At 35.5% G+C, this 72,089-nt stretch overlaps 3 protein-coding genes, 1 long non-coding RNA gene and 1 other non-coding gene across 6 annotated transcripts; 3 read left to right on the forward strand and 2 right to left on the reverse strand.

Annotated features, from left to right (window-relative positions):
* The first annotated feature begins 31,086 nt into the window (after positions 1-31,086).
* Positions 31,087-43,940, forward strand: LOC146946812 (Tetratricopeptide repeat (TPR)-like superfamily protein). The gene is made up of 23 exons (XM_085744689.1): positions 31,087-31,319; positions 31,540-31,601; positions 32,214-32,306; positions 32,386-32,458; positions 32,551-32,763; positions 32,883-32,947; positions 33,092-33,223; positions 33,646-33,687; positions 33,787-34,305; positions 34,388-34,548; positions 34,981-35,479; positions 36,031-36,093; positions 36,174-36,275; positions 36,463-36,783; positions 36,856-36,948; positions 37,036-37,137; positions 37,224-37,328; positions 37,846-37,979; positions 38,791-38,974; positions 39,794-39,925; positions 40,011-40,123; positions 41,325-41,403; positions 41,524-43,940. Exons 1-23 carry the CDS (start codon positions 31,250-31,252, stop codon positions 43,474-43,476), a joined length of 5,310 nt encoding a protein of 1,769 aa, XP_085600815.1. The 5' UTR covers positions 31,087-31,249; the 3' UTR covers positions 43,477-43,940.
* A 779-nt stretch (positions 43,941-44,719) lies between these two features.
* On the forward strand, positions 44,720-45,975 carry LOC146946813 (uncharacterized). Its single transcript, XR_015026812.1, has 3 exons — positions 44,720-45,447; positions 45,545-45,808; positions 45,895-45,975. It is a non-coding gene; the product is annotated as an uncharacterized LOC146946813 (long non-coding RNA).
* A 392-nt stretch (positions 45,976-46,367) lies between these two features.
* On the reverse strand, positions 46,368-52,545 carry HHP2 (heptahelical transmembrane protein2). Of its 2 annotated transcripts, none has more exons than XM_085744690.1 (4): positions 52,245-52,545; positions 52,076-52,162; positions 51,804-51,876; positions 46,368-47,170 (listed from the first exon to the last, which is right to left on the reverse strand). In XM_085744690.1, exons 1-4 carry the CDS (start codon positions 52,415-52,417, stop codon positions 46,484-46,486), a joined length of 1,020 nt encoding a protein of 339 aa, XP_085600816.1. In that variant the 5' UTR covers positions 52,418-52,545; the 3' UTR covers positions 46,368-46,483. The 2 variants fall into 2 exon arrangements, with proteins under 2 accessions (XP_085600816.1, XP_085600817.1); XM_085744691.1 differs by having other exon boundaries at positions 46,368-47,164; positions 52,245-52,532.
* An 11,816-nt stretch (positions 52,546-64,361) lies between these two features.
* LOC146946815 (uncharacterized) lies at positions 64,362-66,352 on the forward strand. Its single transcript, XM_085748925.1, has one exon. The coding sequence runs from the start codon at positions 65,005-65,007 to the stop codon at positions 66,055-66,057; it is 1,053 nt and encodes a 350-aa protein (XP_085605051.1). The 5' UTR covers positions 64,362-65,004; the 3' UTR covers positions 66,058-66,352.
* On the reverse strand, positions 64,810-64,916 carry LOC146946816 (small nucleolar RNA R71). The gene has a single exon (XR_015029507.1). It is a non-coding gene; the product is annotated as a small nucleolar RNA R71 (small nucleolar RNA).
* Positions 66,353-72,089: the final 5,737 nt, after the last annotated feature.

The following is a 72,089-nucleotide window of genomic DNA, read 5'->3' on the forward strand; positions in this document are numbered from 1 at the left end:
AAACACAAAGACGAAGCATTTGAAGCTTTTGAAATTTTTTGCAATCTTGTTCAAACTGAAAAGGAATCAAATATCATCTCTGTAAGAAGTGATCATGGACGTGAATTTGAGAACTTATCATTCAAAACATTTTTTGATAACAAGGGAATATCACATAACTTTTCATGTGCAAGGACTCCTCAACAAAATGGAGTTGTTGAAAGAAAAAATCATACTCGACAAGAAATGGCAAGAAAAATGATTAATGAATCAAATGTTGAAAAATATTTTTGGGCTGAACCAATTAACACATCATGCTATATCATAAATAGAGTTTCAATTAGAAAAATTCTCAATAAAACTCCGTATGAACTCTGGAAAAACATAAAACCAAACATTTATTATTTTCACATCTTTGGTTGTTTTTGTTATATTTTAAATGATAAAGAAAATCTAGGAAAATTTGATTCAAAATCAAATAAAGGAATCTTTTTAGGATATGCAACAAATTCTAAAGGATATTGTAACAGCCCGATTTTCGTAAAAATTTTTTAAATTATTTTTAATATGTGTTTATATGTGCTCATATGTGATTAATTGCCTCTGTGTGTATTTGTGGTTGGGATTATTAGAATTCGATGTTAGAAGGGTATTTTAGTCATTTTGGACTTAGGGGTATTTTGGTCATTTTGTGAGTAAGGGTAATTTAGTAATTTTGGTGAGAGTTATTTTTAATGCTTAGATGAGAGCCATTATTATTTTACTGAGTTACTAGTGTAGTGATTAGTTGCGAGCCGGTAAGTGATCGTTATTAATATTTTACCGTTATGTGAGTAGAAACATTTTTGAGAATGGTTTAGTAAATGAGTTAAGCCCATTAAGGCATTATGGGTTGAGTCCAATTAGAAAAGGACTATTTAAACTTTAGCCTTTGAGGAATTAGGTCACATAGTGTCATTTTGCTCATTTCATAAAAACATTTGGAGAGGTAGAGAGAGAAGGAGCTTGATAGAGGGTTTGAAGAGAGATGACTTTGGGAAGTAAGAGGAGAGTAGAATCTCAAGGGTTTGGAGCTGAAGTGAAGCACTAGCTTGGGTTTGTGACAAATTAAGGTAAGGGGGGTTAAATTTCAATCATAATCACTTAGTTGTAATCTTTTCTCTAATTCTTTGCATAAGTGCTTAATTTGGATAAGTGATTATTGTGAACTTATTTGTTGAAATCCGTGCTCTAGTTTTAGTGATATGTTTGAAGATATGAAATTGTTCATAGTTGAATTGTTGATGATGAAATTGCATTTTCATAATATGTGAAAATGGGTATATTGTAAATTGTGCTCTAATTGTTGAATTATACTATGTGTTGTTGATTTGTGGTGGAATTCATGTTTAATTGATGTTGTTGTTGTTATGAGATATTGTTGTTGATGATTCATAACTTGGGTGTTCATAATCTTGGATTTATGATGTGGTTTAAGTTGTTGTGGATGGTTTTGTGGAAATGGGTTGATTTGGTGAATCATGTAAAATGGCATTTGTTTTCATGTTCAATGTGTTTTTGAAAGCCCTTTTCAGTTTATGGACCTGTAAACAACCTTTGGAAACAAATTTGGGTGTTGGGAGATCAAAATTTGGGTTTTGGGGTGAAAAATGGTTTAAACCTGTGAAAAATTTTGCAGAACTGATGACTGTTCGCTTAAGCGAGCCGGAAGCGAGCTGTAAGCAAACAGCTACTGGAAGTAGTTCGCTTAAGCGAAGTGCTCTCTGACAGCATTCCTTGTATCGTGTTCTTGTGTCTTTTTCTCACGTTTCTGTTTTGAACTGGCCTTTGGTGTAGATGAAAGTTTTAGATAATTGTCTTAGCTTTCCAATGGTCTTGGTTTGACTTGAAAATGATTTTTATATTTTGAGTTATGATGAAAACACTTCAAGTGGATCTTAGTAAAACTTTATGAAAATTCAGCATAACTATTTCTAAGTTAAACCAAAACCTATAGTGTAATATCCCGCTTATCAGTAACGGAATATTACCCATCAGACGCGTCAGAGGACAAATATTCGTGGAAATGTCTATTAATGGCATAAGTCATGTATGAACTAGATATCAGAGATTAAGTGTTACAGAACGTCAAGTACGACGGGAGAATGTTTTTATGAAATATCAGTCAAGCAGGGGTTTATGTATCAGTGTCAGGTTAAGCGCGACCAAGACGAAGGGCATTTAAGTAAACTCGCACAAGGGAGTATATAAGTGTTTTTGGGGCCAAAATATTCATTTTCCCATTTCACTTCTCTCTCTAGGTTTTGGAAAACCTTTCTCTCCCCCTTCTCTCTAAGAATTGCGCCTCCCTCTCCTCTATAAGTCATCCAAACTTCTTCAATACATGATCAAGCATGGCTTAGCAAGCAAGAAACAAGTAGAGGAAGAGATTAAAGTATGGTTTGGTGAAAAAGGGCTAAGGATCAAAAGCTAGGGTTTGAGCTTGGAACTTGAGGAATATGCAAGGATCATGTTAGGTGAGTTCCATAGATAGTTTACCTTCACTTGGTTGTGTAAATTCATGCTAGAAAGTAGTGAATTATGTTTATGAGAGGTTTAGAACCTTAATGTACTTTTGATAAATTCTTGTTGATTACTTGTTAGTTTGCCATGAAAGATGTTTAGAAATGTATATATATGTTGCTGGATGTTTTGGTGCATTGCAGGAACCATTAGGATGAGTTTTGGATCAAAAACTGGAAATTTTGTACCTCAGACCCGAAGAACTACGCTATTAGCGAAATCTACGCTAATAGCGAAATTCTTCAGGATGAGCCACGCTATTAGCGAAATCTACGCTAATAGCGAAATTGACAGGATGAGCCACGCCCCAGCTGAGCTATTAGCGCAGCTCTCTGGACTTGGCCAACTTGCTTTGGCCTGTTGGCCCAGTTCAGGGACCGTGGTGCATTCCGAAGCTTTTCTTTCAACGTTTTATAACTTTATAACTCCAAAACAACATCTAGGCAATGCACATAACATCAAACGATTCTTGAAATGAAAATCATGGCAATCTTAACAAGAATGGCAAGAGTGAATCAAGAGAGAGTAAGCCGATATTACTCGGGTAGTGATGAATCAAGTAAGGGCTTGAACGTAGAGCCTTGACATAGCTTGTCAAGAACTAGAATAGTTAGTAAGGAATAGAATGCTAGGCATGAGTAGTATGCTTGATTAGATACGAAGTGATATAGAGTATTCTCTTCGTATAGAAACTAGGGAGCCATACGAGTATGGCAAGACGTGAGTTGATTAGACATCTCTTCACATAGCAAGCTAAGCAAGCATATAGTTTACCTCTAGTCGGATCGTATAGGCATCCGAGGTAAAAGAAATATAGTGTATAGATTTAGTACTCATGCTTTTATAGACCGAGACATTAAGTTAAAGGTGCCATGTCTCTTGAGACCACTTTAGGTTGGCTCAAGGGGTTTCCATTAGGTGGAACGGGGTTAGCCGTAAGGAACCCGCATGTCACTTAGTAAGAAAGAGGTAGTGGTCGTGTCTCTTGTGTCCACACTAGGTTGGTGCAAGGGGTTTCCATTAGGTGAAACGGGGTTAGCCGTAAGGATCCCGCACGTCACTGCAGGAGTGCCGTTGGTATTACCTTAGATAGGTTTCCATCGGATAGATAGGGATTGCGCTCGGGGTTACTCCACTCGGGGCTTTCCGTAAAATGAACTCAGATAATGTTTGATTGTTAAACGCTAACTTCATGAATGAATCTGACTGTGCATATTTATTAGATATATTTATGTTATGTCATAGAGCCTTGACGTAGATCGTCAAGAATAGTAGAGCCTTGACGTAGATCGTCAAGAATAGTAGAACATAGACGTAGATCATCAAGAACTAGTATGATAGCAAGATAGAATATGTTGTTAGATACAACATAGCTATGCATAGAGCAAGTATAGATAAAGATATGCCGATGACGATCTTAGGTTTCCCTTAATCGTCCGGTTTAGAACCATGTCATGATTATGTTAGAATTAGGCCTCGATACGTAGAGCGTATTCTTGGCATTGCGGTTTTAGATTCCCCTTGACCGCCATGACATGTATAGGAAGAGAAGCCTATAACAGTGAGATAAGACTATGACGGCCCTAGTATGCACACCGTCTAAGTATGCAAGTCCCCACACACGTATAATCAACCGGCAGGTTGTATTCTAGACACGTGGTGACCGTAGGATTCCCCTGAGGTTACCTATAGCCTAGGATTTAGGGGAACTCACTGAGACATCATGTCTCATCCCAATCCTTTTTGTTTCAGATAAACAGGTTGGATTAGCAAGCTAGTAGCCGAATGGATGATGCGACAATTAGTGTTCGTTCGTACCCGCTGCAGGATGAGATGGATATTCGAGGATGTATCTATTATACTTTAGCAAAGTTGAGTTGTATTATTATGTACGAACACATTTGGTTGTATATATATTCATTCCTAGTTGTATTGTTGTAAATTTTTAATGTATCCAATACTAAACTTAACGTACGTGCTAGACATTCTAGATACGTCTAGTATGGGTGTTACAATTTGGTATCAGAGCAGGTCGATTCAGACCGTGCCTTGGGTCATTAAGTTACAACAAAGGTAGTGGGACCATTGGGTTCCGGGTAGATGTTCTAGTTGTTGTTGTTAGTTGAGCCTGATCAACTCAATTTAGCATTCGACGATTAGAATGGATGCCTGAGAGCTGAATAGGACCCTGGAGGAACGAAGTTTGTGATGAAGATGCACCGGAAGGTGTGAACTCAGAAGTAAGAACTCGGAATGAGTAGTAGTAAGAAGTTGATCGTGCCAGTATGTGGCCGGTGAACTAAGCAAGTAAGAAGTATGAATCCTCCGGCAATGTAAGACAATGTTGAGAAGGGTCGTTCCGAAAGTGCTGGGTAAGTTGTTAATGAAACTTCGTATACCCGTAAGTGAAGGATATGGAAATATCTTAGCAGGACCTGAAGCTTTAGTAAGGGTCATAGTTAGAACGGAATTGTATTCCAGAAAGTAAGCGCAAGGCTACAAGATAGAGAGCAGTCAACGTAGGTTGACGGGATTAGTAGACTCTCAGGATTAGCGTTATGTTATTGAGGTTATGGACTTGAATGTTCGAAGTGAACAAGGTTCTAGTGTTCGGGAAGCTACGTTAAGCGGTAACGCAGAGAGTAAGCTACTCGTAGTAGAAAAGGATTCAGTGAAAGTTTTAGGTTATCAGGAATGAAGCATCAGTTTCTAAAGTGCCGAGAATTGTATCGAATTAGGTTGATGCTTGCCATGCATATGTAGTAGAATATATTTTAGATTTTGGGAATGACTGATGTGCATTGATTTACTTGAGAAAAAAAATATATTTATGCAAAGTATGTTTTGAAAAATTGAGCTGAAGAAACTCATCAATAGCGAACCCGGAACGAAATTTTCAATTCGTCTCTAGGGAATGCAGTGACTATTGGAGAGTTGTCTTCACCATCTTTTATGCGATGAGAAATTGTTTTTTTTTTATATTGAGTGACGAATGCATATCACCCCCCTAAAGTTTTCAAAAAGGGAAAAAGGCATGGGCAACCATCAACGAAGATCGATTCGGTTTAACGTGACTTTGGAAGTTAATGTGTCAAGAAATGAGAAAGAGTTTAGAGGCACCAGTATCTAGAATGGAAGTCACAGATGTGAAGGCATAGAGTAAGGGGTTAAAGTGGTGCAGAGTCATACGAAATCACAAGGATGTTGGATTTCGCGAAGTTATGAGTACCCCTCGAATCTATGTTTTGCTTGATGAACTTGCGAAGGCTCGTTAGGATGCTAAGTTGTAAAGTTTACATGATTATAGAAAGACATACGCATATGGGTGATTGAAGTTGACATTTTTGAAATTCAAAATGAAATTTTGTAGGTACCGGTTTATTACGACTCGCGTAGTTTGGGCTAAACTCACTAGGACTAAGATTTGATGACACATACGTGTTATCAACTCGTCCTGGGATTTTAGAGTAACGACTGGGACCTAGATTCAGTATATGTTTTATATAGTTGAAAATCATCAACGTCAATGACCCGTGTGCTAATTTACGAAATTTTATTAGAAAGAAAAAGTAACGAGCAAGCATAGGAAGGATTGAGCAAAACATAGTATGCGAGATACGAAGCTACAATGTTAGATGCATAAGGAAGTATGTCCGAATGCAAGATTAGTCTACCATGGGAGGTTGTAAGAGCGTTTCATGGAATAGTAGTTATGTAATTGCAAAGATGTGCTCCTTGAGTTAAGTTGCTCAGGAATAAGAATAAGTATGACATTGATATGTCCAGAGGTAAGTTTCCTTGAGATTCAATCTTACCAGCAAAGAGTAGAACGAGGTTGCAGAGTAGCATGCAACATAGAAGTATCGAGCAGAGTTCAAGCAGATATTGAGGTGATAATAGAAAAAGAATAAAATTTCCCTCGTCTCAACGGATTAGAGTATTGGTTGAGGCCAACCGGTGGAAATCAGAGTAGCGCAACGGAAGTTAATTACTTAAGTTGCGAGCAGTAGCCATGGAACATGGAAAATTGGTAGTAAGAAACTTCGTGAAGAAGTTCAGGATAGCAATGCAACTTTAGTGAGAAGTATTATGTGGAAAGCGAGGAGTTCTCGTTATGTAAGTAAGTATAGATGCTTACGCAGCTAGTATTGATTAAAGTGAAAGTTTAAAGAAAGCATCTTCACTCAGGTAAGATGAGAAAGACTAGAGTTACACAGACGAATTAATCGGGTTGCCAATTTGGTGATGCCGAATGCGCAGAAGAGTTGTTGGTTAGCCAGAAAGAATATGTGCTATGTTAATGGAGTACGATTTATGAGTTATGCCTGACGAAGTGCATACCCTCTTATACCATACTTGTTAAATGATAACGATACTTTCTAGAATGGTGCTAAGCCATGATTTTATGACTTTTAAAGTTAAGATTGGTATTAAGGAACTTGGTAACGATGTTTTAAAATACATGAAATTTCACATTGTTGAAACTAATGAGACGCGTCATAAGCGAGCAGGCTCACTTAAGACGTATATACTTGAGGACCACCTTGTTAGAGACAAGTTTGGAGCGAGATGTAAAACCTTTTTCAAAATAAAGAGACTCGTCCTGTGGTTCTGCGGTACCATTCCAGATTTGGTTTCAAAATGATATTTTCTTTTAGTCAAGAAATTATTCGTTCCAAGAACCTATGTACCAAAGTTTAGAAACTCTTAGAAACAAAAGCTAGAATGAGTATCGTTATTAACTAACAAGCAATGGTGCTAGAAAGTATGCCAATACAAGAAGATACAGTTTTTATGAATGAATGACAAGACCCATGTGATATTAGTGTCATACGGGATGCACAGATTTGTGCTAAGAGTGTTCAATGCAAGTGCAAAAGGACTTAGTAGAAAGTTTCAAGGGTATGTGAACCGCCAGACAGGTTAATAGATTGTCAGATGAATCAGTGTAGTTGAGTTCACTTCTTCATGCCAAGCTAGACAAGTTACCCATGAATTGCAGTACAGGGAGATTACGAAGAGATAGAAAGGTTTCATAAGACTATGATTAGAAATGAGTAGAATCATCAAGATAAGTAGCAACAGTAAGTAGCATAAATCGCAATGTGCGGTAAAACAGATTATGTATGCATGATAAGATGTATACATGGAAGATGTGTTAGACACACGTAAGCACTGCAGGGCAAACCTGGATATCAGTAGAACTCCAGTTTAAAGGCAAATCCTGAGTGATTCAGATAGAGAAAAGTTACGTAGATGCAGAGTTCATGCTAAGCAGAGAAGGAATAGATCCGAGACAAGCAATCCTCTTATAACAAAAGTTAGTTTTAATCACTATGTTCTCAGTCAGTTCTGTGATTTTGATAAAGATAGTAAGATTGAAGAGACCATATTCAATCATATGCAGAATAAGAAAGAGGATAAATTGCATGCTTTATTGAGAAAAGTATTCTTCAACCTTCCTAGAGTGGTTTTGATCAGATATCATTTAGCAGAAACCAAAGGAAATAGATTTTAGTTACTGTGATTGATAGATGATTTCTAAATTTCGAGGACGAAATTTCTTTAAGGGGGGTAGAGTGTAATATCCCGCTTATCAGTAACGGAATATTACCCATCAGACGCGTCAGAGGACAAATATTCGTGGAAATGTCTATTAATGGCATAAGTCATGTATGAACTAGATATCAGAGATTAAGTGTTACAGAACGTCAAGTACGACGGGAGAATGTTTTTATGAAATATCAGTCAAGCAGGGGTTTATGTATCAGTGTCAGGTTAAGCGCGACCAAGACGAAGGGCATTTAAGTAAACTCGCACAAGGGAGTATATAAGTGTTTTTGGGGCCAAAATATTCATTTTCCCATTTCACTTCTCTCTCTAGGTTTTGGAAAACCTTTCTCTCCCCCTTCTCTCTAAGAATTGTGCCTCCCTCTCCTCTATAAGTCATCCAAACTTCTTCAATACATGATCAAGCATGGCTTAGCAAGCAAGAAACAAGTAGAGGAAGAGATTAAAGTATGGTTTGGTGAAAAAGGGCTAAGGATCAAAAGCTAGGGTTTGAGCTTGGAACTTGAGGAATATGCAAGGATCATGTTAGGTGAGTTCCATAGATAGTTTACCTTCACTTGGTTGTGTAAATTCATGCTAGAAAGTAGTGAATTATGTTTATGAGAGGTTTAGAACCTTAATGTACTTTTGATAAATTCTTGTTGATTACTTGTTAGTTTGCCATGAAAGATGTTTAGAAATGTATATATATGTTGCTGGATGTTTTGGTGCATTGCAGGAACCATTAGGATGAGTTTTGGATCAAAAACTGGAAATTTTGTACCTCAGACCCGAAGAACTACGCTATTAGCGAAATCTACGCTAATAGCGAAATTCTTCAGGATGAGCCACGCTATTAGCGAAATCTACGCTAATAGCGAAATTGACAGGATGAGCCACGCCCCAGCTGAGCTATTAGCGCAGCTCTCTGGACTTGGCCAACTTGCTTTGGCCTGTTGGCCCAGTTCAGGGACCGTGGTGCATTCCGAAGCTTTTCTTTCAACGTTTTATAACTTTATAACTCCAAAACAACATCTAGGCAATGCACATAACATCAAACGATTCTTGAAATGAAAATCATGGCAATCTTAACAAGAATGGCAAGAGTGAATCAAGAGAGAGTAAGCCGATATTACTCGGGTAGTGATGAATCAAGTAAGGGCTTGAACGTAGAGCCTTGACATAGCTTGTCAAGAACTAGAATAGTTAGTAAGGAATAGAATGCTAGGCATGAGTAGTATGCTTGATTAGATACGAAGTGATATAGAGTATTCTCTTCGTATAGAAACTAGGGAGCCATACGAGTATGGAAAGACGTGAGTTGATTAGACATCTCTTCACATAGCAAGCTAAGCAAGCATATAGTTTACCTCTAGTCGGATCGTATAGGCATCCGAGGTAAAAGAAATATAGTGTATAGATTTAGTACTCATGCTTTTATAGACCGAGACATTAAGTTAAAGGTGCCATGTCTCTTGAGACCACTTTAGGTTGGCTCAAGGGGTTTCCATTAGGTGGAACGGGGTTAGCCGTAAGGAACCCGCATGTCACTTAGTAAGAAAGAGGTAGTGGTCGTGTCTCTTGTGTCCACACTAGGTTGGTGCAAGGGGTTTCCATTAGGTGAAACGGGGTTAGCCGTAAGGATCCCGCACGTCACTGCAGGAGTGCCGTTGGTATTACCTTAGATAGGTTTCCATCGGATAGATAGGGATTGCGCTCGGGGTTACTCCACTCGGGGCTTTCCGTAAAATGAACTCAGATAATGTTTGATTGTTAAACGCTAACTTCATGAATGAATCTGACTGTGTATATTTATTAGATATATTTATGTTATGTCATAGAGCCTTGACGTAGATCGTCAAGAATAGTAGAGCCTTGACGTAGATCGTCAAGAATAGTAGAACATAGACGTAGATCATCAAGAACTAGTATGATAGCAAGATAGAATATGTTGTTAGATACAACATAGCTATGCATAGAGCAAGTATAGATAAAGATATGCCGATGACGATCTTAGGTTTCCCTTAATCGTCCGGTTTAGAACCATGTCATGATTATGTTAGAATTAGGCCTCGATACGTAGAGCGTATTCTTGGCATTGCGGTTTTAGATTCCCCTTGACCGCCATGACATGTATAGGAAGAGAAGCCTATAACAGTGAGATAAGACTATGACGGCCCTAGTATGCACACCGTCTAAGTATGCAAGTCCCCACACACGTATAATCAACCGGCAGGTTGTATTCTAGACACGTGGTGACCGTAGGATTCCCCTGAGGTTACCTATAGCCTAGGATTTAGGGGAACTCACTGAGACATCATGTCTCATCCCAATCCTTTTTGTTTCAGATAAACAGGTTGGATTAGCAAGCTAGTAGCCGAATGGATGATGCGACAATTAGTGTTCGTTCGTACCCGCTGCAGGATGAGATGGATATTCGAGGATGTATCTATTATACTTTAGCAAAGTTGAGTTGTATTATTATGTACGAACACATTTGGTTGTATATATATTCATTCCTAGTTGTATTGTTGTAAATTTTTAATGTATCCAATACTAAACTTAACGTACGTGCTAAACATTCTAGATACGTCTAGTATGGGTGTTACATATAGTTTGCTTCCAAACTTCAAAACTTGAGTATTAAGGAGTTCAATTGAGGTGTTTAAGAGTATTTAACCTATGTTGTGATGGATCTTACTTGGTTTTGTTTTGAAAGTGAATTAGTTTTGCATTATGAGTAAAATGATATGAACTTTGCAAAACTTTGATATTTAAGTGAGTTGGCCTATGAGACATTGATGTATACACTACTGCACTCATATGTGATTTGTGTATATACTTAGTTGAGGTTTCCAAATGTGTTTACTTTGTTTTGTCGGATAACTTGGAAATTGGTAAAATGATACGAACTTATCATAACTTACGATTTTGATGATTTTGTCGTGGTCGGCCGGTGAAACGCACATGTATATTCAACTACACCCATATGTGATCTAAGTGTATACAGAGTCAAGGCCCTAGAGTTTATTTACTTGATTTTGGTTCATTTGTCTCAATTATTTTAAAGTTGTAAATTGAGAGACGAACTTTGTCGAAAATAATCTTTAAGACCAATTACTTGGCAAATATTTTGTGAATAGTTTGATATGATTAAATGAAGATATGTGAATGATTGTTGGGTGTTGAATATGATTTTATCATAAAGTGTTGTATTTTCTCCTCTACTTGGATTGTGAGGAAGTGTATGGAGTTGTTGAGCTATATTATATAGTCGATGTTGATTAATGTATGTATGACAATTGATGTTGATGTTTGTCGATAATATGGGGAGGACTCTTATTTGAATTGTGATTTGTTGATTGTGTGGACGTAAATACTTGATAATGCAATTGTTGATGAACTAGTCAATGTAAAGGGAGGTGTACGTTTACATTGTTGTTGGTGGATGTATATGTTGAAGGTTTGCATTATTGGGTCTTTACTTGTATGTCCATGCATCATAATCATATTGAGTCATATGAAAAATGTAAAAGGAGGTGTACTTTTACATAGTTGAATTGTAAGAGGAGGTGTACTCTTACATGAGATGTTCTGTTGGCATCTTGTTGTTGGTGATATGGTACCACATGCATATATGTGTCGTGTATAGGCGCATGTTATACCCTAATTTTGGGCCTAAAAATACTGACTCAATTCTTCTTTTCTTGCATGTTAAAACCATCCAAAGGGTTTTTCTTGCGTTCCAAGTCATTTGAATTGTCTCTGATCAATTGCATGTTTCTCTGCACTTCATTTCAATATTATTTGCAAAAATTCATAAAAAGGGTATTTTAGTCATTTCCTGCATTCAAACTCATTTTGGTCCTTGAAAATTGTTTGAGTCTTTTCAATTGGTTTGTATAAGTCTTTGTTTCAATCTCATGTTAAGATACATTTCAAAGATTGCATTTGAGTCATCTTGAGTCAGTTTAGCCCCTAAGGGGCATTTTAGTCATTTCCTGTGGTAAAATTTCTTTCAATCCTTGAAAAATTGTCTCTGAGTCTTTTATTTGCTTGTATAAACTCTTGCTTTAATTCCCTGTTAAAAAAACCATTTTAAAATTGCATCTGAGTCATTTTGAGTCGTTTTAGTCCCTAGGGGCATTTTGGTCATTTCACACAAAATTTTGACATAGAGAGGTTACTTTAAAGTACCTCATTTGATAGTTGGTTCATTTTAGTCCTTTTTGTGTTTTTTATTGGTTTCACTTTACGTTATTTTCAATTTACGTTTTTTAACCAATTTTAGTTAATTTTTGCATTATTAGTCCTTAAAGTCTTCAAATTTACATTTTTTAGTCCTTTGACAGTTTTTTACATTTTAGTCCTTAAATGTTTGCAATTTCGTTTTAAGTCCTTTTTTCGATTATTGCATTTTGGTCCTTGTTTTTAAATAATTGCAGAACAGTCCTCCAACTTCCAAAAATTGCAAAAAAGGTCCCAAGTCCAAATTTCAGTCCAAAGATACGTGGCAAGCACCCATTGGTCCAACAGTACACATGTCAGCCTATAAAAGGCCACCTGATCAATGCACAGTGCCAACACACCATTCATTTTCTGCCAACTCACCACAAACACAAAAACCGATTCTCTCTCATCTCATCGGAGATCAAAACTCAGAAATTTCCAGAAAAAACTCAAGAACATTCATCCCAATCCTGAACCCTAACCGTATCAAACTCATCACAAATCCACAAATTCGCCATTGATTCTTACCAGATTCATCGCCAATTACACAGGCTCAACATGAATTTCACAAAAACCTAAATCAAAACCGCTTCAATTCAACAAGTTCGTTTTAGATTGCAAAGGTTCTCAGTGATTCTCTGCGAGAATCTTCATCACCGAACCTTTTTCTTGCAATTCAAGCACAGATGCGATCACAAGAAAGAGACTGAGGAAGAGAAGAAGAGGGATCGAAGTGAAAACGAAGCCAAATCACACCGGTGAAGAAGAACGAAGAAGATAACCGATTTATTTTCGGTGAAAGCTTACCAGAAGAACACGAAGGAGTTCAATCGAAGCTTTCCGCCGTTTCTCTGCAACTTTACCTCCGATTAAAACTCCAGTAAGTTTAAATCCTCAAAAATCTATTTCCAGAATGTGATTTGCGTTTGTTTTGCTTCGTATTTCATAGATCTAGGGTTACGAAACGAAAAACAATGAAAATCCACCGGTAAACTTCGTTTTAAAAAGGGATATAAAGAAGAACAGACGGAATCCATCTTTCTCACCAGAGAAGACGATGATTCCGTCAATTCTGCAAGATTATGGTGTGATTATCATCGTTTTTTCTTTTATCGGCGCCGTTAGGGTTTAGATCGGGGAAGACGAGAGAACGAAGGAAGAAGAAAGAGAAAGAAACACAGAAAATGAAAAGAAAACCGGCCTCACACCTTTTATAGGTCACGTGAACTGGACCGGTTCATGCGAACCAGTCTGGTTCACGTTTGATGCGTCCTCCTTCGTCCTTGATCGTTTGATCACCGTTCCGCCACGTGTACGATCCTGATTCTCTGTTTCCATATGCCTGCTTTGTGTTGTTGTGTGTCCTGCGTCCTCAACCACTGGATCTAGGGTTTTGAAGGAGTTGGAAAAATCCAACGCCTCTGAGGCGTTTGGATGATCCAGATCCATCAATAACCTTGGGCTTGGGCCTTTTGATGCTGGATTTCGTTCTCTTGTTATTTTTCTTGCTATTGTAACACTATATGTTGATAATTACACCCCTGAGATACCAAAAAACCTTTTAAAAATTCCTAAAAATTTGTTCAATATTTTCTTGCTATTTTCAATGAATTTTGATGTATTTTACATATTAATCTTGATGAAAATATATGAGGAAATGATTTGTTCTTTGTTAATTCATCCTTTTTTATTTTCTTGTTAAAAATCTTGTTAAAAATCTCTAAAAATCTTGCGAACTTTCTTGCAATTGTGTCTGATGTTTAATACTTGTCTTTTAGGATATTTTGACATGTGAAAATGGATGAAAGCATAGGTGATTTTTGTTTTAAATTTTTGGAACCTTTTGTCAATATTTGTAAAGTTTTTTTGTATAATTTGATTCCAATGTTTGATTTCATGATGGTTGATACTTGATGAATCAATTTTGTGATATGTTTGTCTTTAGTTCAGGGTGTTTGGTGTTGTTTGGGATAAGTGGTGTTAGTTTCTTGTTTTACAAGTCATATAAATAAGTGTTTGTGAAAATAAAATGCCAAATATGTCTAAAACATATCATAACCCTTGACTTGAGTGGGTTCTTATAATTCTCACATTATTGATGGTAATAAAACCTTTAGAAAATTGTCATGATGTGAGGATTATAGGTCATACACTTGTTTTGATGTTATGATGAATTTTAGGTATATTTTGCTACTTTTAGGTTAAGAGTCTTATTACTTTTTGTCAAGTTTTTTAGTGATTCTTTTGCTTATAATTTCCATTCCATCATGCCTTATGCTACTAACCACTTTACTTCATGTTTCGTACATTCCATAAGCATCTCATCCCCCATCTTATATTCTTAGTCTTCATTTTCTTGCACTTTAAAATTCATGCAAAAGTTAGAATGTAATACCTAGGAATTCTTGTACTTTACCTTATGTTTTTAATTTCTTGCAAGACCATAGAATGTAAACTAGGGCATATGTAAAGGACAATGGACTCTAATGATGTACACCGACACAAGCACCGACACATGCACACACACCACATGGATATCTTAGATGAATGTTTAGGGAGTGTATGCTTTAGATGTATGCTTAGGAATCACGATACTTAGAAAATTCTTTTTTTTTTTTCCAAAAAATATGAACAACATCACTCAAATAATTTTCTAAATAAACTTTGGGATCCAAATCCCATTGATTTTCCCTTTATTTTCTTAAACAAAAACCCTAATGAATTTTAACCATACTTAGACTTCTTTTGCAAAATAACTAATTCCACCCCACTCTTTTCCAATCTTATGCCCTTGAGGCCTCTCTCTCTCTCTTATTCCTCAAAAATTCCATTCTCAAACTTAAAATCAATCAACGAAAACAAAAACCCTTTTTGGAAGAGAACTACGGTGGATTTGATCCCTTAAAAGGGTACGTAGGCAAGGAACCAATATTCCTTCAATTCAAATAAAATAAAAATTCAAACACATTCTCCTCCCTCCAATTCTTCACTTAGTAAACTCTTAGGTGTAAATATCATTCTTCAAATAGCATTTAAAAATAAAGCGCGAGCGTAGAAAGTAAAGACGGTTCCTATAGGATACTATAGTCGTTATGGGTGCCTAACACCTTCCCGTAATGAAAACAACTCCCGGACCTCGATTCTAAAGGGTTTTGCTTATTTTTTCCCTTCCCAAGAAAAAATAGGATATCAAAGGTTAAAAAGGTTCAAACTTAATCAATGTTTGACACCCGAAAACCAAGATAAAACAGCGCATATCATATTGGCATGAGTCTTAAGTGTTGTATGTGAATGGTGATTGTTGATGATAAGTGTGTTTGATGAATACATACTTGTGACATTTGGAATTGAATGGTTGATGAATTGTGTCATAATTGAATATGTGACTTGATGAATTCGTGCATTGGTGAATGTTGTGATTGTGTGGATTGGTGTATATGTAAATTGGTGGATTTTGTTAATGGTTGTGAATAATTGAATTAAGCTCTAATTGCATGTCTTACTTGTTTGTGCTTATACACTTGGTGAAACAATTTGATGATAATTATTTTGGTAATAGTAATGAGGTGAGAATTGTATATGTATATGTATATATATATATATATATATATATATATATATATATATATATATATATATATATATATATATATGATGTGGTGATTCCTTTGATAATGATAATTGCTTGCTTATAACTTGAAATGATGAATTGTATTTGTTGAGTTAAGTACGCTAAATGAAGAATAAGGTGAGTAATCCTTTCATTGATTAATAGTCGATAAATGATGAGCTTATGTCGATGACTTGATTAGGGATTGAATTTGCTTTTGCTATGCTAAGTTAGTAATGTGATAGCTTGAGATGTATGGGATGGGGGATAATAATCATGTGATGCTAGTATCCTAAGAGGGATGGTTATGTATATGTGTTTTGCATGAAATCCTTGAAATGCTTATGTTTGTTTTTGTTGATTATGATTGATGTGAAGCTTACCCCCAGTGGTTTTGACCGCCTACCTATTTGTATGAATGGGTAGACGGAGTGCAGGAGTAGTTTGCTTGGTGAGTGCTTGGATATCGTTTTCTCTTGAGTCATAGAGTACGCTCTGATCTAGGATGTCTGTCTTTATGATAACTCTAGATTATTTATGCTGGATTTGTGTTGCTGAGATTTTACCCATATGTCGAGTTTTGGAGATTTTATGTATTGACATATTTGAAGTTTACGACATGTATACTTTGGAGATGTATGCTATATTTCCGCTGCGACTGTTGAGAATTTTTATAAATGCATGTTGTTGGAATTTTGTTGAAGACGTAGCGTCTATTTCTTTAATAAATGCTTTATTCGCGTGTTTTATCGCTTTAATAGAAATAGGGCGTTACAGATATAGAATCTTTAACTTAAGATATCAAACCATGGAAATAAGCATGCATGTTATATTTGATGAATTTGATGATCTAGTTACTAACAAAGAAGATGATGAGGAAACTCTGAAAAATCAAGAAATCATAAGTAATACAGATCAAGCTTCCTTATCTCAAACTTCTTGGTGTGCATGTCTCTTTGCAAAATAAACTCAAGAGTAATAAAAACAAGAGCTATTCATTACCAAGAGTGGAAAATGGTTTCATAGTTATAGAATGTATAAGTTAATCAAAATATCTTGATGAAGAAGAGGAAGTGCAAGGTTTTTATAGAACATAAGAAGGCAAGATTGATTGAAAACATTATGCTCTAGGACTCCTATTGAACTCATTGGTGACATTTTTTCAGGTATATGTATACTGATCTGCAACCTATGAAGCACGGACACTCCTCGGATTAGGCGTGTCCCGGTGTCGGACACGTGACACGACACCGACACTTGTAATTACAATGAATTATGTCTTTTTTTCAAATTATTAGTTGTGTCGGGGTGTCAGTGTCTGTGTCGTATCCGGTGTCCGTGTCCGTATCCGTGCTTCATAGTCTGCAACTCATATTTTTATTTTACCCTACTGTTTAACATTCCTAGATTTAATTATTTATTGCAAAAATGCACAGTCCTGTAATTTTTTTGTTTCCTTCTATTTTTAAGGTTTGCAAGCTGTTAGAGCAATTTTGAGAAATTCAATACCTGAAAGAACCATTGTTATTAGAGAAGCTTGAGAAGGAACTTATCAACCATGGTTCAGTGAATTAGATTTTCTTGTGAAATCTAAAAGGGGAATGGATGGAAGTCAAGTTTTAAGTTCACTAGGGGGTGATGGTGATTGCCCACTAATATGAGAAGTTGGTCCATCAGGTTCCACATAAAATTATTTATTCTAGTGGAATTAGAAGCTATGAAAAAGGAAGCCAAAGTTAATCTCACATCTTTCATTTATACCACATACTTTGGTGTAGCTTTGACTATAAGGACCATAATATATTACTAAGAGTGTTGATAGGTGAACTCCAATAATAGGTGGCTGCTTTAGTGGGTCTTAGTTCTGAACTTAGGGAGACTTAGACAAGACAGGGAAGAAAGAAAGTTATAGAGTGCAGTTCTTGCTTAAATAACCAATGAATATGCTTCATATCAATGAATTGACTTGGATAGAACTAGGTCCTAGATATATCTTGGCATCTTATCAATGAATGGTAACTTGAGTCTTCATAAATTACCTTCGTTTTTAGGAAATGAAAACAAAGGTAATTTTCAAAGATAAATGAACTTTGTGAAGACTCAAGGTTACCATTCATTGATAAAAATGCTAAGATATATCTAAGATCTTGTTTTAGCTAAGTCAACTCATTGATAGGAAGCATATTTACCTTGATTCGTCTAGCAGGAACTGCACTATCTATATCTTTCCATCTTCCCCTTCTTGTTCGAGTCTCTCTTGGTTCAGAATTTGGATCCACTATAGCAAACACCTTTGATTGCAGTTCACCTATTAGCACTCTTTGTAATAAATTATGGGCCTTGGTCAAAGCTACACCGAATCACCTGACATGGTTGAAAGATACAAGCTTAACTTAGGCTTTCTCTTTCATAGCTTCTATTTCCAATTGAATATAATAACTTTTTTATGGATCCTGGGGGATCAACTGAACATTATTTTGTAATCACCATCATCCCCTTGTGAACTCAAATCTTAACTTCCACCCATTCCCCTTTGAGGTTTTTCGGGGAAATCTAATTCATTAAACCATTTGATAAGTTCCTTTTCAAGCTCCTCTAATAACAATGGTTCTTTCAGATCTAAAATTTCACAAAATCGCTCTAAAATCTCCCAAATCAAACAAATGGAAACAAAAAGATGATGGACATTGTATCTTAACAATAAAAAAATAAAGCTAATGAATGTAAAAGGGTAAAATAAAAGTTTCACTACAGACATGTATAAATATATATACCTGAAAAGTGTAGCCAATGAGTTCAATAAGATCCCTACAGCACAATGATTTCCAAGGAGTTGCACATTGGTCTTGCTTAACGTACTTTTCAGTCAATCTTAATTCCTATACAAATTTTGAACTGCTTTTTCTTCATTGTGGTATTATTTCTACTACTAGGAAACCATGTTCTGTTGTTGGTAATGAATAGATATTATTTATTTCTACTACTCACAAGTTCATATTACAAAGACTTTTGCACACCATGAAGTCGTTCCAATATTTCTTGCACAATTTCAACATCTAATAGAAATCTATCCTGCTCGAACTAACACCTTCAAGTGGCCTTTCAAATCATTGTATGTATAAATTGTATCTATCCTTCTCCAACCATTTCTCTAACAGCTAAGTAAATTTGAAATTAATGAACATTTTCTTGATTTATTGAATTAAAAGTTGTTGCTGCAACAGATTAGGAGAATCTTCCATCATTTAGATTCAATTACAAATTAGGAGGTAGTTATAGCTCTATATTTCATGTATAAAACTAGCAGAACTTTGTTAGCTCAATTAACTTTTGAAAAGAATCATATATTGATTACTAGAACCTTGTTTTCATAATGTTCAAATTTTTGCGCATATGTTATCTTCAAGAAAGGTGTCTTAAGCAGAAGTTGTAGGACGTGATGGCGAAAGCTAATATGTTAAATGGGGATGGTAGTTCACTCTCACAGCAGGATACCTTTTTTTAGAGATAAAAAAGTGAAGAAGCTAAAGCTTATACCGAGTTACTTGAGACTAAGGGTTCAATTCCTAAAAGTATATGTTGTGATGTCTGAGTTTTTCCCATTTCTACCTTTTAATCAACTGCTTAAAGTTTTTCCTAAACGAAATGTTTATCTAACCATTCAAATAATAAATCGCATTACATAGGTAGAAAAGTTAAGCCATTCAAAAATATAAATAGGTAGAAAGGTTAATATCTACAAATATCATAGACTCTTGCAATTAAAATATCACACTAACGAATTAAGATGTTACATTAACCAATGGAAAATGGTTTTTTATGGTCCAGAGAAGAAGGGTGAGATTGATAAATACATTTTGTCAAGGTTAGACCTTTATTAAAGGAAAGCTTGTGAACAAAGGAACGTATATTTACCTCGAAGTATTGGTGATTTTCTCCGCTTTTGAGAAAAACTTGACAGCTAGCAATGCATAGAGAGGGGAGCAAAAGGAATGAGTTTAAAACAACGACCAATATGGAAAATATGATTAGTTATTTGCAAGAACCAGCTTATTTTATAACAAGTTTGAGTTCTTCTCAACTGTTTCAGGAGCTAAAGCTGTCATGCGCAGGTCCATGTGTCTAGGGTGCTTTGGACAACAACCAAGGGAGACTTTTTCAGTTTTTCTTTCATTCGAGTGTTCTTCTTTCTTGAAATACCTTAAAACATGGGACATGATTTCTCCAAATTTTAATATCTTTGAAACATTTTAAAATATTTGTTGATCTTCATTCTGTACGGGAAGAAAAGACTCATATCTTTTAAAACTTCCATGATTTCTTGAAATGCCTGAAGTTTTGTGCAAGCTGGAATTTCAAGATCATTCTGGACCAAAGCAAGAACACTCTTCAAGTGCAAATTAACATGTTTTCCCTCTAGCCAAGTTTGGAGCGCGAAACTACATTTGAATTAAAGCAAGGCCAACTGAATTTTTGAAGTGGGCAACAAGTTTCCAAGCCTCTATAAATAGAGGAAGGCTTACAAGTCTAAAACCAAGAACTTACAATACAAAGCAATCATCTCTGAAGTGCAAATATTATTCACTTACAAAGTTCTTCACAAAAACAAACAAACTTTCACTCTCTCATTATATCTTGGATCATAATCATATTGAGTTTGTTTTGTAATCATAATCTCAAACAAGTGTTGAGAATAGCGTGATCCACAAAAACCTTGTATCATACAAAGTGTGTTGTAATTCAAGTCTGTTTGTCACAATAGTTTGAGAAAGAAGCTTAGAAACCTACTGAGGTTCATAATACAAGGTGTAACAACTGATCTGGTGTGATCAAGATTTAATAGTGTTAGTCAGAAGTTTCTGTTAGCAGGATACTATAGTGGACAATCTCACACGAAGTGTGGGGACTGGAAGTAGCCGAATTTGGTGAACCAGGATAACTCTCCTGTGTTATTCTCTCTTCCTTTATCTTGTCATTTATTTTACACTATATTAATCCAGAGTGCTCTGGTCCTAAATTTAATCTTTAATATTTATCTTGCTATTTAAGTTAACCACTCTCCAGAATAACTTGGTCCTTATTAATTAAATTAATCCAGAGTACTCTGGTCCTAATCCAATCTTTAATATTATCTCGCACTTAATTTTAATAATTCTTCAGAATGATCTGGTCTTAATTAATAATTAAATTAATCCAGAGTTCTCTGGTCCCACATTAATTAGTAATATTATTATTATTCTGCTTATTAAATCATTCTCCAGAACATTCCGGTCGTAGTTTAAATTATTTGAATTATAAAGATAATATAAATCTCTTAAATAAAACATACACTATAAAATTGTTTATCTAATCTTTACCAAGAATCGTATTTTTTGGTATATAAACTTATTTAAGTTTCAGGATTAAATTTTAAAAGGGTCACAATTCAAACCCCACCCCCCCCCCCCCCCCCCCCCCCACCCCACCCCACCCCACCCCACCCCCCTCCTTGCAATGTCTATTGCTAATGGTGCTTTACCTCAATGTGCTTGGCTCTTGAATGAAGAATTGGATTCTTAGACAGACAAGTAGCATCAATATTATCACAATAAACTGGGATATTACTTTCACAAATATGACAGTCTTCTAACTAGTGTTTCATCCAGAGTAGTTGTGTGCAACAACTTGCAGCTGAGATGTATTATGCTTCTATTGTGGACAATGCAATAATGTTGTGTCTCTTAGTAGCCCAGGATATCAAGTTTTCACTAAGGAATTGACAATTTCCACTGGTTGATTTTCCTTCAATTTTATCCCCAGCATCAAAGAATTCAACCAACTTATAATCCATATATTTCTTATAAATTAATCCAAGAGTAGTTGTTCCTTTCAGATACATGAAGGTTCTCTTAACAACAGTTAAGTGAGATTCTCTAGGATATGACTGGAATGTAACACACAGACAAACACTAAATAAAATGTTTGGTCTGGAGGCTGTTAGATAAAGCAAGGAACCTATCACACCTCTGTATGCATATTGCGTGATTGCACCAATCTTGCTCTCTCTCATGTGCTTAAAGGTAACATGAACGTCGTGCTTTCTTCAATTCATGAAGAAAGAGTCTTCATCGCTCTTTCTCTAGTTCACAAAGAAGTTTTCATCGTCATTCCTCCTTTACCAAACATGCGACTTCACAACCATTAGACGCTCAAAGGGAATCCTCTATTAGTAGAGTTCATCGTAGGAGTGTTGAAGCAAAAATCTTTTTGATGAATGTTTTAATGATAACAAACCTCATGGAATAAATGATAAGTTTTATGAATGGTGATCTACTGATGTTTGCACTTGAGTTTTTGTTAAAAGAACAGGAATCACATAAGTGGATAAGCTAGAAGCCACCCACATTGATAAGTGCATTATATCTACTCATCAATGAAAGAATGAGTATATCATCAGTTGAAACAACAAAATCATATCTCCATGTAGATTCATAACTCAAGAATCATGATGGAAGAACTTACATCACAAGCTACACAAGAATCTGCTTGAAGTTATGTGACAAAACTCACATTGAGTTTTATGTTATATGATAAAAGGAAATATGCATACAAGCTAGGAAGATTCTTAGAAACTCCTCAAAGTATCACACTGCTAATCAAAATTTCATAATAGAAAATTGTCTATTTATTTAAATACCAACATTTAGAATATCTTAATAAACTGCAGCGGAATAGTTCTTTAAAAATATAATTTCAACCAAATCCTACGTCAACGAAATTATTGGCACAAAGGCCTCAACGTAATAGACATTATCCTCAACAATAATAAATCCAACAACGAGGTCTTTTTAAAATATGATACATAAAAGAAATGAAGAAGACATTCGCGACAATCCCCATCCTAATATGTATCAGAGCCCTAGACACTTGAGCCAATCAACCTACAAGCCATCATTACCTGCACATTACCCACGGTCGAGGCAACATATACGCAGAAGGGGTGAGAAACTTATCCAATAATAATAATATATAATTCATCAAATTAATGAAAATAACAATATATCACAACATGCATCATTAATAATGTATATAAGAATACGTATAACAACAACATAATCATTTTCAGCAACAAGTTACAACAACAACAACAACATTATCCACAACGACACCGATAACTCGACAATTCGACAACGACAACAACTCGACAATGCTACAACGACAACAACAACCCAACAATGCTACGACAACAACAACTAATGCATCATGCAGGTGGTACCAATCTACGCGCGTTGAATGCTAAGCATTCCAGGGCATAAGCCCCAACAAATTGGATGGTTAAAGCATCCCAGGGCATAAGCCCCCAACAAGTGAATGATAAACATTCCAGGGTATGAGCCCCCAACGGGTGAATGATGAACATTCCAGGGCATAAGCCCGTTGGCCCCCAACGGGTGAATGATGAACATTCCAGGGCATAAGCCCCCAACGGGTTGAATGATAAACATTCCAGGGCATAAGCCCCCAACAGATGTGAGTATGCAAATGGACTCAACTTGTGTATATCAACATACAACTTCAACAACGACTACAACAACAACATATGTGCCTAAAACAATTATGACACACTCCCCAACTTCGACATCAGATGATACAACAACGTCAACGACGGAAAGGAAACAAGATAGCATAATAGAATGCATTAACATCATTTAAGGAATGAATTACATCAACATAATTGTCATAAAACATCATAATATTACTCATAATCAATTATCATCATATATTTAACCACTTCAGACATTATAAACATCAGTATTAATAATCATTTAGAATCATACTATTATCATCATCAATCATAAACAACATCATTATCAAAACATCATCATCAAGACATCATCATCAATAATCATTTATCATCATAACAACTACAACAACATCTACGACAACGACAATGTGCATAATTTACTATGACTCAACGACACAATAATTTTCAACAATGGAACAACAACTTTTATTATACAAAAGTGTTTACACATACATTTCATATAGTACAACCTTCGATAATAATATATTTACTTCATAAACATGGCTTAATAAATCAAGGGAACCTATTAAAATAATTAGAATAGACCCCTAGCGCTCTAAACAAAATTCAGAAAATGGCCGCACAGGACCAGGGACGCTTTCGCGACAGAAGGACGCTTTCGCGTCCTCTACAAAAAGGGACAGGACGCTTTCGCGAGCGAAGCACGCTTTCGCGTCCAAAATGTCGTAACTCAAGATGAGGACGCTTTCTGCACGCTAATGGGACGCTTTAGCGTCCTCAGCAAATGGGTAGGACGCTTTCGCGTCAAAAGGACGCTTTCGCGTCCTCCACAAAAATTTCTGGGCAGCTACAAGGTGTGGACGCTAATGCGACGCTTTCGCCTCCTGCTTCAGATTTTAGAAAAATGCTGCGATTTCAACATGGTTTCACTCAAAAGTCCCATCTTTGATCCCCTAATCACCCAAATTGTTTTACAAACATGTTTACAGGTTTAGTATACAACATAGGGAACAAAACAACATATAATCATGTAATTCAACAACAAGTTTCATCATAATTCATCATCTAACATAACTTCTCAAACCCTAATTTCAAGAACAACAAATTCATCAATTTTCAAATTATATATCATGATTATTGAAAGGAATCCCACCCTTACCTTAATTCAGCAACACCAAACGACAAGCTACCGCAATCGATTCCTTCCTAGCTCTCTCTTGGCCTCTTCTAGGTTTTCTCTCCAAAACCAGTTTTCTTCTAATGTTTTTACGTGAAAATGTTTCTCTCCCTTTTTCTTTCTTTTACTTCAAAAATATCTCTCTTTTCTTTTCTCACCCAACTCCCTTAATTTCTATTAATTTCCACTTAATTCCCATTAACCAAAAATAAATACTATTTCTATAATATTTCTATTTCTCATATTATTTCTATCAAATAATAACAACATTCATTTAAATAATACACAACCCCAATATTCATATAATAAAATAGCATCATAACATATTTCATATAAAATCATATAAAACATATATTTCACATAAAATCATATATATATATATATATATATATATATATATATAGCAATTAAAGTCATATAAAAATATTCACACATCTACTGAAATATTAGAATAAAAATGGGGCGTTACAACCTTCATAGTGTTCAAAGTGTTGAAGAACATCAGAATGTTCAGCACAAAGTACAACCGTAAAAAAGGAAGGAACCTAGAAGAAACATTCTGAAGTTCATATGTTTGAACCTAGAAGGAGTTCAGAAGGTTGCTCAAAAGGTTCATTAGAGCAAACCCATAAATCAATGTCCACACCAAGAATGAAGAAAAGGATTTTGACTTTGGATCAATAAATCATTAAAGGCATCTATGGTGATTAAAGGATTAATGGACTTTGATAGTTTTTGGTATTTGTGCGTTCTTGAGTGATTAACCAAGACACAAACAAGGTTTAAATCATACCAAGATACAAGAAATCAAAGTACATTTGAATTCATGAACTAACTCTGAGTTCAGAAAATTAGTTCAGAATGTTGCTCAGAAAGTTGATCAGAATGTTCAAGCAGAGTTCAGAAGGTTGTTCTTATACAAGCCCAGAATCTCAAGAACATTATCAATAACATGCAAGGCATACGTAACATGAATAAATGTCCAGTAAAGTACATTGGCATGGATCTATCAACAATAAAGGCATGGACAAGGAACTATGTCAAAAAGATCTTTAATGTTCATCTAAGACTATGAACATTAAAGTACTAGGATTATTCCAATGAGAATATTATCCTAGATGTTGCATTCACTGCACGTCAGTTGTGTCGTTACTATTAGGATTGATTACATTAAAAGTAAGTCTTACAAATCATCCTTAAGTAAGAACAAATGGAACATTCTGATGGTCAGAATGTTCATCTCTGCACATGTTTCTAATATGAACAGTGTAGTTGGTAGAAAGGTGAAAAAGGTAGCAAAAGGAAATCTTGCATCAGAGATAACTTGTACTCTGATCAAAATCAAGCAAATCTCCTAGAAGCATGGGCCTGAAGTTGCAGACCCACTATCATCTCTCTCTCTCTCGTGCACAAAGACCAAGGCAGATTTGGTTCAACTTTATCCTACTTTATCCAGCAACTTTTGATGCATATGGAGAAGTTACCTTTTGGTGGATAAAGCCTAAACAAATCTCATGTCACGCCTTGAACAAACCCAGAAACTCATCAGACATTCATCATTGATGAACCCAGATGAAGAACATCATGAATATCAACATTCTGATGAAGAACACAGCAACATTCTGATGTTCATCCTGGGAACACAACAACATTCTGATGGTCAGAATGTTCACACAAATGTTCAAGTAAAAGCTTGTGGGGCCCAGGACACGTGGCATAACACCATTGGTCACATTACAACGGCTATATGAGCCCAAAGACTCTATAAATAGAGATCTAAAGCTCAGCATTACTTGCACCATTGCAAAGCATACAAGAAAACAACAAAGATTGTTTGAAGCTCTTGCAATTTGAATTGATCATCACTGAATGGTTTGTTATACCTTCTTTATAGTGTAAATCAATTCTTTCTGTTATCTCTTGCAAAGATAACTTCTTCTTCCCCCCTCCTCTATTTGATTCTCAAACATTCAAACTTCACACAAATTGCAAAGCATACAAGAAAACAACAAAGATTGTTTGAAGCTCTTGCAATTTGAATTGATCATCACTGAAGGGTTTTTTATACCTTCTTTATAGTGTAACTCAATTCTTTCTGTTATCTCTTGCAAAGATAACTTCTTCTTCCCCCTCCTCTGTTTGATTCTCAAACATTCAAACTTCACACAAATTGCAAAGCATACAAGAAAACATCAAAGATCGTTTGAAGCTCTTGAAACTGAAATTGATCATCACTGAAGGCTTTGTTTACCTTCTTTGTAGTGTAAATCAATACTCTTTGTTATCTCTCTTAAATATAACTTCTTCTTCTTCTTCTCCCTCTTCTGTTTGTTTCTCAAACATTCAAACTCCACACATCTTGTAAAGTCTCATCTAGCTTTAGGAGTACTAAAGTGTTAGTTTGAGCAAAAGGTGTAAAAGTCTAAGCGGGTAACTTAGCAAGAAGAAAAGAAAGTCTCATCTAGCTTTAGGGGTACTAAAGTGTTAGTTTGAGCAAAAGGTGTAAAAGTCTAAGTGGGTAACTTAGCAAGAAGAAAAGAAAGTCGCATCTAGCTTTAGGGGTACTAAAGTGTTAGTTTGAGAAAAAGATGTAAAAGTCTAAGTGGGTAACTTAGCAAGAAGAAAAGAAAGTCTCATCTAGCTTTAGGGGTACTAAAGTGTTAGTTTGAGCAAAAGGTGCAAAAGTCTAAGTGGGTAACTTAGCAAGAAGGTGCAAGTCTGCTGAGGCTTAGAGAATATAGTTGATGTAATTGTTCAGGTGAACAAGATTGTAAAGTGCAGGATTTGAGAGGTTATCTCAAAAATCATAGTGGAAACTCTCACAAGATTGTGAGGAGTTGACTAACCCACATTGGGTGAACAACTATAAATTTCTGTGTGTTCTTTCTCTTCCCTTTACTCTTTTAAATTCAGTATACACTATACACACACAACACATTTACTTGATTAAATCAGTTTCTGCATAATTTGCACAAGAACGTCAGAACGTTCTGAAGCAATTTCACTAACTTAACTTTTTCCAAGTAAACCACTTGAGAACTAATTTTAAATTGCAGGTTAATTTTCAAAGGGTCACAATTCAAACCCCCCCTTCCTTGTGACTATTTTATCCACTTCAAGGAGTACTTCCTCTTCCCAAAAGGAAGATCACTAAGATGCTCGCAATTAATCTAAACATGAAGCCTGGCTAGATTAAAAACATGAAAAAGACCAATATTAGGGTTCGACTACGACGAAATGTAAGGCAACGTATGTGACACCCTAAATCCCAAAAATAATTATTACTATTATTCATTCGAAAACAGAGTTTGATTCGCAGTGGAAAATGTCAAATAAAAACTTTTCTATTAATATATGAATTCTTCCACAAGATTTAGGATACCACGTTGAATCATAATGAACATAATTCACATTTCACTTCCTTGAAAATTGTAATACTATTAACATCGTATATTTTGCTTTTGAAAATACTTTCTTTTACATCATAGATAATGGTTATCGTGTACAAAACTAAATAAGTAAGCAAATCCCTTTTCCCGTGTCACTATCAGAGCAGTACTTTTCCCCAAAATAACAGACAACACCAGACGAGTCTTCAAAGAAGGCATGCTTGACACCAAGACTCATAACTTATAGAACTACGGTTTCACAACCGCAGGGCCAAGCCTCCCAACGACCTCATAACTTGTATAATCTGCTTAAGATAAATAACTACAACATAACTGTTATTTAATATCCAACAAATAAATAGAGGGATTCAAAGAATCCTAACCGCTGATTACTTTTCTGCAACCAAAATAAGTAACTTGCTATGTTGTAAACAGATAAAAATTGCAATCTCTAACCCTTCAACTCTTTTATTTTATATCTTCAAACTTAAAATAAGTTTGAATTGTTTGGACGAAATGAAAATCTCTATGGATACGATACTCTACTAATCACTTTATTACTTGGTAAACGATTTGGTACACTTGCCTAATCCGAACATCACCAAGTTAGGTGGAAACTTTTCCTATAAATAATGCCTTCCTCATTCACAATTTCTCGTTCAGAACTGGAGCAATTCAAGAGGAAGACGATTCTAGGAGCCAAGTAAGAGTTCTATCTTCTCCTATATTTTCGAAGGTATGTTTTTATCTTTTTGAATTTTGTCTTAGTTATCATGTGTAACTAGATAATTATAGGCTAGGGTTCTAAGATGAACCTCTGTTTGTTTTGTTGCATAATTATTTAATTTAATGTCGTTTATTTTAATATTTTTTTTGTTTGCTATTAAGTTTTATTAGGATTAATATTTCGGCAAAGTGCAACCCTAGATTACGAACTTAGGTTGTGACAATGCCTAATATTTATAATACTATCTTGATGCTTATATCTTGATATTTATATCTCGTATACTAATATCTACTTATCTAGGAAGTCAATTGTTAGTAACTAGACGAAAGATACGTAAAGCGAGTTGACCCTAGTAGTAAGTACTTAGGAGGTGATATTATTTATATCGAGTAAAATCTGTTAAAGCTAGGATGTAACTAGTTATTAATTAGGGAGACAATCACCAAAGGGAGTGAACCAATCCTAGTGAGACCGTTGTCCTTGACCTCTTGGTAAGGTCGACGCTGATAGGGCTGCCCATTTGTAGAACTATCAAGGGAGAAGGAGAGTGTGATATGATTGTCCTAAGATTCATAGATGGGAATACCTTTTGGGATCATTGACCTTTATTTCCTTTGGAAACGTAGGAGCGCCAATTTAAGTTTATGTGTCAATTACATTTGAATTAGCAAGACCACGCACTTAAGGATCATCTTGCGATCAGCATGTGCAGTTAGCTATCAGAGGGATAGACCTAGATCAACCGAGATAGTATATACCCCTCCGCACATAAAGATCACCGTGCGATCAGCAGGTGCAGCTTGACATCCGACTAGGTTAGAATGTCCCAACGGCCTCATCACTTGTATAGTCTACTTAAGATAACTCAGCGTGTCATGAATGTTATTTAAATCCAACCAAATAAATAGGGGGATTCAAAGTGTCCTAACCGCTGCTTACTTTTCTACCACCAAACATGTAACTTGCTCTGTTGCAAACAGATAAAAATTGCAATCTCTAACCCTTAACTCCTTTATTTTGTATCGTCAACTTAAAATAAGTAATGTGAATTGTTTGGACGAAACGACAATCCATGTGGATACCATACTCTACTTATCACTTTATTACTTGGTAAACGATTTGGTACACTTACCTAATCCAACCATCAAACTTCATAATTTTTTGCCACATGTCTTTTTTGTCAAAAAAATATATATTTTCTTTTGTGTCAAAATACTCTTACACATTTTCATTCATTATTATTTTTAAACTTTCGTCTAATTTTTTATATATCACTTTATTCTTTTCACATTAATCAAATTACTAAATATAAACTCATTTTCAAATTACTAGATGTATTTATTATTTTTTGCTAAACATACTTCTAATTATTATTTTGAAATACAAAAAGTTAAATTTAATACACATACAAACAAATGACTATCATTTGATAATATTAACATACAAAGTAGACATATTAATTGCACTAACAATTATTATTTTATAAAATGTGAAAAAGGTAAAGGAACTTCTATATAAGGACGGAGAGAGTGTTTATTTGAGTAATCAATCAAATAAATACTATCACAAGATGCAAAAGCAGGAGTCCCGTAAATGTAGCTCAGTTGGTAGCTACCAAGGACAATGTTTGCAGGGGCTGAGGTTAGAACCCCGGATTCCCCACTTCTCCATACTTTATAAAAATGTGTGATCTTGCCACTACGCTATTGAAAAGAAAGAAAAAAAGATGCAAAAGCAGGACTAAGGTTTTCTTTTGAAACAGGGATGTAGGCGCCAAGTGAAAGAAAATCTGATACGCGCCTCCTTCGTTTTGTCTTCAGCTAGCGTACATGTCATTTCTCTTTTACTTTTTTTCTATTAATTTTGTTTTATTTGTTAGTCGGGGCTAAAATAAAAGCGTGGCAATTATAGCTTACCTTATCCTCCTATCCAAACTTTTTTTTGTTTTTTCTCTTTTTCTATCTCTCACAATCTATATTCTCGTTTCTAGTTTCTCACTTCTCACTCAATTTTTATTCCCTTTATCATTTCATTGGAACAGAGGAGGTTATTGGCGGTTAATCACCACTACAAAGTATTTCTACAGTGTTTGTTTATTGAAACAATTCGAGCATTGCTTCGTAGTTATTTCTGTCCAAGAACAGAATACATTCAAACAATACAATTTGAAAGCACCATCAATTTCAGAAGAGAACTAGTTTGCTGTTAGTCACGGTTAAAATAAAAGTGTGGCAATTATAGCTTACCTTATCCTTCTATCCAAACTTTTTTTGTTTTTTCTCTTTTTCTATCTCTCACAATCTATATTCTCTATTCTCGTTTCTCATTTCCTCACTCAATTTTTATCATTTCACTTGGGACTTGGATATAGGTTATTGGTGGTTACTACTGCAAAGTATTCTTTGCAGTGTTTATTAAAATAATTCAAGCATTGCCTCTACAAGAACAAACTACATTCAAACAAGAAAATTTGAAAGTACCATCAATTCGTGCTAGTGCAATGGCTCCAAAGACAGGAAAAACAAAACCGCACAAAACTAAGGGAGAAAAAAAGAAAAAAGAAGAGAAAGGTTCGTTCGGTTACTCAATTTTCATATATGAAACTTCATTTCCTCTTTATTATTAGCCAATTTTTCATTCATGTTAATACAAATAACGTTCAAACTTTAAACCCTGGTTTACTTGTATCTTATGGTTGTCCATCTAATTGCATTGTTATCATTTTTTTTTATTCAATTTCATTCGTTCTAAAAATTCTCCACCTTATCCTCTTTACCTCGTCCTTTGCAGTTTTGCCGACTGTTATTGAGATTAGTGTTGAGACACTCGATGGTTCACAAGTTATCCTCAAGGTATGGACGATGGTGAATAATTTCAATTTCTTTGTCTTCTTGCTACTTATTATTAATTTTATTATTTCTTAAGTAAACACTCCTTAGCATTTACTTAAGAAGTTTCTATTTACCAATCATTTAAATACTACTAAAGAATGAATAAGTGTATTCTAACAAATCTTCATAGAAGTCAGTTATAAAAACATAACTAAAATCAAAGAGATTTTTAACTAGCAAGCAAAACCCGTTCAACAAATTTGTTTCAAGCTGTTATGTCAACCCTTATATATAATTACGGTGATGTGATATTACATCATCATCAATTTTACATTGATTTAATATTAAATCAATGTTAGATCGTTCAAAATTGTTTTACTCGATATATATTTTTTAAATTTGACCGTTGAGTAGTATGTTTATATCATTTTAAGGCTTCCTCAAAATAATGTGCCATAGGAAAACTCCGACTTCCTCAAATATTAGAGGAGTGAAGCTTATCTTAGCATTCAGATGAGTGAAGCTTAATTTTCTGTAAAAACTATACTCCTATTTAATAGTAATATTTTACTTGTGATTTTTATTTCTTGTTGGTAATAACAGCAACTAATTGAATTTATTGTTGGGAGGCAGGGTATCTCTACAGACAGGATACTAGATTTGAGAAAGCTTTTAGCGGTCCATGTTGAGACTTGTCACTTGACGAACTTCTCCTTATGTCACGAGGTATGGTAATGTTTTGATGAATAGATGGATGCATGTTGTGTTATTTTATTTGAACTGAAATTGAGAGAATTGAACACAGGTTCGAGGTGAGAGGCTGAAAGATAACGTGGAAATCGTATCACTGAAACCATGTCATGTTTCAATCGTGCAAGGTAACTAACTAACCAACTAACTCAATTCAACTTAGTCTTGTGTATACAATTACATACATATGATCACTAACAATATTGTTGTTATTTTTCAGAGGAGTACAACACGGAAGAGGAGGCGGTGACGCATATTCGGAGACTTTTAGACATCACGTCATGCACCTCAGCCTTCAATGGCTCCCCAAAACCCAAAGCAGCCAAGGATCAGAATTTGGACTTGGGTGGTGATGTCTCCATGTGTCCTCCGCCAAGACTTGGACAATTCTATGACTTCTTTTCATTTTCCCACCTTACACCTCCCTTTCAATGTCAGTCTAATCTCCACCTCTTTCCTTTCAATATGGTTCATTGTTGTATGATGGATTTTAATTTGGTTGAACATTATTCATATTGTAATTTTATTAGTTTAATTTTGGTTTACTGGCAGATATACGAAGATCAAACCGTCCATTCCTCGAGGATAAAACGGAGGATGATTTCTTTCAGATTGATGTAAGGGTTGTTCATTATGTCCTTATTTTAATTTCGTTGAACTACTACATACTGTTTTGCCACTTTCCATTAGTGAGTTATTATGGCATGGCAGAATACTTATCTACCTTTGATGTGGTATTCTTGTGTATTTGGCATGTGCAGGTTAGGGTTTGTAGCGGAAAACCAACTACAATTGTTGCATCCAGGAAAGGATTCTATCCTGCTGGAAAACGTCTTCTTATGACTCATGCATTGGTGCCTCTCTTACAGCAGATAAGCAGGGTGTTTGACTCTGTAAGTTTAAACTCATTATTGTTTCTTAGAGTTTTTCATTTGGGCATTCCTAACTAAGGGTTTAAAGAAAAACTGATTAAGAAATTAAAAATTTAAATGTATTTATCAAAAATTTCAATATATAATATTTATATTTTGTTAACATTACTCTTTCGTATTGATATTAATGAAAAAACTTTCGAGAAGAAAGATATAATGTTTCCAAAATACTTAGAGTCAAAATTATTTCTTACCTTTTTCTTCAAGAAAACAATTCTCCTATAGAACTTTTGTTTCTTACTCTAATTTCATAAATATCATGTTGTATATTCTAATAATGGCATTACATCATATTATATCATAGAACTTGGCTAACCAAGAATATATTCTTCAATAAAAGGTAAATAATAATAATAATTATAATATAATAATCTTTGTTTCAGGCCTACGGAGCTCTTATGAAGGCATTTACAGGACACAATAAGGTACATATTTTGCATAGCATTATAAGACTTACTTTGTTATGCTAATTGTACTAGATGTTTTTTTTTTTTTTTTTTACAATTATATTGGTATGATTTCAGTTTGGAAATCTTCCTTACGGTTTTCGTGCAAACACATGGGTTGTCCCTCCAGTTGTTTCTGACAATCCAGCAACGTTTCCCCTGCTACCCATGGAAGATGAAACTTGGGGAGGAAATGGAGGTGGTCAAGGAAGAGATTGTAAACATGAAAAGAGACAGTGGGCAAGAGATTTTGCAATCCTGGCAGCAATGCCTTGTCAAAATGCAGAAGAGAGGCAAATTAGAGATAGGAAAGCCTTTCTGCTTCATAGTTTATTCGTAGATGTATCAGTCTTCAAAGCAGTTTCTGCAATTAAGCATTTTAAAGATAGCAAGCAAAGTTCTATCAGTAATGTTCCAACTTCCTATGAAGAAAGAATTGGTGATTTAAATATTAAGGTGACAAGAGATGTATCTGATGCAAGCCTTAAATTGGACTTCAAAAATGATGGGACTCGGGTTCTCGGATTATCAGATGAAGAACTTGCTCAGAGAAACTTGCTTAAAGGCATAACCGCTGATGAAAGTGCAGCTGTTCATGTAAGTTTGATGTTTGAACCTCCTATAATGCACTGAAGTGATTTTTGACATTTTAAGTTTTACTTCTTTTTTGTTTTTCTAGGACACTCCTACTCTAGGTGCAGTGATTATACGACATTGTGGCTACACAGCTGTGGTAAAGGTTTCACCTGAGAGTGATTGGACGGGGAGTCCTGATGGTTCCTTGGAAATTGATATCGAGGACCAGCCGGAAGGAGGTGCAAATGCATTAAATGTTAACAGGTAGTTTGGACTGCATTTGTTAATTATTCTAATCACTTTAAGAAGTGCAATTTATGATTGTAATAATAAAAATGAAAAACAGCTCTTGCTTTAATTAAAAAAACTTTGACATGTAAATTACATTATGCACAACTTTAAATTACTTTTTTTTTTTTATTTTTTAATGTAATCTGGCCCTTAATTTACCACTGAGTTGACCTATTTTGATGATCAAGGACCATTACGAGTCCTTGATGCAAAAATAATTCCTGCTTCATAGAAAGGCGTTGCTATCTTTGCAAGTCGCAACTTATAATGCAATAGCAACTATATGTTTAAGAATTTCTTTTGGTAAATTTGCTTTAGTAATGAGGATTCTTCTACATTCATCATTTTGGGTTAAATCTGGCTTTACAAGTTCCTGATACAATTTTCTTGTAAACTTACCTTCAGCTTGAGGATGCTATTGCATAAGTCATCCACACCTCAATCATCTAATGCAATCCAACGAGTCCCAAGCACAGATGTTGATAATTCTCATTCTGCTCGGTCTTTCGTAAAGAAAGTTTTGGAGGAAAGTTTTCTAAAATTGAAGGAAGAGGACACTAGACATAGAAAATCTATCAGATGGGAGCTTGGGGCATGTTGGGTACAACATTTACAAAATCAAGCTACAGCAAAAACTGAGCCAAAAAAGGCTGAAGAAGCTAAACTTGAACCATCTGTAAAAGGTCTTGGCAAGCAAGGTGGATTACTAAAAGAATTGAAGAAAAAGATTGATATCAGGAACTCGAAAGTCGAACAGGGGAATGACATTGACATAAAGAAGCCCGATGCAACTCAACAGGAATTAGAGAGACAGTGTGAAGAAAAGGAAACTATATGGAGAAAACTCCTTCCTGAGGCTGCATATTCACGCCTTAAAGAATCTAAAACTGATTTTCATCTCAAGGTTCGTACGTGCTTTCTGACATGATTGATACTGCATTAGATGGTGTTTAACATGTTTCCTTATTTTCCTCTCTATCCGTATTTGTAATGTGATTCTTCAAAAAAATGCACAAAATTTCTAATTTAAACTTCTTTTTAAGAGAGAAATTGGGGAAGGGGAAAATTTTATTAATCAACGTGGCACTAATGTCCATTTTACAAGTGTCACTGAGGGGATTCAAACTCAACACTTTGTGGTTACAAGGCTAAGCTCTTACCACTGAGCTAGCACCTCAAGTGTGATTTTTTAATTTAAACTAGTATTGTCCTAATCTGCTCAGTGGCCCAATCTTTGTACTTAAAACCGGAGTAGTATATACATTGATTAAAGAACTTTGCTGTAGCTTCTTCAGCCTTTTAGGACCAAATACATTTTTGACTTTTGGGCTAAATACGTCTCGACTCAAGTTTAGCCCAAATTAGGACCAAATACATTTTTACTTTTGCTTATATTTAAAATCAGAGTAGTATATACATTGATAAAAGAGCTTTACTGGTTCTCCAATTTTGCAGTCACCTGATGAATTGATGGAGATGGCACATAAATATTATGATGACGTTGCACTTCCAAAGCTGGTTAGTTTCATAATTTTGAGCTTGTTTTCAAGCTAAATTATTCTGGAATGTGTTTAGTTATTGTGACTTCAAATCCTTAGGTGGCAGATTTTGGATCCCTTGAACTTTCACCTGTTGATGGAAGAACATTGACTGATTTCATGCATACCAGGGGTTTGCAAATGTTTTCTTTAGGAAAAGTGGTAATGTTCTAATCTTAACCCTTTTCTGCATATTTCCCTTACATATACTACCAGTTCGCCTTACATTGGACTATATGTTTCCTCCTTTAACCAAGTATTGTAGTGTTTCTCCTTAACCTTATTTTAAATCAGGCAATGGAAAAGAAAATTGTGCCGGTAATATACTTATTCAAGTTCTGTCTGTCAGGTTGAACTTGCTGATAAACTTCCTCATGTGCAATCACTTTGTATACATGAGATGGTCGTTCGATCCTACAAGCACATCTTGCAAGCTGTTGTTGCAGCTGTTGATAATGATTCTGAATTGGCATCATCTATAGCATCATGCTTAAATATATTGTTGGGAGCACCATCAGTTGAAACTAACGATGTTGACATTACTAATTGTGATATACTGAAATGGAATTGGGTAGAAACCTTTCTTTTGAAGAGGTTTGGTTGGCAGTGGAAGTATGAAAGTAGTAAAGATCTAAGAAAGTTTTCCATTCTCCGTGGACTGTGCCATAAGGTAAAATAAAAGGCTTGATGATATTGACTGTTTTCTGCCATCAACATTTTAACTTTGAGAATCCTTTAAAAGGTTGGACTTGAGCTAGCTCCAAGAGACTATGATATGGATACATCATCTCCTTTCCGAAAGTCAGATATTGTCAGCATGGTCCCTATATACAAGGTGAAATACACAACAAATTAATTTTGTTATCTGGAAAATTGACTATATTTTTCTCAAGCGATATTGACTCAATTGCAATTTTCATAGCATGTTGCTTGCTCATCTGCTGATGGCCGAACACTGTTGGAATCATCAAAGACTTCCTTGGATAAAGGCAAATTGGAGGATTCTGTCAACTACGGCACAAAGGTATGAATAAATTTTCCCATCTTTCAGCAAGGTTTATTCATGTAGCCAGTAACTAATTTACCAACATTTTGAATTGAATCTTGAAGGCACTTTCAAAGTTAGTATCGGTGTGTGGGCCTTACCATAGAATGACAGCAGGAGCTTATAGTCTCTTGGCTGTTGTGCTATACCATACTGGTGATTTCAATCAGGTATGTGTTTTTATATTGTTAAATTTTGTGTTAATTCATGGCAACTGATGGCATATGACAAGAAAATCAAGAGCCTTATATGTGATTTATATTATGTTAGATCACAGATGAATTTGGTTTGACATATTTGAGTTTTTTTTTATTTTTTTGGTGAACTAAGAGTGAGGAGGATATATTTGAGTTCTTAGTAATAGTAAATCTTTACAAATGTATTTTGTTTAAGTAGTAAATCTGTGCATCATGAAAAACATAAACTAAGTAACTTAGCTATGTATTAATTTTCTGAAAACATGTATCATGATGAGAAAGATGAATGCACCATTTTGGTTTTATTTTTCTGAAAAACATTGTGGTATTTGCAAACATTGAATCCGGAGTAGAGACCTGCCTTTTCTTATCTTAATAGAATACATAGGCACGTAATATTTTATGAAACAATTTAAACATTTTTTATTACTTACTTGCTTTGTTAATTCCCTTACCTATCATAATAATAAATTAATCGTGGTATTCTTAGGCAACCATCTATCAGCAAAAAGCACTAGATATTAATGAAAGAGAGCTTGGACTGGACCATCCTGATACCATGAAAAGTTATGGAGATCTAGCAGTTTTCTATTATCGACTCCAGCATACTGAGTTGGCTTTAAAGTATGCTTCCAATATCCTACTCTTAATAGTTGATTTCTATATCGTTGTATGTCATTTTTGTTCTTCATATGAGAATCTAAATGTCCCAGTATTGTGCGACCTTTTCTATTTCTGACCATAGAAAGTCCTGTCACAATTTCGAATTAATAAGTAGACGAACCTCTAATATTATGGATATTGTTCTAGTGTCTCTATGTACCTCCAAAATCTTGTAGCATGAAAATACTCCCCTTAAATTGCACCACAGGTGTATATTAACATCAAGGTAAACTTTCTAAAAAGTATTGTCATTAGTACTGGTGGTCAACCCTAACAAAATAATACAAACATACCTAACATGTGGATTTGGGATGAACATGATATGGGGCGAGCCACACATCCGTGGACTGAACATGGGAATACAATGTAATCTGAAACAGAAACTAGTAGAGGGAAGCAATTGAATGAGGGAAGGAAATCAACTCTACTCTGCCTCTTAGATACATTTACCTCATTAGAGGCCTACTAATCTATCAACAAAGTCTCAGGATTTTATGTTTATACCATCTTGATGGGAAGAAAGTGGTAAATGTATAATTTAATTAGTTAGGGGATATCAAGATGGTATGGTGATGGGTGAAGGGGTTAAGGAGAGGACGGATAAGGAGGCAAAGGTTTTGATCACCTCTTCCAACAAAATACTAACAATACTAATATTAGCCTTTCCAAAAAAAATGTAAATTAAGTAGTAACGATTTTTCTTTGACTAGCCATACATTAGGAAAACTCATGATGATAATTTCACCATTCTTGTTTTCTTATATGTATTTAGGTATGTTAATCGTGCATTGTATCTTCTGCACCTAACTTGTGGACCTTCACATCCGAACACTGCTGCCACCTACATCAATGTAGCAATGATGGAAGAAGGACTGGGGAATGTCCATGTTGCCCTGAGATACCTTCACGAGGCTTTAAAATGTAACAAAAGATTACTCGGAGCTGATCATATACAGGTCCCTCTCATTCTTAGCATGAAAAAATAATTTTAAAAGTTGCTATTTGATGAGATCTATAGTCGTATGATGATATGATGAATTGGGCTACACAAAGAAATTGAGGTTATGAAACTGAGCAGCACTCTGAGTTCTATACAATAATTAAATATGAACCTGCTATGTTTGAGGACTTTTGACTACATCATAGAAGGGAAAATAAAATCTTTAATCATACTTTTGACATGCCATCTTTCTTTACTATTTGACATTTTCAATCCAAAATTCAAACAGATGTTTAAGTTTTTTAATTCAATAATAGATTTGGTTGGACTTGGATGGTCAAAACATATGCTTTTGTGATTCTGGAAATTATTTCACATAAAATGTTAGATTTAAATCAATAATAGTTAGTTAAAAAAAAAAAAAAAAAGATAGGTTACCATAGTCTATCATTAAAGCATTATAAGGATTCAATTAGATTTTGTATTACGAAACTATAAGAACCCAATAACATTTTATTCAACAGGGACTTATTTGGAAATTTCCACAACATTGGCCATTCTATTGACTTAACATCTATTTTCACCAATTGTGGTGAATTGGTACAAGATTTGTAAAACTTAAATCATTAAATGATTGTATCATTCAATGCCATTAAAAAGGGTATTATTGGATTTGAAAATCAAAAAAAATGAAGAATTTCCTTATTAAAGACAATGTGCAAATTTTTCAAATGTTAAGAAATGCAATTTCATGTAGCATTGTTATTTGTTCAGTGTCTTCCACAATATCCATCCCATTGGGATTAACTTATTTTCAAAATATTGGCTTGTTCAGACAGCAGCCAGCTATCACGCAATAGCCATTGCTCTTTCTTTGATGGAAGCATACTCTCTTAGCGTTCAGCATGAACAGACCACTCTCCAGATATTGCAGGCCAAACTTGGGTCTGATGATCTAAGAACTCAGGTACTCTTGCATATGCTCTTTCATGGTAGATATATATAAGCAGCAATTCTTGTTGCTTAGGCATATAAATGTGAATCTATTACAGGATGCAGCTGCTTGGCTTGAATATTTCGAGTCAAAGGCTCTCGAACAGCAGGAAGCCGCACGGAATGGTACACCTAAGCCAGATGCCTCAATCTCCAGCAAAGGTCATTTAAGGTAGTCATTAAGGCTTTGTTTGCGAGTTTGGAAGGGAGGGGAAGGGAAGGCTTTGAGGGGTGGAAAATATGAGGGAAAATGGAGAAATCTTTCAAAAAATTTAAAAGAGTGGTTTTTTAGAGAATGATAAATTAATGCATATGATTACTATATTTTTAATTTTAAAATTAATATAACAACATAGATTAAATTTGAAGAATTCATATAAACCCTCCCAAACCCCCCAAAACCCTCCTCCAATACAATTTTTTAGTTCCCCCAAATGAGGAGGGTTTAGTATTATGAAGAAAAGTTAACCCCCCAAAGCCCTCCCCTCCCATTTTCCTTTATTTCTTCCACTTGCTCATTCCTTTTTTCCAAGTCTTCCCCTCCCTTCCCCTCCAAACTCGCAAACAAAGCCTAACAATCAGAATAATTTATACTTAAATCATTCCATCTGGTTCAAATCATTTTCGAACAATGCACTTGGGTTAATCATCTGTATTTACATTGATTCTGATCTTGGTTGGTTAGTCTTCTGCTAACCGTCATTCCCTTCATGAACACTAAATGGAATATGTTTTCCTGCTAGCTTAGAGCTAGTTGGATGAAGGTAATATGACAGATGGACTGGCGAAGCTTCATTTAAATGAATGTGTTGGGGTCGTAGGGTATAAGATTGAAATTAGTTATCAGTTGTTAAGAGAAGATGGGATGGGAGAGTGAGCCAGGACTGGCAAAATTCCCGTGTTTATCAATTTTTTACATTCTTTCGTCTTCGTGATATGGGATAACATTAATTCATACTTGGGGAACAGCTCCATAATCTTATTTCTATGGTTTCTATCAGTTCTTTCCTATTTTTTAAACCAGAGTCTATCAGTTTCTAATCAAGTAAATCTACTAATAGAACAGATGTAAAATTAGACAAAAATGATTCGATCTCCGTTTTGTGATTCTGCTTAGTATTTTAATGATTCTACATATTAATTGTGTTCATAATTTTGGCTGAAAATATATGTTGATATTACGTGAAAAATATCTAGGATCTATGTTCCTAAGTCTTACTCCAATCCTGAAATAGTTGTATATCTCTGTCTGAAAAGTTTACAACTGGTTAAATACAATTTTTTACAAGACATGATATTTTCATTAATCAATCATTTTTTTCTTCGCTCAAGCTCATTTTTGAGATTATATCAATCAAAATGTCTTATATCAGTGTGTCAGACCTCTTGGATTACATAACACCAGATGCTGATTTGAAAGCAAGAGAAGCACAAAAGAAGGCTCGTGCCAAGGTAATAAATAACTTTATTTTATCCAGGATATTTCTCTTCGTGCTCATATTTTCTTTATTACTTCTAATATTCTTTTACCATCTTTTACTGAAAGAAACTCGATTATATTTATTGTTACAGTTGAAAGAAAAACCAGGCCAAAATTGGGATACAGCTCACAAGGAGGAAGACGTGTCTCAAGATTATTCAATTACAGAGACTTCAAGTGATAAAGAAAATAAATCTGAAGCTCAATTTCAAGAACAAAAGATTGATAAAGTTGAGTCCACTGACATAGATCAAACAATGTTCATTGAAAATAATAAACTAGCACAGGATGACAGCTCAGATGAAGGATGGCAGGAAGCTGTTCCCAAAGGTCGTTCGCTCATTGGGCGCAAGTCATCTTCATCAAGGAGACCGACCCTAGCAAAACTGAACACCAACTTCATGAGTGCTTCGCAATCACCAAGATATCGAGGAAAGCCCGCAAACTTTTCTTCTCCAAGATCGAATTTAAATGAGACTAGTGTGGGGCCCTCCCTTCCTGTTTCAAAAAAGTTTGTCAAGAGCTCAAGCTTCAGTCCTAAGTTGAATAACTCTAACACCCCTACTGCTGGAGTAGAGATGTTAGCAGACACAAAGTCAGCTCCAGCCAGCCCAGCTCCAAGTGATCAAATTGCTAAGCCAGCTCATGTTAGTGGTGGCGTCGCTCTTCAGTCAACAAGTAAACTTTTTTCTTACAAAGAAGTTGCCTTAGCCCCCCCTGGAACAATCGTCAAGGCTGTAGCTGAACAGCCATCGAAAGGAAATCTCAATGTTGAACAAAATTCCGAGGTGAGCCCCATAATAATTGCAACAAAGGAGATTCATAGTAATGTGGCAAGCTCAAATGATATCGAAGATAATGTTCATAATTCAATTGATGAGAAACCGCAAGAATCTTTCCATGTTGAAGAAAAAGAGACGGATGTTGTTGTGGTGACAAATAATACCAAAACATTTAAAAGAAATGAGGTCAGAAAACCCCGGGAAGCCAACAATGATGGTGTGGTAGAGAGGAATGTTGAAGTTGGAAACATCATAACTATTGAGGTTGAGAAATCTGATTGTTTGAACAACGCAACCAATGCTACCTCCAATGGTTCATCAGAGATAAATGCACATACAACTTCTTTAATCATTTCAATTGAAAGTAAAACACAGTTAGATGGAAATGATGTCTCTTTATCAAAAGATATGGTTACTGAGGGAGATGAGAAACAACTTGACTTTCCCCAACCATCTGACGGTGAAAAGAAAGAAGAAATAGAAACCGGAAAAGAACCAACCAAGAAACTTTCAGCTTCTGCACCACCATTTAATCCATCCACAATTCCAATTTTTGGCTCTGTTCCGGTTCCAGGTTTCAATGATCATGTAGGTATATTGCCCCCACCGGTAAATATTTCTCCTTTGCTTCCACGAAGATCTTTACATCAGTCAGCAACATCTAGGGTTCCATATGGTCCACGAATTTCTGGTGGCTATAATAGACATTATGGCAACCGAGTTCCACGAAATAAAAATGCATTTCCCTCTAGTGATGGCAACCCTAACAGCCCTCCAACAATAATGAACCCACATGCCACAGAGTTTGTACCTGGACAAACTTGGGTGTCTCCTAATGAATATATGGCTTCTCCAAATAGCATTCTAGTATCTCCTAACAGTTCTCCAGTCTCTCCTAATGATGATATTCCTCCTAATTCCCTAAACGATACCCCAGTGAATCAAAATGAGTTTGCAACATCTCCATGTTCAAATGATTCAGCACAAGTTGAAGTTATTCTTCAAAATGAAAAAGTTCTAGATGAGCAAGTTACAGAAGCTTTCTCAATACAAGTCAATAGTGAAAAGCAGCCCGTTCCTCAACAAGACCCACCTGCGAGCAATGAAAATTGTTGTCCTCGACAAGAAGAAAAGGATATATACCTTAGCCACCCAATTGAGGATGAAGTAGCCAACAACGACACAGTAGATAAGGTAAAGCCAGACAAATGTTGGGGAGATTACAGTGACAATGAAGTTGATATGAATGGGGTAATTGGTTAATGAATGTTGGAGCTTTTCTTGGTAAGCAAGAAAGACTTTTTGTTGCAAAGGTGTCAAGATAACAAAATGTGATGCAAGAGATTGACTAGATTGAGGATCTCGTTGACCCGAATTATTCATGGTAGAACTGATTACTAATAATGAAATGTTGAAGTCTCATCCATATATTGATTGAGGGAGGTTCAAGTTTAAGGCCTGTTTTTGTGAAGAAAGTCACATGACCAGAGAAGACTCTGTGAGTAGTTACTTAGCAATGTGTTAAATTGTTTTGATCTGCTGCATTTTTTTTCCATGTTTAGCTTTAATGTTATGATACTTTGATTACGGCTGATGACTAGGATGCAAGATAAATAATGTCTTATCTTTGTCTTTACAAAATTGTTATAATTGATATTTTAAAATGGTACTTTCCATGTGATGAATAACATGCTCAACATTAAAAATGTTGGACTTGATGTCGTAAATTTGAAAGGAGGGAAATATTTATATGTATACTGAGCACAACAAGTATCATATATTTATATGTAAAAGAATGACATGAATACCAACAATGAATTGGTTCATATGACAAGGGACTTGAGACCCTTAAGCATGTGGTCAGAGGTTAGATTCATGGCTCAAGCATATAGAATAAATTCAGTTGGGTAGAAACTTTGTACCGATATCATGGCAAAAAAAAAAAAAACGGAATTATGTAATTTTAACTTTCAAACAATGTCTTGGTTATTACGGATATAATTTTAATTTTACCCTCTTAAATAATGTGAAATTGCACATTTCCTACTAGTTTAGCTGCATAAGTAGTGTTTTTTTTTAAAGTAACCCAGTGATTAAAAATTCACCGATTGTATTGCAATGTATCTATTAATTGAATTATGCTCATGGCATGCATTTCTAGTGTCTTTATTAAAGAAACTTTTTTTTTTGTCAAATAACATAGTGGCTAGATATACAAACTTTAAATGTAAAAAAATGAGAAATTCAAGATTCGAACAACAATCCATTCAAATAATGTTGGCTTAAATATGTTTTTCGTCCCTGCAAATAGGGGTCGCTTAAAATTTCGTCCCTGCAATCGCTAATCCTTTTTTTTTGCCCCTGCAAAGTTTAATCACTTAAAATTTCGTCCCTCTCCCCCACTTAATCACTGCCACGTCACTGATTAGCTGACGTGGCACATGCTAATTGTGTTCTATCAATGCTGACTCAACAAAATGACTTGAAGGGACAATTTTACCCCTCACTCTTCTTCCTCCCTTCACTTTTTTTCTCGCCGTCTCCCTCCATCCCTTACACCTCTCCTCTTCTACCTCCTTCCACCTCTCCTTTCCCTCCTTTCACCGCCACAGCCGCCACCAACTGGAAGGTTTTGTTTCCAATCAACACTTCGTTTCACCACCACTCCCACCACCAATCATCACCTCTATCCACCGTTCCAGATGAAAATAAAAATATCTCTGGCGAGTTTCCGGTTTCTGTTTCCGTCTTCACGTGTTAAAGCTCTTGTTCTGCCTTGTATTAGAATCTCCGGCGAGATTCCGCCGTCGTTGCTGATTTGGGAGAAGCATCGGGAGCTGGTATATGAGTCAAAAGAAAACAGAACAAATGGGTTGGAAATGTGGAAATAGTATCGACACTGAAATGGGTTGGAAACGGAACAATATGATTCATCTTCCTCTTCTCCTCCAACCAGAATGCTGCAAACACATCAAACACAAACAGACGGTGCTCAATTCTTCTTCCTCATTCAATTTTTCCTTCCATCTCAAATCGAACTGGTTCAAACAAAACATAGATTCAATACATTCAAACACAAGAACATCACAAAAAATGCTGCAAAATTGATAACCCCAATCATCCCATCTTCTGAATCCAGAATTATTGTCTTTCTTCTGAATTTTGCTGAGAAAATTCTTCAACTCGGAGAAGAAGAAGAGAGTGGCGCTGTTATGGGTAATGGTTCCGGTGAAGGTGTGTTTTTTGTGTTGAATTGCTTGTTCTGATTTGTTTGATTTGAATTTTGATGTTAAATTAAGTGTTCTGATTGGTTTGATTTTGGTTTTTGCAGAGGTAGAAGAAACAATGAGAATGACAACTTGATTTTTGCAGAAGTGGCTTGATTTGAATTCTTCAATTTTTGATTTTGGTTTCAATTACTTTACTAGATGAAGCTTGAAATTGATGATGACATGAAATTGTTGTTGTTGTTGTCGTTTCAATTTTTTGCAGAGAAGCTTGAAATTGAAGGGACCATGTTCATGGGGTATTTTTGCAGAGAAGCTTGAGAAGATGAACACAATGGTCTTTTCGCATTTGTCTGTAAAGCTCAGGGGTATTTTAGTCCTTTCGTACCAACTTTTGACGTGGCATTAATTAACTGGGTCAAGGGACGAAATTTTAAGTGATTAAACTTTGCAGGGGCAAAAAAAAAGGATTAGCGATTGCAGGGACGAAATTTTAAGCGACCCCTATTTGCAGGGACGAAAAACATATTTAAGCCAATAATGTTCTGATTGCTATCAAGTGAGCTAGACTTGGAGAACAGGATATTGGTTGTTGATGTCTCTCAGATATTTAATTTGAAAATCTTTGATTGTCATGTCAAATATAATATTTACAAAATGAATATATGTGGAAGCCTTAATTTTAAAAAATATTATAATTAAATTTTCTAACAAAACATCTCAAAATCGAGTGGTTTGGAATCCAAAAATCTCCCATATGGTTAAAATTTCCTATAAATCTTACACAATGTAAAGTTTATTTTTATAAAAAAAAAAACTCAGGATTTCAAGGAAAAATGATTTTATGAATGAAAAACAAAATACTGGAAATGCAGAAATACTCTAAATTGTTGTTCGTATTTGTCTACTTTAATTTGCAAGCTAAAAGAGCTAGAATTACTGCATATTACGACAACCTGCATTACAACAATCCATTGGTAGGGTTTGGTTGCTAATTAAATTCAAATAATGATACAATAATGATAATGCAATACACAAGTAAACTAGTAAAATGCACATGTGGGTGATCGCCTTCGAAAATCGATTATAACAAGTGTTGCAGTGGCATGTGCAAGTGCCCCAAGGACAACAAAAATATGAAAAATCTGATGACTATGTCCTGCAATATCAAATGCTCCAGGCTTCCATCTCTCTGGTATTCTAGTTACATAAAACACAGCACCTGTTGCATATAGGATGCCCATTAAGAGCTCATATCCAATTGCAACTACAATATGCGAGTTTCCCCAATTGCTTACGAGAGCATGAACCGCCGGAATAATACCTGAAAAACCCATTGAAAGGAATAAAGATGCTCTAAAGGTTCGAAATCGAGGTGATGAAAGTGATGGGGAAAGAAGGGTGATTATTGCCATTACTCCTAGGACCGATATTGATGTCAAATAGAGTAACCTTGCGTAAGGATTGCAGAAAAATACATAGTAAATTGGAGCATAGAAGGAGCATATTATCATAATTGATATTCCAGCATAATCTAGACGCCAAAAAAACAGGCTAAAGCGTTTGGAGTGGCAAGCAAGAAGATGGGAAACCGAACTGCAAAGTAAGCAACACATTCCTCCACCTAAGAAAATGAACCATGGCCATCTTGGAATTGTTTCTGTTCCATATTCTCTCACCCTATCAAAAATGGATACTTCCAAAATCTGTCTCAAATGTGAATCCTGAAACTAAACAAATGATTGATTGGTTCAATAATACATACTTGTTTTTTAAAGTTATTTTCGAAAATTCAAAAATAATTTTAATTAGTAAAAAAAATTAAATATACTTGATATTTAACTCACTCATCTATATATTCTCTCACTATATCAATAAAGGTATAATTAACATAATTTAATTTTAAACGATAAATAAACAGAAACATTTTTTAGGGAAAAAGAGAAGCATTTATTAAGCATCTATTTAGGTGAGTTTGAAACCGCATGACGTTTCCGTGGCTTTCTACCGCACGTTTGATCAACTTCACCCGGATTCATATAAAATCAAATATCCTTGACTATAACATTACTCTCTGGTGTTTAAATCCTAGAGCGTGTCTCGGTAACATCACAGTCTAAATCCGTTGTGTCTGAAAAATCCGAAGTTGCAGCAGTTTGGCAGTTTATTGATTCATAGTCTGAGGAGGGGGTCTGTCTGTGGTGCTTTCTTGCTGCTGCTGGCTGTGGTGTTTCGGTCGGCCTACTGTAGAGGGGACGTTCTCATAGGGTCTGGTGCTTTTGGTTGGAAGCAGAGGGAGTCTTGTGATGCTGTTTGTTTTAAGAAGCTAAATGTGGTTATTATTAAATCAGTTCAAGTTGACAGCAAGAAGAGGAGGCTTTGGCTTTAGCAGTTCTAATATTTTTGGCATTTGAGAGTGTTTTGTCTGTAACAGGTGCAGGCATATTATGCAGTGCAACATGGATTTTCTTTCATCTCAGTTTGATTGCATATATAGCAAGGTGCTGGCAGCAATATTGGTGGTATCACAACAGTAGAATTCCTTAATTGAGAAAAGATTTCTTTGTCAGGGGAGGTTGAGTTGTTCAGCTATTCTCTTAAATGGCAGCAGCATCTTTATGTTGTTTTCATCATTGTGTGTTAAATCTTCAACTATTGCAATCTCGGCAAACTATGGGGAAAAGCTTTAGCCTCAAGAGTGAATTATTGGCAGCAAGGTGCATTGATTTGAGGAAATATTTGAGCTGATCTAAGGCGCACAAATGATTTAGAAATACAAGCCGTGGTAATCCTTTCATGTATAGTGGAATCAAGTGCTCTTTAGTTGTGTGTTATCGGATCGCGTTTTGAGAGATTCCTTGGTTGTATCTTAAAATCCTAGTCCGTTTGGTTCCAGAGTAATAGTTGATGTTTCTTGCATTGTCTACGGTCTTCCAGTAACTCGTTAGTGGCTTGGAGTAAGATCCTAAGGTGTCTCTTTCTTTCTGATCTTTGGTCATTTGTTCGTGATCAATACGCTGGAAAAGTTCAATTTGGTGTAGTTTTAGCTTTTTTTACTTTTTTACTTTGGAGCTTTCACTCTTTGGCGTTAAAGCTTTTGTCTTAGTTTTGTCTAGGTGGCTTTTAGTTGTTATCTTGGTGCTCGATTTTTTTATCCCTTTTGGAGTTATTTGGCATCCTGGTTGTTGTTTTTGATGCTCAGAGGGGTTTTGTCCTCTGCAATCTTTGATCTTACCCAGTATTTTGACATTCTTATAGCACATCTTGTGCTTTAAGATATTTTATTTTTAATCTAATAAATTTTATATTTTCCTCTTCAAAAGAAAACCTGACCTGGATTCAAACATACACTAAATGCCTCGAAAAAAGAAACATTTATTAAACTGTAAACATAAAATTTAATCACTGTTGTGTAAAAAATTGTTTATGCTTATCACAACCAAACTGTAACCAAAACACAACCAAACCAACTCTTTCTATCCATGTTTTATTTTAATGGAAAAAGAATACCAGTAGATTCTTTTTTTTTTTTTTTTATCAATAAAGTACCAATAGATTCTATTCTATTATGCACAAATGTCTCCAAGTTTTGTCGTGTAAGTAATTCTAACTTCTTGTCTGGACGTAATTCTAACTTTTTTTTTTGGAGGAAAGGACGTAATTCTAACTTAAAATTCGTGTTGTCAATTTATTAAAGGAAAATACTAAAGAGTGTTTAAGTGTTTTGGTTAAACATTTAAAATAAGCAAGTTTTCATCAAAAAATGGTGATATCATTAATTGATCAAAAATCCTATCTCCGTCTCTAATCATAAAACTCTTTTGAAAAAAAAAATTGTCCATTTTTATATGACTTTTTTGGTATTTCCAAGTGCATTAATTACTTTTTACTTGTCTCTATTTATTTTACATTGTTTTCTTCAATCAACAATAAATATTATATTAAAAACATAAACTAACTCTCTCTTGTAAGATAAAATTGTAAAATTAATACTCCCTCCGTTTCAAAATGAGTGTCGCTTTAGCCAAAAAAATTTGTTTCAAAATGAGTGTCGCTTTCAGTTTTCAATGCAATAATAACTTTTTCTTTTCAATTGTACCCTCCAATTAATACTCTGCACACTACTTTCAAAGTATTACTTTTAAAACTAACCAATAGTTAATAAGGATAATTTGGTAAAATAACCATTCTCTTTCTCTTAATCATTGCATTTCTTAATATGTGTGTAAACACCTAAAACGACACTCATTTTGAAACGGAGGGAGTAGTAACTAACTACAAAACTATAATACACCCTCCTCCGGTCACTAATATAAGCAAAAGTTTGATTTTTAGATTCGTTCATTAAATAACGTATGTAGTCTATAATAAAGACTACATAAGTCATTTAATGAATGAATCTAAAAATTAAACTTTTGCTTATATTAGTGACCGGAGGGTGTACTTTATTAATACGCACAAAAAATATCATATATTGTTTGATACTACCTCCGTCCCGTTTTATCTGAGCCAGTTTAGTTTTTCACACAGATTAAGAAAAATGTATAAATAAAGGGGAAAGTGGAATATATTGTGTTGGGAATGATGAAAGTAGTATTAATTAGAGTTATATTGTATTGGAAATGATGAAAGTTGTATTGAAAATTGAAATAACTCAGTTATTTTGGAACACTTTTTTTTAGAAAATGGGTCAGATATTCCGGGACGGAGGGAGTATACGTTAGCATTTCTCAAAGAAAAAAGTAATCTCAAGTCTCAACTCAAACTTTGAATCACGGGAAGAACAGAGACTACATGGGGAGATGGGCTAAGCTGACCCACTTATCCTGGATAGGCCAACGTTTTCGTAGCTTACCTTCCCGAGCCAAATACACTTTCCAAAACTATAATAAACTTATGTTTTGAATTCTACAAAATCACAAATTTTTAACTTTAAAATTTTAATGATAGTACAAATGCTCCATGATATTGTAGTTTGAAAGAAGAGTTCTCTGTTTTGAAAACATTATTAAAAAAATAATACTTTTATAAATTTTGCAAAATAGATATTACAGTTTATGTAAAATACAAATAAGAACTAAAAGTGAATAAATTTATTTAGGAACTAAACTTAAAAGTTTATAATTTTGTAGGGATTAAAAACATATTTAATCCTAAACTTTTCGACTGTTAAAAAATACCATAATAATTACACTAATTTTGTAGGAATTAAAAACATATTTAACCTTAAATTTTATAAGAACTATAAATATCATAATGATTCTGCAAAAAAAACATCATAATGATCAATTGTGCACAGGAGATTGTGGTATGAATGAAGAAGATATTGATCACTTATTTGCTAATTTTGGCAGAAACGGGTACTTAGTTTCACATCGATTAGACTTTGTTACAATTTCTCATAGTACTCCTTTATCGGATCACCTAGTGCATTTTGGTGGTTTATGAGGTTTTTCGAAGTAAATTCGCTTTGCCTCGAATATTATTTAGTTATCTTGGGTGTAGATTATTTGGAAAAAAAAAAGGAACATACATACTTTTGAGTATAAGGAGGAACGATTGCAATCTTTATGTAGGAAAATCAAGTTGCAATCTTATTGGTAAGTGAAAGCAATATACGTCACTTTGGATTTCGATTACCAATATTGAAAGCTTAATCTCTTCTCTTGCAATATATTTCCTAGCTTGTTTCTCTTTTTGTTTTCCTTGTTTATGTTGGACTTTGTCTTGTAATTTTGTAACTTTTTTCAAGTCTTTTCTTCCAAGGCTTGTGCTAGAAAGACTTGCTTGATTTGGTTAATATATTTTATTTTGACCGTTAAGAAAAATGGATAACGATACTAATATTACATATTTCTTGCTTGCTTTGGTTAAACATAATTGAAGATGACCTCTACATTATTACTTATTTCAATTTATTGTCTCTACCAAGTGCCAACTGAATTATGTTAATGGGATCAAACAACAGTAATTGAGTAAACCATGAAATTGGTTCCTATCGTTGTAATCTATTCTTAATATTTCAAACTAATTCTCGTCTTCATCAAAATTTTATCAATTAGGTCATATCTTTATATTTTTGTCAATGATTAGAGACAATTAATTGAGAAATTTCTTACAATGACGTGGACTAATTTGAAATATTAAAAGAGTCATGGACTAATTTGAGAGTTGTTTGCAAAGTTAGAGACTAATTTGGTGGTTTGCTCAGTGGTAATTATTAATATTTTAAAAATGTTATTATAATATACAAGTATTACTCTTAGTTAGACTCTAGTTAAACTCTCAATTTTGTTCTTAAACCAATACGAAATTATAAATTTCTAATAAATAGTAGAATAAATAATGATTAAGAAAGCAAACCTGGAAAACTTTGTTTTGAGAATGAGAACCGTTGATCTGTTTTCCCGTCTTCAACGACCCCGTCGCCCCAACTCTGCTCCCACACCACACACCAACAAACCCCCAAAATCAAACCCAAAACCATCCTTAAAATTATTACCGGTCATGCTAACTTGCCCCGTTAAAAAAGCTCAGAAAAAATTAAATTAAACTAACATTTTTTAGATTTTTGAAGAGTACAAAATTTAATGTCAAAAATAAGAAGGAAACATAAACAACAATTTAATCAATACCTGTAGATATTAGACAGAAAACCACCTCCTCCTCCTCCAGCTTCCGTCGCCGCCATCGCTGCAAATATTAAAAAGCCTCCCAAATGACTGTACAAGAACAACAACAACGATGTCAAACATGGAAACAACAACACAGTTATTGCTAAAATCTTAACAGAAAAACACTTACGTCCAAACATTTAGCGTTTCGTTGTGCCACGCGAAAACGCTGAACAAAGCATCCTTAACCGACCATTCCGACCGGTAATAATCCAATATGAACTCGTTGTCTTTTAGATATTCCGGCAATTCCTCGTACTTCACCAATCGCAACGTTCTCTTCCGCCGATAATTACCCTTCATATTCGCCGGAAAATCTTTTCTTTTTTCGTTTTCCGGCGATTAAATTTATACTATCTATCTCTATTCTTTCCCGTCGCTTGCACCTTTATTCCTTCGTTTTCGTTTTGTTACTCACCTTTCTCTATTTATACCCAACAACGAACAAACATAGTCATATGAGGTGTGATGTGTCAACCATTCTTTTCTTTTCTTTTTTTATTGGAATTTTAAAATATGGAGTAATATTTATTTAGATTAGATGATTGGTTTCGTGGCACCAAGTTATTGGGTTTTCAAGTTGATGAGAAGAGATAAGTAACATTTTATATCGTTTTTTCTACCTGAGAGATTAGATGGGACATATTTTAACTAAGGTTAAGGAATTTTTTTTTTCCTGCTAATAAAAGGTTAAGGATTCTAACATGAATTTGGGCATGTAATAACATTAAAATATGTATAACTATTAAATTGACCCCTGTCTTTGTAAGTCACTCAAATTAATCTTTAACTATAATAATATGCACCTAATTTACTATGGAGGATTTGTAGGAAGTGTGTTCCAACGCGTCTCCGACTATAATCACGACATGTACAATGTGAGGTGATATATCTCTAGTGTGATACATTTGTTGAGGATGATTGACATGCTGTTGTTGGTTGTACGGTGGCTCGTGAGAGTTAATATTGGACAGGACTTTCGACTGTGCTGCAAACGCGAGTTGCAACTGAGAGCAGTTTGGCAGATTTTGTTTTTGACATATATTGTTCAGAAAACCGAGACATTGTTGGTCGGGTGGCTTTACTTCTTTGGCAAATTTGGGCTGCACGTAATGATGTCATTTGGAATAACGCTCATCATATTTCAAAGGGTTGTGTTAATCGGACACTGGTTAAGGTATCTAAAAAAGGAAATATTAAATAAAAAAAGACACTTTTTTGACTTTTGAAACCTTGATTACACAATTTTCAATGCAAAAGCTTCTACATTTGCTTCCTTAACCAGTGCACCGGGGGCACCGGTTAACATTTTCCTATTTCAAAAAGCATTGGAAGGACATCATTAGATGCATGTCAACAGTGGCAAGAGGTTCATAAACATCCCTCACCACCGGTTGTGCAACTTTTCACCGGTGTTTTTGGTAAACAATGAGGGTTGGTTTTAGTTATTACAAACAGGATCAAACCAGAAATCCTAGGACATGTTGTGCATTGTTTTTCATTAAGCTTTCATTGATGTAACGTTTGATTAACGTAATTGCTAAATGGCAAGTGTACCAGTCGTTTTCATCAAGTAATAAAGTAATAAGTAGAGTATCGTATCCATAGGGATTGTCCTTTCGTCCGTACAATTCTAGTTACTTATTTTTGTAAGTTTGACGGTATAAAAGTAAGTTGCAATTTTTATCTATTTGCAACAGAGCGAATTTACCTGTCTTGGTTGCAAAAAAGTAAGCAGCGGTTAGGATTCTTCGAATCCCCTCTATATATTAGTTGTTGGATAATACGTAATCTAAATGTCGCGTTTATTTATCTTTTGGTGACTATAAAAGTGATAAGGCCATTGAGAGTTTCCTAAATAGGTAGGGCACCACTTGACCCAATGGGTTTTAGCCACTGGGTACCTAATTAGGTCTTTCCCATCGATGGCTAACTGCACCTGCTGATCGCACGGTGATCCTTACGTGCGAGGTTTTGCTAATTAAAAGGTAATTGAAACATAAACTTAAATTGTCTTTCCAGTGTTTCCCAAGGCAATGAAGACCTAGGTTCCCTTAGGTCTGACCATCTATGAATCTTAGGACACTCATAACACACACTCTCTAAGCTTACGTAGTAGTTCTACAAACGGGCAGCCCTAATCTACGTCTATCTTACTAAGGGTTTCAAGAGAATGGTATTACTAGGTTATAGCTTTAAGTCGGACAACTAGGTGCTTGTTTCCCTAATTACTAACCAGTTAATTCCTAGCTTCGGTAATGCACAACACGACCCAATGGGTTCTAGCCATTGGGTACCTATGTGTTCGGTCAACAATTCCTATGGTATCTTTGGCTAATTAATAATCACTTACTTCCTAGACAAATAGTTATCAGTAAAGGGATATAAATATCAGGATACAAGCATCTGGTTAGTGATAGCAATATTAAAAAATATTTGTTGAAGTGTATTAAAAAATGCCAATTGGATATGCTAATATTTGTTCAAGTGTGCAGGACCATAGACAAAAATTTAAACGTCTTTATATCAAGCATAGGTTCTGGAAGAACAAATGAGAGCAATGGAGTTATCAAAAAGGATGCTTGTGTTGCAAGAAAGAGCATATGAAGAGAAGAGGTTCTGAAGATCACCAGAAGCTGTCTACTAGAAGCTGACGTCATCAGAAGCTGAAGATCATCATAAGCTGAAGACTAGAAGCTGAAGTTAGTTAAATGTTATTTTGAATGCACATCATTGCAGAAGGAATAGAAGCCTGGAGCAACAGTTATTTCAGAGGAATTAGAAGGCATTTGATGCTTATCCATTGGAAAGCGCAGGAAAAGGAAATATTGTTGGAGTAAGCCCTAATATCCAATCAAAATTGATTGGATTTGGCTTTGTATCATGATATTGATATAAATATATATTGTGAATATATATAATAATAAGGCATTTCTTTATTGATTTTGTTATGTTTCAAAATAATAAAGTCCCTAGAATAGATAGTTCATGTAATGGAATATTAAGTGTGACTTAATCATGAGATTACATTACGTAAAGAACGCTATTCTTAAACATATCCATAGTCAAGCTTTAATATGAATTGGGATAATAATAAAGCATAAAGACTATTATGTATGTACTGGATTGACCCACCGTGAGAATACTACATAGTATGTTATGAAAATGTCATAAGATATTCTCACAATGATAATAATGTATATCGCTCTTAGACCTGAAACCACTATGATCCCTAGATGTGGACTCAAGTGCTTTGTTGCCATTCTAATGTTGTATGTAAAAGGATAACCATAACGTTGGTTGATGGGTACTTGATGAATCATGCTGAGGGACATGAGTGTCCTAGATGGGATTTGTCCCTCCTCATAAACAGGAGATATATCTTTAGGCCTCTTGATGAAATATGACTGTAAAACTGCATGGCCATGCCGAACTAAGTCAATATAAGATATTGGACTTATTCGTTATTCAGTATATTTTGGAATCAAGAAATATAAATATTGATCTATACAAGGGTGACAAAATATCTATGCCTTGGGATCAATAAAGATATCGAGACAAAGGAGTAAGTGTACACATGAGTATTATCATGGAAAGGTTTCGTCAGATCACTTGACATTCTTGTCACTTGGGTAGCAATGATGTGTTGCTAGATACCGCTCATTGTTTATAATATTAAATATTAGATTTAATTTTATTGCCAACGTGACTAGAACCTATAGGGTCACACACAAAGAACAGTCAAAAGAGAAATATATAAGTATGACTTATATAAGGGGTGCGTTTAGTAAATAACGCTAATTAGTTAGCAAAATTACTAAACTCGTTGTTGGGCTTACTGAAGCCCAATAGTGACTTATGACTTGCAGAGCACACTAGAAGTTCTATAAATAGAACTCTGGTGCTGAAGTTTTTGGTTACACGTTTTGAAGCAACCCCTTTCTTCTATGCACTTCCAATTCATTGGCTAGCACCGAGTTTTGGAGAAGCACTGTTCGTGTGGACTTGCTAGAGGCTTTGCTGCTTGCTGCTTGCTTGGCTGTGATCAAGATTCCTGTTTCCAGTTCTAGCTTTCAGATTCCACAGTTCAAGGTAACAATCGAATCACTGATTCATGTTTGAATTTCGTAATGATCCAAGGAATGAAAATCGAAAATTTTCCACTGCTTCTACTCCATTCTTCTATTCGATTTTCCTTCAAATAGTACAATTGTACAACCACTACCTCCACTACTCCACTCCTCATGTCTGCAATAGTACATGACAACAACTATGACTACGCTGGTATTTCTCTATACAAGGATTTGAAATTGTTCCCTCCTAGAACAATAACCAAATCAAGCTTCAACAACGACTCTTTTGTGATGTGCTGGCAATTTCGAACGTATCTTTCACACCTCTATATAAAGGGAGTGAAGACCTGAAGATTGGCAAGACTCTTACAACAATTTTAAGTGCCAAACCTCTTCTGAAATTGTTTCACATCAAGTTCACTTAGAATTTCTTATCAACTTTCATATCTTAGAAATTCTAGAGTCTTAAGAGTCTGTATCTGATTTATATTTGTGAACACCACTGATTGTATATCAAGTGTTCAACCTCAAACACTTTTCTTTGTAATTCTGTTTGATTAGAAGTCTCTTGCAGTTGTGCTTGAGCATAGGAAGTCTCTTGCGTTTGTGCTTTAGCATAGGAAACCTCTAGCAGTTGTGCTTGAGTAGTTTGAAGTCTCTTGCTTTGGTGCTTGAGCAATTGTAATAAGATATTGATTTTAGTGAACTCTCCTTGGAAGTTCAAGGAGGAGTGGACTACTTCCGAATTGTGGAAGGAACCATTATAATTGTTTTGTGTCTCTCTTCTTTCTTTCTCTCTTTACCGCTGCACTTAGACACTGAACATTGCATCAGAACTGAACTCTATCAGCTTCTGATCAGTGAATTCAGTTTTAAGAGAAGAAAAAGAAAACACAATTCAACCCCCTTCTTGTGTTTTTATCACCTTCAATTTGTATCAGGAGCCTTCGTCTGTTGTCCTAACACTTAATAGTGTATCAGATAAAGATCTGAGAAAAACATGGCATCTGGTGATAGCTCAAGTTCTGGTCAGAATAATAATGATGTTCATTATGACTATGGTACGTCTGATGATAAAAAATCTGACTCCAGCAAAGCTCCAAGGTTTAATGGAAATCCTGAAGAATTTTTCTGGTGGAAAACCAATATGTATAGTCACATCATGGGTTTAGATGATGAACTTCGGGATATTTTTGAAGATGGTGTTGGTGACTTAGCCCTTGATGAAGAAGGAGCTGCTATTGATAAAAAGAAGCATACTCCTGCTCAGAAGAAGCTTTACAAGAAACATCACAAGATCAGAGGAATTCTTGTTGCTTCTATACCTCGCAGAGAGTATATGAAGATGAGTGACAAAGAGTCTGAAGAAGAGTCACATGATGGAGATTCTGATGAAGATTCTGCTGTTGTTGAGAAGATGGCAATGCTTTCAAACAAACTTCAGTATTTAGCTAAGAAGAACAAGAAGTTCTTGAGCAGAAGCAGTGGTTATATAGGTTCCAAGAAAGAAGATCATAAAAGTTGCTTCAACTGTAAGAAGCCTGGACACTTCATTGCTGACTGTCCTGATCTTCAGAAGGAGAAATCAAAGGAGAAGTCCAAGAAACCTACTTTCAAGTCCAACAAGTATTGAAGACAGATTAAGTAGAGTTTAATGGCCACCTGGGAAGATTTAGATAGTGAATATGGGTCTGATAAGGATGATGCTAGAAATGAAGCCAATGTAGGTGTTAGGTTAGTAGCTACAGTGACTTCAGAAGCTGAACTAGAATCAGACTCTTAGGATGAAAATGAGGTATATTCTAAAATTCCCAGAGAAGAACTTATTGATTCACTTAAAGAGCTTCTTACACACTTTGAACACAAAACCAGTGAGTTGAATGATTTAAAAGAAAAATATGTTGATTTAATGAAACAACAAGAATTAACTCTATTGGATCTGAAAGAATTTAAGGAAGGACTTAGAGGTTTTGACTTCATTTGTACAACTTATGAAGACAAACTCAAGTTTCTTTGGCCGAAGCTTCAAGAAAAGTGTGAAGGAAAACCTTTAAGCAAGCATGAAATTGCTCTTGAAGATTTCATTATATCTGGCATTGACAGAAGCAAAGTAGCTTCTATGATTTATAGCATTTACAAGAACAATGGTAAAAGGATTGGATTTTCAGAAGGGAAACCTAATGGAATCAGTCTTAAAGCTTGTTGTGAATGCATTAAGGAAGGATTGAAAACTTACTTTGTCCCTGAAGGTGTTAAGTCTGATGTTGTTGTCCATTCTGAACCTGAAACTTCTAGCTCTAAGGCTGAGATTGTTCCAAAGTTAAAGAACTCTAAGTCTAAGGTAATGACCAACTCTGATTCTAAGACTCCAAAGATTAAGATTATGAAGAGATCATAACCTATACCTCAGAGTCTGAAGAACTCAGAATCTGGTGTCTTAAAGCTTAAGTTTCAGAGGAGGAAAACAGTTGTTGCTTCTTGGGAACCAAAACCAAAAGGTGGTAAACCTAAGGTATTGAGTAAACAGAAGCCACTACACTTCCAGCACAAGGCACAAAAGAAGAAGAGTAAAACCTTCAGTACTAACTCTAAAGGACCCATAAAGATATGGGTACCTAAATCTGAAATTTTTGATATTGCAGATATGCCTAAGAGTAAAAGAGGATCACAAGTCATGGTACCTGGACAGTGGTTGCTCGCGACACATGACAAGAGAAAGGTCTATGTTCCTAACCCTTACAATGAAAGAGGGAGGAACTATGGGATTTTAAGGCAATCAAACTGGCAAGATCATTGGTACATGAACTATTGGTAACTCTTCTATCTCTATTAATAATGTGTGGTTGGTAGATGATCTTAGACATAACCTACTTAGCATTAGTCAATTTTGTGAAAGTGGTTATGATGTGATGTTTGATAAGACCAACTGCATAATAATCAACAAGAATGATAAATCCATAATATTTAAGGGAAAGAGGAAGAATAATGTCTATAAAATTAATTTCTCTAAACTGGTTGATCAGAAGGTAGTTTGCATTCTATCAGTGAATGATAAGAAATGGGTATGGCACAAAAGGTTAGGACATGCTAACTGGAGATTAATCTCTAAACTTAGTAAGTTACAACTGGTCAGAGGCTTATCAAACATTGACTATCATTCAAATGCACTTTGTGGTGCATGCTAGAAAGGAAAGATTGTTAAATCATCTTTTAAAACAAAAGACATTGTTTCAACCTGCAGACCCTTAGAACTACTCCATATTGATTTATTTGGAACAGTCAGCACTGCATCTATTTATGGAAGTAGATATGGATTAGTCATTGTTGATGATTATAGTAGATGGACTTGGGTTAAATTCCTTAGAACTAAAGATGACGCATGTGATGTGTTTAGTAACTTCTGCACTCAAATACAGTCTGAAAAAGAAATGAAAGTTTTAAAAGTCAGAAGTGATCATGGTGGAGAATTTGAAAATGAGCCATTTGAAACTTTTTGTGAAAAATATAGCATATTGTCCATAAATTATCTTCTCCTAGAACTCCACAGCAAAATGGAGTTGTAGAGAGAAAGAATAGATCTTTACAAGAAATGTCTAGTGTTAGAACAAAAATGTGTTTAACATTACCCTTTGAGAGTTTTGATGATAACAAGGTATTAAAAATTGTCAATTTGATATGCTAATATTTGTTCAAGTGTATAGGACCATGGAAAAAAAATTTATATCTTAAATAGGTTCTGGAAGAACAAAAGAGAGCTATGGATTCAACAAAAAGGAAGCTTGAAGCATCTGAAGAGAAGTGCTCCTAAATTTTAGTGCTCCTGAAGTGATGATGTCATCAGAAGCAAGTTTATCAGAAGCAAGACCACCAGAAGCTGAAGTTCATCAGGAGATGCAAGACTTAAAGCTTCAAAGGCAGTTCAATGGATTTAATCTCGCCTAAGCATTGCCGAAGACCAGAAGAGTGAAGCAACAACTATTTTGAAAGGATTTGAAGGCATTGGATGCTTGTTCTTTGAAGAGCATTGACAAAGTACAATTGTACGAAGTGTACAACCACTACCTCCACTACTTTGTTTTTGTCTCTGCTACAGGACAAGAAAAACAGCTTTTCCTGCAACGATGTTCCTTCAGACTTGGAATGGATTTGAAATTGATCCTTCATAGGACAATAACCATATCAGGCAAAAGATCATTGGTGATTGATCAAAGCTTCAAACGACTCTATTTTGATGTGCTGGCAATTTCACAACGTCTCTTTCACACCTCTATATAAAGGAGTGAAGACCTAGAGAATGATAGAGACTCAGCAACAATTTACAAGCGCCAAAACTCTGCTAAAATTGTTCTGCATCAAAAGTTCACTTAGAATTTCTTAATAACTTTCATATCTTTGAAATTCTAGAGTCTTAAGAGTCTGTATCTGATTTGTATTGTGAACACCACTGATTGTATATCAAGTGTTCAACCTCAAACATTTTTCTTTGTAATTTTGTTTAAATAGAAGTCTCTTGCAGTTGTGCTTGAGCATAGGAAGTCTCTTAATTGTGTTCAGGAGCATAGGAAATCTCTTGCAGTTGTGCTTGAGTAGTTTGAAGTCTCTTGCTAGTTTTAGCAGTGAGCATTTGTAATCAGATATTACATTTTAGTGAACTCTCCTTGGAAGTGCAAGGGGGACAAGACTACTTCCAATTTGTAGAAGGAACCTGTATAATTGCTTTTTGTCTTTCTTCTCTCTCTCTCTCTCTCTCTCTCTCTCTCTGTGTGTGTGTTTTATCCGCTGCATTTAATCCTGAACATCACTTCAGAAGTGGAACTCTATCTGCTTCTGATCAGTGTTTTCAGCTTAGGGGAAAACGAAGAAAAAGCTAACACAATTCAACCCCCCTTCTTGTGTTTTTCTCATCTTCAATTGGTATCAGAGTCTTGGTCTGTTGTCTTAACACTTAACAGTGTAACATAAAAAGATCTGACAAAAACATGTCTGGTTAAGGCTCTGCTTCTAGATCCGGGAACAACAATGCTGTTCTATATGATTATGGTGACAACAAGAAATCTAACTCTGGAAAAGTTCCTAAGTTCAATGGAGATCCTGAAGAATTCTCTTGGTGGAAAACCAACTTCTATAGCTATGTCATGAGTTTAGATGAAGAACTATGCGACACACTTGAAGATGGTGTTGGTGACTTGGTCCTTGATGAAGAAGGAGCTGCTATTGATAGAAAGAAACATACTCCTGCTCAGAAGAAACTCTACAAGAAGCATCATACTATCAGAGGAGCATTTGTCACTGCTATACCTAAAGCAGAGTATATGAAGATGAGTGACAAATCTACTGCTAAGACAATATTTGCTTCTCTTTGTGCAAACAATGAAGGCAGCAAGAAAGTCAGAGAATCAAAAGTTCTTATGCTTGTTCATCAGTATGAGTTGTTCAAGATGAAGGATGATGAAACTATTGAGGAAATGTACTCAAGGTTTCAAACCCTAGTCTATGGATTACAAATACTGAAGAAGAGTTATGTTGCTTCTGATCATGTGAGCAAGATACTAAGAAGCTTGCCTGCTAGATGGAGACCTAAGGTTACTGCTATTGAGGAAGCTAAAAATTTAAACACTTTAAGTGTCGAAGATCTTGTCAGCTCTCTCTCAAGGTTCATGAGATAAGTCTAAATGAACATGAGTCTGCTAAGAAGAGTAAATCTATTGCGCTACCATCTAAAGGGGAGTCATCAAAAGCTCTTAAAGTTATTGAATCTGAAGAAGATTCACCTGATGGAGTCTCTGATGAAGATCCTATTGAGAAGATGGCTATGCTTTCCAACAAGCTTGAGTATCTGGAAAGGAAGAACAGGAAGTTTCTGAGTAAGAGAGGTGGTTACAAGAGCTCCAAGAAAGAAGATCAGAAGGGATGCTTCAACTGTAAGATGTCTGGACATTTCATTGCTGATTGCCCTGATCTTCAGAAGGAGAAATCAAAGGATAAGTCAAAGAAGTCAAGTTTCAACTCAAGGAAATTCAGAAAGCTGATTAAGAAGAGTTTAATGGCAACCTGGGAAGATTTAGATAGTGAATCTGGGTCTGAAAAGGAAGAAGCTGAAGATGAAGCAAATGTAGTTATGGGGTTAGTGGCTACTGTGACTTCAGAAGCAGAACCTGACTCAAACTCTGAAGATGAAAATGAGGTATATTCTAAAATTCCCATGGAAGAACTTATTGAGTCTCTTAAAGAACCTCTTACACACTTTGAAGTTAGAACCAATGAGTGGAAACATTTAAAAGAAAGATATGTTGATTTAATAAAACAACAAGAATCAACTCTATTGGATCTGAAAGCTTCTTAAGAAGGACTTAGAGGCTTTGACTTCATTTGTAAAACTTATGAAGAGAAGCTCAAGTTTCTTTGTCAGAAGCTACAAGAAAAGTGCAATGGAAAGTCTTTAAGTAAACATGAAATTGCTCTTGAGGATTTTATTATATCTGGTATTGACAGAAGCAAAGTTGCTTCAATGATTTATAGCATTTACAGAAACAATGGTAAAGGGATTGGATTTTCAGGAGGGAAACCTAATGAAATCAGTCTTAAAGCATGTTGTGAATGCATCAAGGAAGGATTGAAAACCTTCTTTGTACTTGAAGGTGCTAAGTTTGAAAATGTAGTTCAGTCAGAACCTGAAGCTTCTAGCTCTAAGGCTAATATTACTTCAAAGCCAAAGAACTCTAAGCCAAAGGGAATGATAAACTCTGATTCTAAGACTTCACATATCAAGATTGTGAAAAGATTAGAACCTGTTCCTCAGAGTCTGTTGAAACCTGAATCTGAAGTCCTGAAGTCTAAGTTTCAGAAGAACAAAACAGTTACTACTTCTGGGGAATCAAAACCAAAAGGTGTTTAATGAGTCATTAATTTGTAGTTTCTATATAATATTTAGTTTCGTTTTATTTAGATTTAAGTTTATTTTATTTAAATATTATTTCCTTTTTGAACTATTTTACTTCAATTGCATATTATTATATTTCAGGAACGAATATTTGATAGATGAAGTCTTGGAGCAAAAGAAAGAGGATTAGGAGCTGATTCGGGTGAAAAATATGAAGATTGAAGACGAAAATATCATCTCCCCAAGTCAGAAGCTTGGCACGCCCAATGCCACCAACTGGCACGGCCGTGCCACCCCCCCAGAGCCTCTTTTGCTGCTTTTGCTTCATGTGCAAGCTACCTGTTTTGACCAAAAAGCTCGTGGTTTCTTGTGGAACATTCTACTGAATAGTTGCTTAGGTTTTAAGTAGACAATAAGACTATAAATAGAGTAGCCATCTATCATTAACATTCATCTTTGTTCTTGGAATAAAAGTTCACCTTTATTTTATTGTTATTTACTTTTCTGTTCTTCCTCTTCTTCTTCTCTTCTATGTCTACAATGAACGTGAGTGAGTAAACTTCTCTTGTCTTGGGATTATTGGATAAGTATAATGACATATTCCTAATCAAACCAAGCCTTAAACCTTAATTTTATGTAACCCTAATTTCCAATCTAAATTCACCGTTTTAACATGAATTAACAATTATCAAACTGTAGAAACGAAAGTGGAGGGTTTGATAATTATTAATTCATCATCTCAAATATCAATTCATAAAACGAAAGTGGAGTTTTGATATTCGAACAAGTGAATTTAGACAAGGATTGCGAAACATGAAAATAGTCTAGCAAACCTTGAGACACATAAAGTTTCGAGCTTCAAGGATTCCAAAGGCAATCAACCATGAAAATAGGCGTGGTTGCTAGAGGAACACACTCACTGAGACCCAAATGAGATGTGATAGGTCAAAGAGAAACTTGTCTTTAGAAATTAGGTCTAACATAAAGTTATAAGTTTAAAGGTTTGGTTTGTGAAAGGTTTGTCACCATGATGGACCAATAATCCCAAGGCTCTTTTTACTATTATATTTTCTTTTAATCAAAAATCCAAACTTTATAATCTCAAACTCTCATCTAATCATTATTTAAAGTTAATTGAATTCATAACTCCCTGTCGGAATGTACTCTTTTATTACTACTTTGGTAGAACCGTGCACTTGCAGTTTTATCCCATCAAGTTCTTGGTGCCGTTGCCGGGGAGTTATTGCAATTTGATTAATTTTTTTTACGATTAGACTAAAAAAAATCTTTTTTTTATTTTATTTTATTTTTTCATTCTTTCTTTTTCTATTTCTTTCTTTTGCCTTTAACTTCTTGGGAAGCATGAAATAATAACGATATGGCTGAGGAACGCACTCTTAAAGACTATGCAATCCCATCTTCAGATGAGTCATACGATATTATTGTGTACCCAATAGTTGAGGACAATTTTGAAATAAAACCTGCACTTATTTACTTAGCGCAGCAAAAATCAATTTTTCGGATCACCCACTGAGGATCTGAATTTTCATATTTCAACTTTTTTAAGACTCAGTGGAACCTTGAAGGCAGACCAAGAGGCCGTAAGGCTGCACCTGTTTCCTTTTTCCTTAAGGGATAGAGCTAGTGCTTGGTTTCATTCATTGGAAGTCGGTTCTATCACTTCATGGCACCAAATGAGACAAGCTTTTCTTGCCCGATTCTTTTCCCATTCTAAAATTGCTCAATTAAGGGGTCAAATCACACAATTCACTCAAAGAGATGGAGAATCTCTTTACGATGCTTGGGAGCGTTTCAAAGAAATGCTTAGACTTTGTCCCCATCATGGTTTAGAGTAGTGGCTTATTATTCACACTTTTTATAATGGTCTTTTGTGTACCACAAAAATTTATGTTGATGCAGCTACAGGTGGATCTTTGATGAATAAAACTTACACAACAGCATATGCTTTGATCGAGGACATGGCACAAAACCACTATCAGTGGACAAGTGACAGAGCCATCACTACTTCTTCACCCTCTAAAAAAGTGGCAGGTATGTATGAAATTTCTTCCCTTGATCATCTAGCTGCTAAGGTTGACGCACTCACACAAAAATTTGATAAAATGAATACTAGTGCTATCACACCTGCCCCTGTAACACCTCCTTGTGAAGTTTGTGGTGTATTTGGCCATATTGGCATTGATTGCCAACTAGGTAGTATTGTTAGAAGTCCTGAGCAAGTAAACTATGCTCAATATAATCAAGGGTTTAGGAACAATCAAATTTTTTTTCAAACCCCTCAAAATCTTTTTGGACAACAAACAACACCACCTGGTTTTGCAAACAACCAAGGAGTCCCTCAAAAATCCAGCTTGGAAATTTTACTAGAAAAATGTGTTATGGATCAATCCAAGCAATTTCAAGAACTTAAAAATCAAACTGGATTTTTGAATGACTCTGTTGTCAGGCTTACATCTAAAGTGGACTCCATTTCTACTCACCAAAAATTGCTAGAGACTCAAATATCTCAAGTAGCCCAACAAGCGGCTGCTTCCTCTCCTACCTCCGAAATTCTTTTGGGTCAAACTGAAACCAACCCTAAAGGCCATATAAGTGCTATTACTCTTAGGGATGGTAAAAAATTAGAGGACCCCGTTGTGAAAGTTAAGAACAATGAAGGAGAGATAGGGAGTGATGAGCCTCAAAGTGAGAAAGCCATAGGAGAGAATGAAAAGCCATTTGTTTCACCATCTCATGAGACTAAAATTCCATTAAAACAAGGTTTTGTTAAATCCAAGTTAGATGACCAGATTAGGAATTTTATTGAAATACTTCCAAACAAATTGCCACCTAAACTTAAGAATCTAGGGAGTTTTTCCATACCATGTGTCATAGGATCCGAGATTATAGAAAGAGCCATGTGTGATTTGGGAAAGAATGTTAGTTTGATGCCATTGTCCCTTTCTGAAAATTGGGTATATGATAGATAAACCACTTGCTAACCGTCAAGCTAATGACTCTAAACGAGCGCTTCGTGGGAGGCAACCCATGAGTTTTATTGCTTTTATTTTTGTTTTTTTTTTGTGTTATTTTAATTTGTTTTGTAGGTATTTGTCCAAATATGATGCGAAAAGGTGAAAGAAATTTGAAGTCGTTGACCGGAAACCAAACCCACCTAAAAAAAATAACTTCCCTCTTTTTCCAGAAGCTTGGCATGGCCCGTGCCTGTGGTGGCACAGCCGTGCCAACCCATCAGCCAAAAAAAAATTATTAATTTTTTTATTTTTTCTTCCCTTATTAAAAAAAAAATAACATCTTTCATCATTCCTTCATAACTCTCTCCAAACTTCACCAACTCCAACAAATTCATAACCAAAATCATCTCCATTCATCAGTCCAGACTTAAACACCAATCAAAACCAACTTTCATCCATCAGAACATCAAATTCGTAATCCATTAAATCCTAACCCAAAAACCACAAATTCTTCACCAAACTCCATCATTCAACTCTTAAACCTCACCTAAACCACAACCCCATCACTAAACCAACCCTTCCCACACGAAAACTTCCATAACCCTAACCTTCACCCAAATCCATACCAAGTCAACTAAGGTTAAATGGAATCAAAGAGGAAAGGTAAGGAGATTGAAGCCTCCGGAAGAGGTGCAAGCAAGAAGCAATCAACAACCCGCAATCATGGGATCCAACTCAAGGATCCCGAGCAAAGGAATAGGTATAAATCTCTAATCTCTAGAACTATCTCTCCTTACAGGTACCCTGATATTAATGCTATGGATAGACTAAAAATAGATGAACATGTGATTAGGCCGTTGAATAAATTCACAACCCTATGCTTAGGTACCTTCACACGGTTATGGCTTGTACCATCTGGGGTAGGAAAGAGGTAGGGAATGATGAGGACTGTTGAGCTGTTTATGTTGTGGGCTATGCTTTATAACCTCCATGTTAACATTTGCTATTATTCGCTTATTATCTTGTTTCAATTGCTAGAAAGAAACTGGATGATAAAGGTGATATAGTGGAAGGTGGAATCATCACTTTTGTTGCTAGGATGTTTGGGGTGAGTGTGAATCAAGGGAAAAAGAGGATAGAGGGGAACTATTATCTAGACTTATATACTCTCACTACTTTGTCATTCCTTAGAACCCATGACCCTACTTGCAATTACCAATATGAATGGAGAATTATTAGAGCTAATTGTTTGATTATTCTACCTAATCCGGACATAAATAATCCGGAGGTGGTGGAAAATTTTCTTTATGTTGGTACTAACCCACAGGTACAAGATGATGGTGATGATGGTGGTGATGAAGAGGAGGTACGTGCACAACACCATGAATAAAAAGCTGGTGGATGCTATAATGATGAACGGTGGGCATGGATGCAAACCAAAGTTCAAAGAATAAGCACCGAGCAACAAAGACAAAGTGTTGAAATGGCCGGGCTGAGAAACATTGTCCAAAGGGGCAATCGAATAAATGAAGAAAACAATTAATGCTCCAGAACATGATGCAACACCTTCACCTCCAAGGTCCACCATATGGACCTCAATAAAATTGTGAGCTTTCCTCTTCCTCTACTCTTCCCTCTTCTTCTTCCTCTTCATCTTCCTCTTCTTCTTCCTCCTCTTCCTCTTCGTCTTCGTCTTCTTCTTCTTCCTCTTCCTCTTCCTCTTCCTCTTCTTCCTCTTCCTCTTCCTCTTCCTCTTCCTCTTCTTCCTCCTCTTCCTCTTCTTCCTGCTCTTCTTCTTCCTCTTCCTCTTCCTCTTCCTCTTCCTCTTCCTCTTCTACCTCCTCTTCCTCTTCCTCCTCTTCTTCCTCCTCCTCCTACTCTTCTTCCTCTTCTTCTTCCTCTTTCTCTTCCTCTTCCTCTTCTTCTTCTTCCTCCTCCTCTTCATCTTCCTCCTCTTCTTCTTCATCCTCTTCTTCTTCCTCATCTTCTTCTTCCTCCTCTTCCTCTTCCTCTTCCTCTTCTTCTTCTTCTTCTTCTTCTTCTTCTTCTCCCTCTTCTTCTTCTTCTTCTTCCTCTTCTTCTTCCTCTTCTTCTTCCTCTTCTGATAGGGCCAAACCGCAAGTGCACGGCCTATCAAAGTAATAGTAGTAAGTAAAAGTATCGTTCCGCTAGTTAGTTGTTCAACTTAATTAACTTTTAGTGAATGATTTGAGGAGAGAAAGTTAGAAAAAGGGAGTTTTATTGCTGAAGGTAAAAACAATAATAATAAAGGGCCTCGGGATCATTGGTTCATCATAATGACAAATCCTTCACTAGACAAGACCTAAACATCTAATTTCATGGTTTACACACTAATTTCTAAAGACCGGTTTCCCTTAGCCCCTCACCTTTCCGATGAAAGTCCGGTGAGAGTTTACTTCTAGCAACCAAGCCTATTTCGCTGACATGACTACTAGAAGATGCATAGAGGATTGAAACTACTCTTTGTCTCAATAATTGCAAAGACTATTTCACTGTTTTGCAATTATTGTCTAGATTCACTTGTTCCAACATCAAGACTCCGCTCTCGCTTTATGAATTGATGTTTGGGATGATGGATTAACGATTATCAAACCCTCCGCTTTCACTTCCACAGTTTGATAATTGTTAATCCACGTTAAGACGGTGAATCTAGATTAGAAATTAGGGTTACATAGAAATTAGGGTTTAGGCTTGTTTTGTTTAGGATTGAGTCATTAGACTCCCCAACAATCCCAAGACGAAGAAGTCTACTCACTCATGTTCATCGTAGACATGGGGGAAGAAGAGAGATAAACAGTAAAATAAATTGCAAAGAAAGTAAAAAGGAAATAAAGACTTTTTATTGAAATAATACTTGAAATAAACAAAGTAAAAGGTCCATGTTTATGGTGGAGAGCTACTATATTTATAGCTTTACAATCGACTTAGAAACTAAGCAACTAAAAGGGTAAAACAGTAAAGCTGCAACAGGGTAACTTGGGCCCGAAGAAAAAGCAGCAAAAGAGGCTTCTGGGGGTGGCACGGCCGTGCCACATGTTGGCACTGGCCGTGCCAAGCTTCTGACTTGGTGGGAACATATTTTTGTTCCGTATCATCGTATTTTCGCACTGTATTTGCTCCAGTCCTCTTTCTTTTGCTCCAAGACACCTTCCACCATATATTCGTTCCTAAAATAAAATAAAAAGCAATTTAAAGTAAAATATTCTAAAAGGAAATAAAATTCAATAAAATCAAATCAAATCTTAAATAAAACTAAACTAAATAAGGCAATAAATTAGACTATCTATGACTCATCAAACTCCCCCACACTTGAATCTTTGCTTGTCCTCAAGCAAAAGGCAATAGACATATCAACAACAAAAGATTTATTCATGGCAATATTAAGAACACATGTCTCAAAAGAAAGGCTTTGCTTCAAGTACACTAATTACAATTTCAAATGCTTCTCATGAGCCTATTCTACCCAACATCAAGTCTCAAGTGAGTGTGTGTGTGCAGTCCAACCCTTTCCTTGCTCCTGTATAAGACAGATATTATGAGGAATAGGTTCTATCCTTAATGCTAAAGTAACCGAGAAAAGTCCTTTCTTCATTTCATATAAGAGTGATGGGAATTTAAGTTAAAATTAGATTAGATTGACAATTAAGCACAAGGGGCTGCAGATGCTTAGGGGCTATCTATCCTCGTAGGAAGTCTTCTCGGATGTAATTGTCCTTTCCCCCTAGATTCAAAATCACCCTAAGCAGTGCTGCAAAATTATTATTTGTATCTTTTTGGATGTAATTGTCCTTTCCCCCTAGCATTGATGAATTTGTTTCACTTTAGGTTCAAATTAGGGAGTCACCACCACAATTAGGAAGTTAGGGATTGTCCTTTCCCCCACATGTTGGTGCCATTCTCCCGCCCCATTACAACTTTTAACAATTCAAGAATATAACAATTAAGAACATTGATTAATTTCCCACACAAACTTATACTACTTTTACTCTTAAGACTTTAAAGGGTCTAAGTTAACACTAAAGCTAGAACATGTTCCTTAAAATACCTATTCATACATTTGCTCAAGGATTGCAACCGGGTGCTTTTCTCATTGGAGAATTTCACAATAAAACAAGACATGGGTATAGCAAGAATATAAGAAACACAAGAAACTACTTTTATGTACAAGAAGCGACCTAAAGAAGAGACAAAACAAAAAATTTCATGCCATTTTTTACATTAAAAACAAGCTACTAGTCATGCCTCTTGCTATAAAAACAAAACAAAAGAATAAAGTTCAAGGGAGTTTGGGACACTACGACTTTAGACACTTTATTAGCCCCCCCCCCCCCCCCCCCCCCCCCCCCCCCACACTTAGGGGAAGCATTGTCCTCAATGATTCAAAAGAAAAAGAAATTAAAAGAGAAGAAGAAGTAGAGGAAGAAGAAAGAAGGAGTAGAAGAAGAGTAGTAGAGAGAGAAGAAGGGAAGAGAGGAAGAGGAAAGCTCACATGTTATTGAGGTCCATAAGGAGGAACTTGAAGTTGGAGGTGTTGCATCATCCGACGGAGCATCTCATTATTTTCATCATTGACACGGTTGCCCCTTTGAACTTCATTGCGAAGGTCGGAGATCTCAACACCTTGCCTTTGTTGCTCGGTGCTCATCCTCTCGATTTCATTGTGAATCCATGTCCATCTTTGATTTTCATTAAGCTCACCGGCTTCATGGCCATGGTGCCCCTCTTGGTGCAAGTTAGCACCGTCTCCTTCATCATGGTGCAAGTTAGCACCTTCTCCCTCATCATCATCTTGCTCACCAAGAACCTGCACATCATTAACATACAACCAATTTTCTTCCACCTCGGTGGTAGTCCAAGATGGGTTAGGCAATAAAAACATGATTGGCACATTTAGCTTAAGTTGGTAATGAAGGGGTGGACGATGTTTGATGAAATTCATAGCAATAAGGGTTTCTATGTTAAGCCTATTGTTTCCCTCAATTGGTTTGATCCCCTCATCTTCACCCACTCCAAAACACTTAGCTATATATGTAATGATGCCACCCACCACTATGTCTCCTCTACCGGCCGGTCTAGTACCGACAAAGTCTAGGTGATCAATCAAATAAAAACAAGTATTGACGGGGTGGTTGTAGAGCATTGCCCATAACATGAACAACTCATCGGTTCTAGTGTTTCCTAGCTTGGTTCTACCCCAAATAGTGCAAGCCATTACCCTCTGAAGGTATCTAAGTACGGGGTTGTGAATGTTGCTAGCTTTGTTCGCCCTAGGGACGTATTTGTTAAGACCGGTGATTTGTTTCCAAAAGGCAGCTGGGTCATAGTTAACCGATTTTAGACTAGGATCCCAATGATCATGAATATATCCTTCATTTGCAAAACCTAAGGCCTTACAAAAGTGCTGAAGTGACATGTCATAATCAATATTCATTAACCGGAAAACAACTCTATGGTTAGGGTTATCATAATCCAACTTATCTTTGGTAAAATCTATTGAGCTCAAGAATTCATAAGTGAAATTTTCATAACCCCTCATAGGTTTCAACAAATCAGTCGATCCTAACTTTCCTATCAGCCTAGAAACATCATCAAAAAGCTCTAGCACATCCAAAGTATTGGGATCAGGATAACGAGAAGGATGCAAGTGTTTAGAGATGAGATTTTTATACCTGTCCCTTTGCTTGTTGTTTTTGAACTGGATCCCATGATTCTTCACTTGTGCTTGCTTCTTTGGGGGAGGTCCTCCTTGAGAGCTTGCTGGTTCTTTACCACTTCTTCTTGAAGCCATTGACCCTTGTTGGAATTGGTTTTGAAGGTTTAGGGTTTGAGAAGATTTTTGGTGGAAAGGATTGGTTTAGGGTTGGGGTTGATGTTTAAGGATGGTTTGTTGGTTTGGATGTGGAGATTGGTTAAGGTTTTGTGGTGTTTGGGTTAGGTTTTGAAAGATTAGGGTTTTGGTGAATTATGGGTTTGGATGGATGAAAGATGTTTTTGATTGGTGGTTTTTGTTTTGGATAAAGTTTGTG

This window comes from Medicago sativa, chromosome 2 (assembly GCF_051527215.1).
Source record: "Medicago sativa cultivar Bolivia chromosome 2, Bolivia_mono, whole genome shotgun sequence".
Lineage (NCBI taxonomy): Eukaryota > Viridiplantae > Streptophyta > Magnoliopsida > Fabales > Fabaceae > Medicago > Medicago sativa.

Coding starts and splice junctions, on each gene's coding strand:
- HHP2 (XM_085744690.1), bottom strand. CDS start 52,417: ATGAAGGGTAATTATCGGCGGAAGAGAACGTTGCGATTGGTGAAGTAC. Junction 52,163..52,244: donor GAAACGCTAAATGTTTGGAC/GTAAGTGTTTTT, acceptor GTTCTTGTACAG/TCATTTGGGAGGCTTTTTAA. Junction 47,171..51,803: donor CTCAAAACAAAGTTTTCCAG/GTTTGCTTTCTT, acceptor TCATTTGTTTAG/TTTCAGGATTCACATTTGAG.
- LOC146946812 (XM_085744689.1), top strand. CDS start 31,250: ATGGCTCCAAAGACAGGAAAAACAAAACCGCACAAAACTAAGGGAGAA. Junction 33,688..33,786: donor CATTTACAGGACACAATAAG/GTACATATTTTG, acceptor GTATGATTTCAG/TTTGGAAATCTTCCTTACGG. Junction 40,124..41,324: donor TCCAGCAAAGGTCATTTAAG/GTAGTCATTAAG, acceptor GTCTTATATCAG/TGTGTCAGACCTCTTGGATT.
- LOC146946815 (XM_085748925.1), top strand. CDS start 65,005: ATGAATAAAACTTACACAACAGCATATGCTTTGATCGAGGACATGGCA.